The following is a 72,089-nucleotide window of genomic DNA, read 5'->3' on the forward strand; positions in this document are numbered from 1 at the left end:
CGAGCATTAAATATTTTTTGCAGGCTGGCCTGCTCTCGCCTAAGGTGAGTCTGCAAGTGCCATGACTGAGCCTGGGATGGTGCGTTGGCCACCAACTGGCTGGGCCAAGCGCCGTTAATCCATTAATGTTCTAGAAATTCACCCGCATCCGGGTAATACTCTTTTATATTAATTAACATTATTATATAAATTCAAATATAAATTTCGATCTATATAATTAAATTTTAGTAATTTGATAATTGGAAAATGAAATAATTATATTTATTAAGAAATAGTGTAAATCACGGGGCTTAACTCAATGAACCTCTGACATATCACGTGTGTTCATGGCATACTAAACCATACCCCTAATTTGACTACATAATGGAAAATACCTCTAAAAATCACATTATTTAACCCCCTACTAATACGAACCCAATACACCTTACCAATTTAAAAAACCCATCTTTCACTAGATATTGCAAGTATCCATTTTTTCATTAACATTTTTTATACCTTTTATTATTTTTCATTAAGTTTGAGGTCCATTTTTTATACCTACCAATATAAAAACCATTTACCCCCTATTATATGCTCAATATATATGTCATTTTTTCCTCAATATATATCTCCTAATATGAATGCATGTGGTATGATATTGCTCCCCAAGTGAAGTCCTTGTGGTGTAGATCCATATTAATTCTGGAGCTATCAAGCACTGAGAGGGATCAAATCTCTTTTCACTCTAAAAGAGGTTTGCATCTCAAGAGGTTTGATCTCTCTTGGGGCTTGGTATATCTAGAGTTAAGATGGATCTAGACTTATTTAATTTCCCCTTTTAAATAGGCTATATTCCACATGAATACCATGGATCATTTTTATTTTTATTATTATTTTATTTTTATAGAGTTATTGTATTTGTTATTTTTACTTCTATTTTATTTTATTTTGACCTATTTAAAATGTTTAAATTACATTACATTAATCTTTTTTATTTTATATAATTTTTATGTTTATTTACAAGACATTACATTAACTTACAACATATATACCATATTGGGTTGGAGGGTGCCTCTCGACACAAATATATGGGATTAACAAGTTTTCTTATATATTCTAGAATCATAATTTTATCTCATTATGAAAGGATATATATATATATAATTCTTCAACAGAGGATGTAAAGTGAGACGTGATCGTCATATTTCTAAGTGAAGGGATAGACACTTAAACCCCCTAATTCATGATGTTTCCTCTTTACTTGATCATTTTAATGTGGACAATATAGTCAATAAATAAAATATTTCATGTAAAATATTTAAATATCAACTTTGTATATATTATATATCATTAAAAAAACTATATATGCATTATATAAAGCAATTGAAAAAAATATTTTTTTACAGTTAAAACATTTTAACTAGTCTCAATATTTTACATTGTTGCCCTTTTTAAGTTTAATGTTTGGTTGCTTTTGTTTAAAATTGAAAAAGTATATTTTTAGTTCACTTTTATTTGAAACCGAGTAACGGTGTGTTGGAATTGCAAGTTTAAATTATATAATATACGCAATCCACGTGCCCAATAAAATTTGAAGAAGTTAAATCCATTTTATATATTAAAACCTAGAATTTAAACAATTAAAAATTACACATGGAGTGTTTGTGTAGATATAACCAGTATATCAATCTTAACTACAAATCTATCAAGCTTCCACACGGATCAAATATATGGAAGTGTAAACTTTTTATTAAGTTTTACACTCTAAAAGTGGTTTGCACCTTAGAAGATTTAATCCGTGTGGTTGAGATAAATGAAATGTTCTCGCAACTTTTACTAAATTTCTACTTCCCATCATAAATTTTAACTTTAATATCACCATTCCTTATATTGTGATATGGCACATGTAACATTGAAAATATATCTATTCACTATCGCTTCTAATATCAAAAAAATAGAAAAGAGAGTAGAGAGCGATTACACACAACACCAATTTCACTTGATACTTTTATTGATCACCACAGGTACAAATATATAAGACACAAATTAATGACTTCGACACAACTAGATCATCATTACAACTCACACATTGGAAACAATAACTTCGAGATTGAGTTCTTGCATAGAAGCATTACTTCCAACACCCTTTCTTAATGCTTACATGAAAAACATTGAAAGCACATATTATAACAACAAAGATAATCTTTATCTGACTCGTCTTCATCAACACTCACATCCACTCTGGAATCTCGCAAACTCCGCTCTTTCACCACCACATTTTCGAGCTGTCACTTGATCTCCACTTAAAACGTAACCGCCTTTGACCATTGTTGATGAACTTTGAAAGATCAACAATATCGACACCTCGGCTCGTCGAGGCTTCTGTGATAAGAGTTGTCAAGTAGTGAACCATCCTATGGACCAACCACCATTTGTCAGATATTTTTCTTTCGGCTATCCGTAAGTTGCTACAATGGAGGTATGGATATTGAATTTATTCAAAAGTTGATCAAACAACTTGACCTTACAAGAATTGATGTTTCAGACACCAAGGGTTCCAGTTTAAAAACCAGCAACTCTTTTTATAGCTAATAAAAACACACAAGAATTGATATTTTAAACACTGGGGCTTCCAATTTAAGAACTACTAACCCTTTTCATAACTAGAATTAAAATAAATAAAAAATTACTTCAACTCACACTAATATATAAAATATAAAAAGTCCAAACAAATCAACATCTAAATGCTACAATCATCTCTTCCATGGATCTGTCTTGCCCCACCGCCCCTCCCCCTCTCCACCCAAAAAAAAATGTCATCTACCAATACTGCAAAGGAACCACCAGGTAATTGGCACAGAAAGTAAGCTCTGGTAGCGCTGGACATGGCTCAATAAACCACTATCAATTTAAATTCATTGATCACATTGTTGGCCATCAACGCACTGTAGCTGATGTACGTCCTGCCAATCATGAAAATTCTATTGATCTCAGAATCCATCTGCATTTCATCATCTGAAAATTCTTCAATAAAACTCACACAGCGAGATCATGGCTCCAGAACCTAGAGAACCCCAAAGGCATCCATCTTCGAGCCCACAGCAGATCCAATTAAGGCCACGGAGAACAACAAGAAGGTGGAGAAGAAGCACCCATGTAAAGGCCAAACTTCAATTTTATCTCAAATTTATATCGAATTCCTTAGCGAACAAGAAAATATTCTGATGCGAAATTGCCTTTGCTTTTAGGATTAATGTTGTTGTAGCCTTGTCCTTGATTCCCCAGATGGATTATGACGGTTATCCTTTGGTGATGATGAAGACAACTATGTTTGGAAGAGTATAATGAGTGATGCTTTCTGATTATCTCTAAAACAGCCGATGCATTCCTATGCTTAATTGTTGTGTTGAAACAATGACTACTCCCCCGTGAGCCGCGACAGTGATAAAATATTCTCTGCAATAAAGTCTGCAACAATTTTTGGAAATTTCGCTGTACGGTTTTTGAACTTATTGAAACAACGAAATGTTCTCCAATCCATGTGACACCCATATTTTGAAGCACACGTCTTGATGAGAAGAATCCTGCAGTTTCTAAATTTCCCGTTGCATAAAATATCTTATTCATATGATACTGCAACGGGCATCTACATACAACACTAATTTTTTATAAATTTCAGGGTCATCCACAAAGTGCCATATGTCAACAAGGGATTTGAGATCTGGATTTAATATCTTATTCATATGATACTGCAACGGGCATCTACATACAACACTAATTTTTGAAAAATTTCAGGGTCATCCACAAAGTGCCATATGTCAATAAGGGATTTGAGATCTGGATTTTTCGGAAAATTGTTAGACGTTTTCTTCAAAGATTGCCAGATTTTATCTTCTTCTTACACACACCACGCACACATGCAAAAATATTTATAAAGACAGATTTAACAATCAATCTCAAAACAACAATTTGTTCTACTATATAAAAAAAAAAAGTCCACTCTCCTACCCTATTCTTATTTACAAAGAACAAATAAGAAAAGAACAAATAAGAATTAATGTTATGGTGTTCACAATTTTCTGGCCTTCTTTCAAGGGAATCAAGTCAGAATAAGCTCTGATACCATATTAGAATAATAGAAGAGAGAGCAGAGAACTATTACACACAACACAAATACACAAATCTTATTTGATATTTTTATTGACCACCACAAGTACAAATATATAAGACACAAATAACCGACTTCACACAACTAGATCATCATTACAACTCACACATTGGAAACAAGAACTTATACATTGACTTCTTGTAACTCCTAACTACACATGACATGGAAGCATTACTTCTAACATCCAAAATACTTACAATTTCCAAAAAGATAGTTCTAGAATAGGAAATTCGATGCTACAATTGATAGTGGTCAAGAAGTGTTTATTTTTTCCAATCTCTTGTTAGTTAATGTGTGTGCATTTTGGAGTGAAAGTGAGTTCTTAAATTGAACTATGTGGGCCAAATACAATGGTGAGGGAATTGACATTAGTTATTATTCTCAAACAATTAATATTGACACAACTAGCTAATAAAGTATATATATATAAATAGATTATTGTAGTTCTTATTTAATGACTTAGAAATTAATAAATATAGTTCGAATATATATAGCACAAAGTATCTAAGTGTACAAGAAATTAATGAATTCATATTAAAAGTATGAAATTGAAACAATTATATTTTAGATTTCAAAATTTAGTGTGAATTTCATTAGGTTTAAGAGATAATTATAAAAGTTTGAGTTACATATAGATTTTTATTTTTTTTTCCTATCAATAATAAAAAATTACATATGGTGATCGCTCGAAAAAACCACTAATTGTGGACAGGCTTCTTAACTCCTTCATCCACTAATCTTCAAATAAGTTTCCCATGTCCTCCTTTTTGGACAGACTCTCATTTTTTCTACTATCCTCCTTGCATCTCCCATATTCCCCCTTCGTTGTAGAATTCATTTCTTTTTGGTGGACCTCCCTTCATAGACCACAATCACAATGGTTTATTTCAATTTCCAATTTTGAAAAAAAAAAGGAAAAAAAATGACAAAATAAAATAAAATAAACAATTACATATGTATTACAAACTTACAAGAGGTAAAACAATTAAGCACTTATTGCAAGTGAGGATCCAATTCAAACCATGAAATCCCTCACAAAAATGGAATTATTCATTATCTGTGATGTTGCTTGACACCCCATAAATTATTTGGACGACTTTCAATAGATTAATATCTTTAGAAATATACTAAATTTTCTGTGTGATTATAAGTAATGATCCTTGTTAAATACTCGGTTTCCCCAAGAGGGCGAGTTATTAATTTTTGATATCAAGTACTGCTCTGATTTTATATAAGTAATAGAAAGAGAATCACCCCAGCTTACAAAAAAAAATAAGTAATGATCCTTGTTACAATGAGTCCCTTGATTCCTCTTGAGATGATGCTCTTTAATCCACAAAGGAGCACCATCATATTCACTTGGTTATTAAAATCTTCTCCCAAGATCAAAGGATACCCCTAATGCAACCTTTCCTCTAAATCCATTTTTCCCTGAGAAGGAAAACTTTTGCATTGATCTAGTCTTTCTTTTTGAAATGTTGGTAGTATAAAATTTCATTAAAAAGGGCTAACATCCCAAAGACAAGGTTCAATGGTCAGAAGGTTGAGTTTTTGAATTTATTAAATTATTTTGCATTCAATGCAACGATGCAAAAGAAACCCTTATAAACTTGAAAAGTATGTTTGTGGTAACTGAGATAAATCATGTGAATCCACTTTTCCAACAAGAGAAACTTTTGAATTGATTGAGTATTTCCTTCTAAAATGTTTAGAATCTAGATTTTCATAAAAAATTATTATTCCTGACACAAGGTTCCATGGTTAAAGGGTTGAACTTGTCCATTTATTAACCTTTTTTTTAAATGTTGTAACCACACTCAAGAAACTCCTATAAATTGGATAGGTATACATGAGTGACAAGTGAGACAAATTATCATGATCATTCATCATTAACATATTATATATAGTTGACCCATGGACTTGAAAATCTTCCAATTAATGTAAACTCTTAAAAACTTAACAAGTGTATATGGGTGGAAACTAAGAAAACCAACCACCATCATCACAGATTATTAACATGTCACATATAGTTGATCCATGGACTTTCCCACCTTAAAACCAATCATCATAATCATAGATCATTAATATATCACATATAGTTGACCCACAGACTTGACCACCTATCAATTTATATGTGACTTAAAGATCATTTCATATATTTTAAAGTATATACTTATTAAGAGTTCAACATGTCACTTGTAAGAATTGAATCAAAGTGGAATGGATAAGACTCCTATTAACCACAAAAAATCCATTTGATTAATTTTTTGGGCTTTATTAAAAAAAATCTCACTTCTAAGATTTTAGTCACGTATTCTTCTAGGCCTTTTAGGATTTTTGAGGTTGAGCTAATGGGTCTCCTGGTTTTTAAACGACAACTTGTTACACTATTTGGATTTCTTCTTCATGTTATAGAGATGCGAGAATCATGAAATGGCAAGCACAATATCATCTTTGGCACAGATTAGGACTCGGTTTGGTAGGAATTAATAATTTAATGAATCAAAACTTATCATGAAGAAAAAGGAGCACGATATCGAATCAGATGTATTTATTTTGTAGTAACGTATAAAAAAAATATCTGATTTTCAAAAAGGTATAGAACGTGAAATTAAGCGTTCAATAACAATATTTCTTAGAATAGTTGGCCCAATTTTATTTCTATAATATATTTTGGAATTCAAGACTTTATATCCGTCGTTGAATGTCTAGAATTTGCAATCTATATATGTTTAAATAGAGATAGAAAAACAATCAGAATTTTCCATTCACAAAGTGGAATGGAAAATGCTAAAGATATGGGGGCTTCACTCAATGAACCTCTGACATATCACGTGCATTCATGGCATATTAAACAATACCCTTAATTTGACTAAATATTGGGAAATGCCTCTAAAAACCACATTATTTAATCCCCTGTAAATTCTAACCCAATACACCTTCCCAATTTAAAAAACCTGTACTCTCACTAGATATTATAAGTATCCATTTTTTCATTAACATTTTTTATACCCCTTTATATTTTTTCAATGACTTTAAGCTGCATTTTTTATACCTACTGATATAAAAACCCCTTACCCCCTATATCTCCCCCAATATATTATGTCATTTTCCCCTCAATATATATCCCCCAATATGAACCCACGTCATATGGTATTTCTACCCCAGTGAAGCCTTTGTCGCTAAAGTACATATACAAATAGCCTATTGGATACAAAAAATCTACCATCCATAAAGTGGGATGAGGTGGAAAGAAAAACAGTCATCCTTAATTTCGTTTGGGATTCTAAAATATTTAGCAAGTTTAATAGAAGTTAATGTAGAAATTTTACCATAGATTAAACTGATTATGCAATGTACTAAAGAAAAATGCTTAATTTACTTCTATAATCAAACTTGCGGAAGCTTAATCGATTTGAGCAAGATCAAATGGAACACATATAATAGAGAAGAAGATTCAATCACACATGAAACACAAAAGAATACTCTGGGGAAAGCCTCAGCTAAAAACCCCGCTATCTGTATTATCATACAAGTGGAAATAACTCAGGATTACACAAAGCTTTAGCTCACAAGCTATCCAGCTCTCAGTACAATCCCTCACTACTACTCATAGACAGAATAGACAACACATATGCCTTTCTTCAGTCCTCCAAGCCTCCTATTTCCTTGCGCAATTTCTCCTGGGTCCTCCAGCTGCAACCTGTGTAATTCTCACCTCACACACAACACTGACCTCTGAAATAACTGTGCAATCCTGAAGGAGTTAATTCCTTCTGCATGGATGAGTTTGCTTTATAGGAAAATTCCTCCAACTGATAGTACATTTTCCCTTCCTTTAATCTCAACTGTTTCTTTCTATGAACTAACATGCATGAGTTATTTATGAGAGAATATTCAGTTATCTGGAGAACACTAGTTGCATGCATGCATGCATCAACTGACTGAACTCACAATTAGTTCCTGCAACTGTTTGGAACTAATTTAAATGGACTTAACTCAGTTAACTGAACTAACTAATTACAACTCAAATACAACTCATCCTTATCTCCTTAATTAAGGGATAACTTCCTCAATCAAAGGGATAATTGTTGCATGTATTCATAAAAACTTCATGTTTGATTTTCTCCAACTAATTAACTCAAAATGAATTAATTAATTATTTTTCAAACAACTACTGAGATCAAATTTGAATTTTAATTCAAGGACTAATTAAAATTGGAATATATCCTAAAATGCTATTTATAGCAATGTTATTGTTAGCGTTTCTATTTTATCATTCCTTGTTGCTATTTCCAACACTGGTACCTAAAATGCAATTTATAGCAATGTTATTTATAGCATTTCTATTTTTAGCATTTCTTGTTGTTATTTTCAACAGTTAACTATTTGATTCACTCACTCGTGTAATGAGCACATGTCCATTGGATATTTTTTAATTTACAACATCTCATGTTAATAGAGTTAAATTTTCATAAGGAACACAATTACATTACTTTCAAATGAAATTACATATATACATGAAGTGTTGTCTCAAGATAGGGAAATTATCTTGGACACACAATTAGTTCGTTGAGAAAATATCTCAACCACACACCAATCTAGGAAGCACACCAATCTAAGAAACAACTAGGTCTTAACAACTCCTAAACATTAGGAATATCCTCTTGTAAATAGAATGAATCACAACAAAGACAAGTAGGAATTATATACCCAAGTCACCCCCTTAATGACTACTTGTCTCAATCTCAACCATCGAAGTCTAGTTGTAGTCCTGGTGTTTACAAACATAATTGAAAGATGCGTGGACGTCCATATAAAGAAACAACCATCTACCGAAATTCATGGGTGCCCAGCCACTACAATCGCCAATCTATTGGGATGTCCTTCATGTACATGGTTCAGTCAACCGTTATCTGCATAACTGTACCTTTACATATAAATCCTCTTCTATCATCATCGTCATGGGTTTTCTCAGATTACCCATAACCATGCTCTGGGTTTCATTGGCTTACCCTAAACCATGCCCAGGGTTTTCTCGGATGACCCTAAACCATGCCTACAGGAATCCCTGTCCACTTCATTCTCACACGTGGTTTCTGGCTTACCATAAACTTACACTGCAAAGTGGTTTCCGAATTACCACAAACCTGTACTTTCAAAGTGGATTTAATATAACCAAGAACTTTATGGGGCTACACATGCCTCATTAGGCTTACATTACACACTCAAACTCATGGAGTTACTAGGTACATACTAATACAAACCTTTGAAGGACCACTACAAAACATCATAGACTTTCTTACTAATACATGTATGTGAGACATATAATAGACTTAAATCATGAGTTTATTCCACAAACTGTCACTTGGTTTCCATCATCCTTTAATCGCTATTGTTGGTCCTTTACCTCATCTTTTGAAATTTTTCACATCTTGGGCATATTTGTCTTTGTAAATTAGGTCTTGGAACTCCATGCTTAACTTGTCATTTGTTAGAGTCGGTAATTCTAACAAAATAACTTTACCTACATTGAGTTAGCTAAGCTCAATAAGCTCAATACTTTTCTTCTTGATTCCAAGACATAAAAAATAAACTTTCAAATTTAGAAAACATCAAATTTCTTTATCTTTTCCCGCTGATGACTTTAGTGTTGGGTTGTGTTATATTCATTCCACGACTAGCCCACGTAGATAACTGGGGGATTAGAAGGGGCGCAGAGCCCCCCCCTTCGTTGTGCTGATTGCGTAGTGGGGGGAGTCACAGGGGCTTTGAGGGGTGCAGGTAACCCTACTCTATGGGGTTCGGGGCAGCGCCCCGGAAAATTTTGGTTTTGAACCCTATATTAGGTTGGGCAGACCTACCTATGGTTTTGTGCATGTTTTTTGCACATGGCTTTGGACGCAATGGTTTTCAGTCCATGGTTTTGGACACGATGGTTTTCAGTCCATGGTATTGGATGCTGCGGCATGTATAAATATGTATTACAACATTGAAAGGAGCATAATGAAAAATCAAGCTGGTAGTCCCAGTTTTGGGATCCAAGGGAAAATCTCAGTGTATATGTGTTTTATGTTTTATGCTCTCGCATTGTTTATTTTATGTGTTTTAGAATTCGTATGCAGGTAATTTCTGTACGAGGTTAAAACCTACATTCGGTATCATAGTTGTTTTGGCTTCAAGGGGACGCCTTTGTTGCTGAGGGGTTTCGCTCGGGCCTGTGATAGACCCTGTTCAGTGGAAGATCTGCAAGATCGATTCTAATGGTAAAAGAAGATGGCGAGCAGTGGAAAGATAGAGATCGAGAAATTTAATGTTCATAGTTTTGAGTTGTGGAAACTCAAGATGGAAGATTTGCTGGTGGATAAAGATCAGTGGATCATGGTAGATCCAAGTACTAAACCAACGGGAGTGTCCGATGAAGAATGGAAGAAGTTGGATCGGAAGGCAAAGAGCACAATATGATTGTGTGTCTTAGATTCAGTATTGCTGAATGTATCAGGGGAAGCTACGGCGAAGGCTTTGTGGGACAAGTTAGGGACTTTGTACCAATATAAGTCTCTAGTGGATAAACTGTTCCTACGGAAAAAGTTGTATAACCTGAGGATGAAAGAGGGAGACTCAGTGACAGAGCATCTGAATGCATTTAATACTGTGGTAAGTTAGTTATCATCTGTGATATCAAAATTTCAGATGAAGATAAGTGCATTAGTTTGTTGTGTTCTCTACGAGATTCGTGGGATAGTCTGGTTATTGCAATAGGTAGCAATGCAACCGCCTTGCAGTTTGATGAAATAGTATCATCCTTGCTAACAGAGGAGATGAGACAAAAAAATATGGAGAGCTGGAATGGTGATGCCTTGTCTATACAAAGACAGTCCCAGAACAGAAACAAAAATAAGTCATCAAGTGGGAGATCTAAATCTAGAGGGAGATCTAAATCTCTAGGAAAACCTGTAAAGGTGGTGTGCTGGAAATGCGAAAACAAAGGGCACTACAAAAGGGACTGTAAATCTAAAGCTCCTGACAAAGGAAAGGGATTTGATGATGCTCCTTCAGTAGAGGCAAAAACCACCTCAAATGAAGGTGAGGATGTGTACTTGGCTTCTTCAAGTACACATGTAGATCATGAGGCATGGTTGATTGACTCGAGTGCATCCTTTCACTTCACTCCCCATAAAGAGTGGTTCTACGACTATGAGAAATACGATGGTGGTGATGTCTTCTTAGGGGATGATAGGAAGGCTAGAATCGTTGGTCGCGAAAAAGTAAAGTTGAAGTTGCAAGGTGGAAGGGTTAGAACACTTCCAGGTGTTCTACATATTCCTGCATTAGCCAGAAATTTTATTTTTGTAAGCAAGTTGAATGTTGTAAGTGTAAAAACAGTGTTCGAGAAGGATACATGCAAGATGGTTCAGGGGGCACTGGTATTGATGCGGGGAGTTCGAATTGGAACTTTGTACAAGCTGCAAGGTAGCACGATTGTTGATGGGTGCAACAGTTCTGTGGTTCCTGAAAGTGGAGTAGAAAATCTAGTGGCCTCTGGAGAGAAGACCAAGCTGTGGCATCAAAGGCTTGGACATATTGGAGAGAAGGGCCTTTGAATACTTCATGGTAAAGATATGGTAGAAGGTATGAGTAATAGCTCTCTGGATTTTGATTTCTGTGAAAATTGTGTATATGGGAAGCAGAATCGGGTGAGTTTCCCCTCTAGTGGTAAGAGGGCGAAACATATATTAGAGCTTGTGCATAGTGATGTGTTTGGACCTATGAAGGTTCCATCACTAGGTAAGTTTGTGTACTATATATCATTTATAGATGACTTCCCAAGGAATACATGGATATATTTCCTTAAGAAGAAATCTAAAGTCTTTGACAAGGTTAAAGAATTTAAGGCTCTAGAGGAAAACCAAACAGAGAAGAAGATAAAGGTGTTGAGGATAGATAACGATGGAGAGTTTTGCAGTAAGGAATTTGAAGAATTTTGTAAAAAGTGTAGTATAGCACGAAAGAAGACTACTCCATATACACCTCAGCAAAATGGAGTTGCAGAAAGAATGAACAAGACATTGATGGAAAGGGCAAGAATCATGCTCAGTGGTGCCAAGTTAGGATAGGAATTCTGGGCAGAGGTGGTAGAGACAGCATGTTACCTAGTCAGCAAATCACCTTCATCAGTGTTGGAGGATAAAACTCCACAAGAGGTATGGACTGGTAAGAAAACCTCTCTTTCACATCTGAGGGTATTTTTATGTGACGCATATGTACATGTTCCAAAGGAGAAATGAACCAAGTTGGATAGTAAATCTGAAAAGTGCATCTTTATTGGGTATAAGGATGGTTTATAGGGTTATAAGCTTTGGAACCCAGTAACAAGGAAGGTTGTGTACAACCGAGATGTGGTGTTCAAAGATGTGAAATATGCTATTAAACATGAAGTCCAACCAAAGGAACTTGAGAAGATAGAGTTTAAGCTAAAGGAGGAAGAATCGGACTCTACAGTAGAGGAGGAATTAGAAGATGAAGAGCCACAAACTCCGGGTGTGAGAAGATCAGTTCGACAAAGAAGGAAGCCAGAAAGGTATAGCCCATCTACTTTCTATTCAAATTTTGTTTTATCTATTACTGATGATGATCCCAGAACTGTGAAGGAAGCAGTAGATTCATAGGATTGAAAACTCTGGAAAGAGGCCATGGTTGATGAAATGGCATCTTTGCACAAAAATAAGGCTTGGGATTTGGTGGAGTCTGGTTGGAAGGAAACCCATTGGTAGCAAATGGGTGTTCAAGAAGAAGACAAATGTAGAAGGAAAAGTGGAGAATACAAAGCTTGGTTGGTAGCAAAAAGTTATTCCCAGGTGCTGGGAATTTATTTTGGTGATATTTTTTTCTCCTATTTCCAAGGTAGCTTCTATTAGATTACTTTTATCTATTGTTGCTGCTTTTGATTTTGAGGTAGAACAGATGGATGTGAAGACAACATTTCTTCATAGGGATCTGGAAAAGGAGATCTACACGAAGCAACTTGAAGGCTTTGTGGTGAAGGGTAAGAAAGAACTGGTATGCAAGTTAAAAAAGTCTCTATATGGGTTAAAACATTCACCAAGGATGTGGTATCAGAAATTTGATACGTTTATACAGGGAATTGGCCTCACCAGAAGCAAAGCAGATCACTGTGTGTATTTTAGATTAATTAGTGACCGTGTTATTTAATCGGTCTTGTATGTGGATGATATGTTGCTGGTTGGAAATGACAAAGAAATTGTCCAGGATTTGAAGATCCAATTTTCCTCCAAATTTGACATGAAAGATCTTGGTGCTGCAAACTATATTTTGGGCATGGAAATTAAAAGAGATTGGGAAAAAAGGAAGCTTTGGTTAAACCAGAGGAAGTATGTCGAGACAATATTGCAGAGGTTTAATATGCAGGATAGTAAACTGGTGAAGGTTTCTATTCCTGTAGGTGTAAAATTATCTGTTGAACAGTGTCCCAAGACACAAGAAGAGGAAGAGGATATGTCCCGTGTTTCATATGCAAGTGCAGTCAATAGCCTAATGTATGCGATGGTCTGTACTAGACCAGACATTGCACATGCAGTGGGAGTATTGAGTAGGTTTATGTCAAAACTAAGGAAGGAGCATTGGACAGCAGTGAAGCGGGATTTTAGGTATTTGTGTGGCGCTAGTGATTATGGTTTGTGCTACCAAGGAAGACCAGGATTGGACAAAATTTTGGATATCCTAGCTTTGTTGATGTGGATTGGGCTGGAGATCTGGATCAGAGAAGATCTACAAGTGGGTATGTATTTAACCTATTTGGAGGTGCAGTCAATTGGATGAGTAAGAAACAATCTATAGTGGCACTACCAACTACAGAGGCAGAATACATGACTGCCACTCATGCAAGCAAGGAAGCAGTTTGGTTGCAGAGATTGTGTTCAAGTATGGGGTTATTACAGGGAGATATACGGATAGACTGTGATGGCCAAAGTGCAATTTTTTTGGCAAAGAACCCTGCTTACCATTCAAAGACAAAGCACATTAATGTTTAGTATCACTTTGTGAGGGATATGACAGAAGACAAAAAGGTGTTGCTGGTAAAGGTGGACACTTTGAAGAATATTGCAGATGCATTGACAAAATCTGTGAGCTCTAAGAAGTTTTCTTGGTGTAGAGAAACAATGGGCATTGCAGGGTTGGATAAATGACTGAGCTCTCTTGTGGCCCCCTATGGAAAGAAAACAACAAGTGGGAGAATGTTGGGTTGTGTTATATTCTTTCAATGACTATCCCATGTAGTTAACTGGGGGGTTTGAAGGGGGGCGGAGCCCCCCCTTTGTTGCGCCGATTGCGTAGTGGGGGGAGTCACAGGGGGTTTGAGGGGTGCAGGTAACCCCACTCTATTGGGCCCTATCTATTACCAGGCATCTCTGAAATCTTCAATATCGTTCTCTAAACTATTGGAATGGATTGCGGTTTGGATCAAGTCAAATGACTATTTCAACTCTGTTTTTACTCAAGACATGCATGAACACCCTTAGCTTGACAAGGCTTTCGACGATTAATGCTCAATATTTTATAGATTCAATGAATAGATGGAGAATCCTAACTGTACCAGCAAATACATATATAAACACATATGAATGGCTAGCTACAGAAAGTAAATGAATCTTGCAAATATAATTTATCAATGCAGAGATAAGATGACAATTATCTGGCATTAGACACAGAAGAAAACATGAATAACCTATTCAAGTGCAAGCTTAGAACAGAGGAGAAGATGACAATTGAACATGTAACATGTTGGCATTATGACACAAGTTTGGCACTATGACACAGGTGTTGTCCTTGGTGGTAACTCACTCAGATAGCATATCATTTTTCAGGCTCTCAGAATGAAAGAAAAAGAGGTATACGTAGATTCCCTTTGACGAAGTCGCGTATACACGTGGGTGTACCGATCAAAAGGCGTGTATACGTATGCACGCACTTTCATGAAAAAAAAAGCGCGGACATGTGGGAAAAGTTATGGTTGGTCCATGGTATTTAGTCCAACATATTTGAGCCTACGGTTTTGGTCCTTGGTATTGCATCCAAAGTGTAGAACCCAGGTATTGAGTCCCTAGTATTGGATCTATGGTTTTGGATCATGGTTTGAGTAAGGCCGAAGACTATAAAAAGCGATGGAGATCATTTGGCAAGGGTATGAACTGAAGCATTGAATATCTTATGAAGAGCAAGATCTAGAATATTGTCATTGGGTTATGGTGCATAACTAGATCTGAATCAAGGAGGAACCTGAGCGCAAGGAGAAGGATAAGTTCTATTGATGGGTCAAGATCTTAAGGCAGCTTGAAGAGAAGTATCTTTGTGTAATTTTTGATATGTTATATTTGGCGCATGACGTGATCTATAAATATGATAATCTGGGTATAACTGATGTCTGAATAAGTGAAAAGGGTAAATTATCTTTTATAGATCTATATGGAGGTTCAACGCAGTAGAGGCGCGTATACACGCTAGTTCACTATCTTAAAACAGCGTATACGCTGGTTGGCCTTAATACAGAAGTGTATGCACACAGGTCCCACATATTGAAGTAGCGTACATCTCATGAAATATGTTTTAGCTGCTTCTGTTTATTGCGGCAGTGTTTTGGGTTCAGAATTGGTGTTTGGTTACTAGTACTGTTTTCTGGTTACAGAATTCTAAGAAGTTATTGGTTGATTCAGTATTTGTTTATACAAAGGAGTTTGGTTAATGCAGATATACTTGATGTTTGATTGATATTCATGGATCCAGTCTGAAAATTTATGAAACGTGGTCCCTGGAAGAAAAGAGAAGGTTGTAGCCTTCTGTAGGTCAGCACCTACATACTAGTACCTCAGCTAGTACAAGAGCAAAGGGGGTTGTAGCTCCCTTCCAGGAGAAGCTGGAGAATGAGAGAAGGTTGTAGCCTTCTGCAGGTAGAAGCCTGTGTACTGGTATAAGACTGCATCAGTACAGAATCATTGTAAAATGAAGTTTCTAATTTAAAAGAAGATATAGAAAAATTGCAGCAGGTGGTTTTCACCCACATTGGGTTTCCACCTTATATCTTTGTGTCCATGTGTGTGATGATCTGTTCTGTTTTACTGCTCCTGCTTACTGTTCTTATGATTAATGAGGTATTGATGCACTGATTAAAGATCAAACAATTAATGAATCTTAAGTTTTCTTATATACGTTGGTTTCTTTAGACATAGTAGCGTATATACACAGTTTCACATAGCCGAAGTAGTGTATACAAATCTGATTGTGAAAAGGAAATTAATTGTTTTGATAATACTGATTCACCCCCCCTCTCAGTATTATTTCCAACAATTTGTATCAGAGCCAAGTCCTTCAGAAGAAGCTTGATCGCTTGAAGGAAGATCTATCATCATGAGCAACTACGAAAAAGAAGCATCAATCAGGCCACCAATTTTTTATGGGAGCAACTTCGTCTATTGGAAGGTAAGAATCACTGCCTATCTTCAATCTCTTGGTACAGAAGTTTGGGATATTGTGGAAACAGGATACACATTTCCATCAACAACTCCTACAGATACGGCTGGCAAGAAACAGTATGAAACAAATGCAAAGGCTATCAATACTCTATTAGGGAGCCTATCTCAATCAGAATTCATCAAGGTTATGCAGCTCAAAACCGCAAAAGAAATATGGGACAAGATCGTTCTGAGCTATGAACGAGATGAATAGGTAAAACGAGCAAAACTACAACTCTCAGAATTCAATATGAAAATCTCAGAATGCACAATGATGAAAGCGTGGCTAACTATTTCCTATGTATAGATGAGATTGTTAATTGTATGAAAAACTTGGGTGAAGAAATAAAAGAAGTTGTTTTGGTTGAAAAGGTTCTAAGATATTTGTCTCCTAAGTTTGATTCAAAAGTTTCTGCCATAGAAGAAAAACAGAATCTACAGAGCATTACCATGTCACAGCTGCACGGAATTCTAACTGCTTACGAAATGAGAAAAGGGGCACCATCATACAGGAGAGAAACTGCATTCAAAGCCTCAAGAAAAGGAGATTACAATGAGTCAGGACATATTTCAGAAGAAGAGGAAGAATCAAATTTTGTCAAGAACCTTCAACGGGGAACTGGAAGATTTAGTGGTAAGCTGCCTTTCAAATGCTTTGCTTGTGGAAGAGTTGGTCATTATGCTGCCAAGTGTCCTCATAAAGATAAACTTGACAAAGGTAAGGAACCAGTTAGATGGAATAGAAAACAGAATGTAAGTGAGAAGAGCTATTATACACATGAAGACAGTGATGGATATTCAAATAGTGATGAAGATGAACAACGTAATGATTATAGACTTTTGATGGCTTTTGAAGAAGATGATTTCTTGGATGCTATAGATGAAGAAGGTCTCTATGAAGAAATTTCTAAACTCAAAACTTATTTAGAGGAAAAGAATATGATTATAGATACTTTGACATTCCAACTTGCTGAGACAGAAAAACACAATGAAAAGTTAGAATGTGAAATTGTGGGACTTAGAAAAGATATTCAGAAGTCAAAAGCTCTTAATCTTAGATTTGCTAAGGGATCTGAAACTTTAGATGAGATTATCAAAGTGTAGCGTTCTCCTCTAATCAAGACAGGTCTTGGATATACTGAAGAAGCATCTCAAGCACAGAAGCCATCCACCTCCAAAAGCTATGTTGATGCAGCAAGAAAAAGTGAACAGGTTGACAATCGACAGCAAAAGCATAATGCAGATCACCAAGTAAATTAGGGACAATTTTCTTCAAGAATGAACAAAGATTACCAAGTAAATCAGGGGAAATCTACTTCAAGGATGAACAGAAGCTTCAACCAACCACAGGTAAATCATTCTCAATTTGCCTCAAGAATGGATGTCAATGGAAACTACAATTTGGTTGGTAGGTTTGATAATCGCAGAAATTTCTTCAATGGCCAATGTTTCTCTTGTCATAACTTTGGTCACAAAGCTACTCAATGTGTTGCCTACAAGACCATCATGACTAGAGAAGCTCAAAAACAAAAGAGTATGACTAGGATCATGAAAAGGACCTACAATAACTTTTCTGCTCTTGAGAATGAAGTAGAATGTTCTATTTGTAGCAACTTTGATCATAAAGATTCTGAATGCAGGAGTAGGTTTTGGCAAACACCTCAGAAGGAGCAAGTTTCATTGAATTCTAAAACATGGAGAAAGAAAGAATCACAACCAGAAAGATGTGGGATAGCCTTATATGCGGAAGGACAAGAAAATTAGTGGTACATCAACAGTGGATGCTTGAAACATATGACAGGTGATAAAGAAAAACTTTAGTCATATAGTGCCTTAGAAAAAGAAAAGAAGGTCTCATTTGGAAATGACACCCCTGCACTCATAAAAGGTAAAGGTTCTATGTTTTTGAAAGAAAAGGTCAAGGCTGGAAATGTTATGTATGTTGATGGCTTAAAGCATAATCTATTGAGTGTCAGTCAAATGTGTGATCAAGGAAATGAAGTAATATTTTGATCAAATGGATGCATCATTCGTGAGCTTGATACAGGAGAAACAATGATCAAAGGAATAAGAACTCCAAATAATTTATACATACTCAAGGGAGGACAACAACAATGCTATCTAAGCAAGAATGATGAACACTGGCTATGGCACAGAATATTAGGGCATCTAAGCTTCTCTCAGATAAGGAAAGCATGCAAATATCAGGTGGTTCGTGATCTCCCTGACATCAGAATTCTAGACAATACAATATGCAAATCATGTCAGTTTCGTAAGCAAACCAGAACTAATTTTCCTAAGAAGGAAGGATCAGCTAGCAAGCCACTTGAACTTGTCCATACTGATGTATGTGGTCCATCTAGGAAAAGGTCACCTCGAGGAGAAGAATATTTTATATGGTTCATTGACGACTTTTCCAGGATGTGTTGGATAGGACTTATGAAGCATGAAGATGAAGCTTTTGATAAGTTCAAAGCATTCAAAGCCTTGGTTGAAAACGAGTCAGATCAGAGAATCAAATTCCTCAAGTCTGATCAAGGAGGGGAATTTATCTCGGATGAATTTTTTTATTTTTGTGAAGAACATGGAATAAGAAGGGAATTCTCTACTGCAAGGACCCCTCAGCAAAATGGAGTAGTGGAAAGGATGAACAGAACTATTCAACAAATGGCTCGTGCTATGCTTGATGAGTCTGGAACTCCCGCAACCTTCTGGGGGCAGCCGCATTTGCTGCAGTTATTATTCTCAACAAGACAAATGTCTGGGTAAACAACACTCAGACTCCTCATGAACTTTGGTATGGTAAGACTCCCACAGTTAAATACTTCAAAATTTTTGGAAGCAAATGCTACATCAAAAAGACTGATGAAAACCTTGGCAAGTTTGAACCTAGAGTAGATGAAGGCATTCTCCTTGGTTACTCTCCTCACAGCAAAGCATATAAGTGTTACAATAAAAGACTTGGAAAAATTGTTGAAAGTATTGATGTAGTGATTGATGAAGAAGGGAACACTCCTAGGCAAGTAAAATCTGAAGATTTTGAAGATGATGAAGACTATCCTTCAACATCAAATCAAATTCATGATGAAGCAAAAACCCATGAGGCACCAGAAGAATAGATAAGAATAGAAGAAAAGACTCCATCCAGGTACGTTCAGAAGAATCATCCAGAAACCCAAATTTTGGGGCAAAAGGAGGCAGGTGTACAAACAAGAAGAACCATTTTAGAAGCTTCAAGTTATCTAGCATTACTCTCCTCCACTGAACCACAAAATGTAAGAGAGGCATGCAAAGATGAATGTTGGGTAAAGGCCATGGAGGAAGAACTTGAGCAGATTGAAAAGAATAACACTTGGGAGTTGGTTCCTAGACCAAAATATAAGAATGTCATAGGAACAAAATGGATATTCAAAAATAAGCTGAATGAAAATGGAGATGTGATTAGAAACAAGGCCAGACTTGTTTGTAAAGGGTATGCTCAACAAGAAGGTATAGACTTTGAAGAAACTTTTGCACCAGTTGCTAGACTTGAGGCCATAAGAATGTTCCTTGCTCTTTCTAGTTTTCAGAAGCTCAAAGTATTTCAAATGGACGTGAAGTCTACCTTCCTGAATGGAGACTTGGATGAAGAAGTATATATTGAACAACCAGATGGTTTTATTCTTGGAAATGATCCAAAACTTGTATGCAGACTCAAAAAGGCTCTCTATGGCCTTAAACAAGCTCCAAGGGCTTGGTATTATCGATTGGATAAGTACCTCCATCAACAAGGTTTTATAAAAGGATCAACAGATAGCAATCTATATATAAAAATTGACAATGATAAGTTGCTAATACTTGTTGTGTATGTTGATGATATCATCTTTGGTAGCAATGAAGAAGACATGAGTGAAAAATTTTCCTTGGTGATGCAGAAAGAGTTTGAAATGTCCATGCTTGGTGAGCTCACATATTTTCTTGGTTTACAAGTCCAAAAAAAAAAGATGGTATTTTTCTATCACAAACCAAGTATCTCAAGTAGATCTTGAAGAAATATGGGATGGAGGATTCGAAACCAGTGTGCACCCCTATGGTAACAGGATGCAGCCACGGCACAAATGATGAATCAGCAGCAATACATCAACCAACTTATAGATCCATGATTGGTAGTCTGCTCTATCTAACAGGTACCCGACCAGACATTATGCATGCAGTGGGAATAGTTGGAGGGTTTCAGGAAAATCCAAAGGAAACTCATCTTCAGGCAGTTAAGGGAATTTTCAAGTATCTTCAAGGAACTAAAAACTATGGCTTATGGTATCCTAGAGATACAGATCTCACACTTCATCCATATACAGATGCAGATTGGGCAGGAAGCGCGCATGATAGAAAAAGCACTAGTGGTGGTGCATTCTTTATGGGTTCCAGATTAGTATCTTGGTTCAGCAAGAAACAAAGTTCAATTGCATTATCGACAGCTGAAGCAGAATATGTGGTTGCTGCATCTTGCTGCACACAACTCCTTTGGATGATGCAAATATTGCAAGACCTTCAAATCACTTGTACTCCACCTATCTCCATTTTTTTTTATAATACAAGTGCAATCAGTATTTCAAAGAATCCTGTCATGCATTCAAAGACTAAGCACATACATATCAAGTATCATTTTTTCTGGGAACAAGTGCTTGAACAAAAGGTTAAATTGGAGTATGTTCCCTCTAAGGAACAAATTTCTAATGTACTCACCAAACCACTGGCCAGGGAGACATTTGAATGCCTTAGACAAAAGTTGGGGGGTAGTTGATGCATCATCTTGCTGCTGAATCTTGTTTGTTTCAAAGAAAAGTGGTTGTACGTGAGTTTCATGAGGAGGATCCACGTACATACGCCAGTTTATGAAGATACAGTCGCATATATGATTGGTTTAAAGAAAAATAGTGGGCCAACTTCAGGATGAAAAGAGTCTGATATAGGTCTGGCAGAGACCATCTGGCACAGGTTCAGGGGGAGCATATACTCTTCTAATAATGCATTGTTGGCATTATTTTAGAAGATCTTGATTCACAGTTGTTTTAATTTCAAGTGGAACAGGTGCATGTGGAAGAGCATGGTTGCTGGTCTGAATGATGATTGAGGGTTATGATGATTGATGATTGACAGATGCTAGTCTTGCTATAGATATTTCGTCTCTATGTCATGTATTTCTTTTCTTATCAAGGCCATGTAACGACCTATCTTGGTTTCCCCATTATGCTTGGGATGGATTATGTAATGTTCTTGTTTTATCTTCTGTAAACTTTTGGTGTATCCCCACTTGATTGGGTGGATGATTCAATCCCCACTTGGTCAGGAGATGGATGTATGTATGAGTCTTTGATGGTAGGAAGGTTATTTATGATGTATAAAGTTATGTATCTTCTTGTAGAACATCTTCTTGTAGACCTTGCCTACAGTCAGGGGGAGCATGGACAACAAAGCAGAGCAGATCTTTCAACATGAACTCAGGAGGAGCATAACCCTTTGCCCTTGATGTCAAAGGGGGAGAATGAATTTGAGTGACTTGGGGTTGCCATCAAGTGCAAAGAGGGAGATTGTTGGCATTATGACACAGGTTTGGAACTATGACACAGGTGCTGTCCTTGATGGAAACTCACTCAGATGGTAGATCATTGTTCAGGCTCTCAGAATGAAAGAAAAAGAGGTATACGCAGGTTCCCTTTGACGAAGTTGCGTAAACATGCGGGTGTACCGATAAAAAGGTGCCTATACATATGCACGCACTTTCATGCAAAGAAAAGTGTGTACATGTGGGAAAACTTATGGTTGGTCCATGGTATTTAGTCCAACATATTTGAACCTATGGTTTTGGTCCTTGGTATTGCATCCAAAGTGTAGAACCCAAGTATTGAGTCCCTAGTATTGGATCTCTATGGTTTTGGATCATGGTTTGAGTAAGGCATAAGACTATAAAAAGGGAAGGAGATCATTTGGCAAGGGTATGAACTGAAGCATTGAATATCTTATGAAGAGAAAGATCTAGAATACTGTCATTGGGTTATGGTGCATAACTAGATCTGAATCAAGGAGTAACCTGAGCGCAAGGAGAAGGATAAGTTCTATTGATGGGTCAAGATCTTAAGGCGACTTGAAGAGAAGTATCTTTGTGTAATTTTTGATCTGTTATATTTGGCGCATGACGTGATCTATAAATATGATAATCTAGGTATAACTGATGTCTGAATAAGTGAAAAGGGTAAATTATCTTTTATAGATCTGTACGCAGGTTCAACGCAGCAGAGGCGCGTATACACGTTGGTTCACTATCTTAAAATAGCGTATACGCTGGTTGTCCTTACTACAGAAGCGTATGCATGCAGGTCCCACATATTGAAGTAGTGTACATCTCATGAAATATGTTTTAGTTGCTTCTGTTTATTGCTGTAGTGTTCTGGGTTCAGAATTGGTGTTTGGTTACTGCTACTATTTTCTGGTTACAGCATTCTGAGAAGTTATTGGTTGATTCAGTATTTTTCTGTACAAAGGAGTTTGGTTAATGCAGATATACTTGATGTTTGATTGATATTCATGGATCCAGTCTGAAAATTTATGAAACGTGGTCCTTGGAAGAAAAGAGAAGGTTGTAGCCTTCTGTAGGTCAGCACCTACGTACTAGTACCTCAGCTAGTACAAGAGCAAAGGGGGTTGTAGCTCCCTTCCAGGAGAAGCTGGAGAATGAGAGAAGGTTGTAGCCTTCTGCAGGTAGCAGCCTACGTACTGGTATAAGACTGCACCAGTACAGAATCATTGTAAAAGGAAGTTTCTAATTTGAAAGAAGATAGATGCAAATTGCAGCAGGTGGTTTTCACCCACATTGGGTTTCCACCTTATATATTTGTGTCCATGTGTGTGATGATCTGTTTTGTTTTACTGCTCCTACTTACTGTTCTTATGATTAATGAAGTATTGATGCACTGATTAAAGATCAAACAATTAATGAATCTTAAGTTTTCTGATATACGCTGGTTTCTTTAGACATAGTAGCGTATATACGCAGTTTCACATAGCCGAAGTAGCGTATACAAATCTGATTGTGAAAAGGAAATTAATTGTTTTGATAATACTGATTCACCCCCCCTGTCAGTATTATTTCCAACATAACAAAAAAAGAAGCTTGTATTACTGGAATGAAGATGAGATGCTGGGAGGAATAGAGTATCCACTGTCTCCAAAAGTTGAACCCCTCTTTCTTCGAACTTTCAGACATTTATAAACTTTTTACAATACTCTTGAACTCTTGGAGGCTGAAGATGTCTTAATTTATCCCCTCTATCTTCTAACTACTTGATTCCATAACTAGACAAACATGAGCTTAGAGAGCTCTGTTTCTAACAAACATGATAATCAAATTCTAGTAATTTCGTCGCGCTGTTAGGTGGTTCACTTGTGCCAGCGATGTTCCATGATCATTTCTGTTGGTTCAGATGCATCATGCTATTGTTTTTCCCCTTTCGGCCATGCATTCTGTTATTCCATTTCAACTATCCGACTGTCAAAAACACTAATAAATCCAACAAATTTCCTCCTCTGGTGACTAGTGGGAAGTGGGGTATGAGGGCCATTGGATTGGGAGGAATGGGCGGAGGATATCAATTGCTGGAGGCTTGAAGTCATGGCAGAGGCGGAATAAGTCTGAGCCATCAGATCTTAGATGGTTAGATCGAACGGCTATTGCATGGAGGAGGTGCTCAAAGGGTAACACCCAAGAGTGGTTTACTCAAGTGGAAATAGTTTATATCAGGCAGTCATCGAGCGATAAGTGGTAAAGGTCGGAGCCCGCCCGATTCCATTCATTGAGCACCATGTAGCAGCGGAGGAAAGAGAGGAAACGGCTTTATTAGGTGGGTATCCCCCTCTCTTGTTGCCCGAGCGATATGCGTGATAGCTATTAGATCTGGCGGAAATGATCTAACGGTGGTGATTGGTCGAAGTGAGTGAGTGTATAACGTTAGTCGAATGAAGTGTGGACCGTCAAATCAATGGGAAGATCGACGACGAGGGACACAAAGGTATGGGACAACCTCAAGAAATGTGCAAAGGGGCGCATATGGACGGAAAGGTAAGGTTTTTAGGGGCTTTTGCTCATTAGTGCATGTTTTCATGTGCTCTGAAAAATAATAATACATAGCGGGGGAAAAAATGGATTAATTCACGTAGGGCCAAGGCGAAAGTGAGTTTTGTTATGATGTGAGGGTTTGGTTAGGACATGAGTGAACGTGGATGGGAGTGGATGAGTGAGAAAAGTGAGGTGATGGACTGTATGGGAACCTCTTCACGATAGCAGAATATACCATTTCCCTCCTTTAGTCTTCAAAATAGTAACACTGCACCTCAGGGCTAACACTAGCTCCTTCTAGGGATGAAAGCCTCCCTGTGAGGTTTCAAGAATTGTAGACTACTTCCTTTCCAATAACAACCAAAACAAAATTATCTCCTAGTGTTCCATTAGGCATGGAGTTTATTTGCATAGAAAACAAAAACTGAAAAAAAAAAACCTATTACAATATTAAGGCCTTAAAGCCTCATATGAAGTAAAGTTTCAAAAACTTCCCATTGACTAGGCCATCAAAAACACCTTCCCCCTCCAAATTGTGTAGAATGAAAGTATTTTTCATCTGAACTTGAGTAGTTACAAATGGTCCCATCCATAAGGCATCAAATTTACCATGGTTGCCCTTCTTTTCCTTCAATGCATCCCATTTGAGAACCCAGTCACCAACCTGAAAACTATCCATTTTTGTCTTTCTATCAAAGGTTTCTTTGATCTTCTTCTGATGAATTCTTGACTTCTCAACCAATTGTTCTCTGATCCACTATAATTCAATGAAGTTACTCATTCTACTCGTCGTGTCATTCTCTTAATCCTATTCTTCTTGCAAGAATTTGGCCACAGGGAGAATCAGCTGGATAGGAAAAACAACATCAGTGCCATACACCAATTTAAATGGAGAATTTCCTATGGACTTCTTATTGGTAACTTTGTCAGTCCACAGTAAAAACTTCAACTTGGAATCCCAGCTCTTTTTGTTGTCCTCCAAAAGTTTTTTGATTATCCGTACAAGACTCTTGTTAGATGATTCTGCCAGGCCATTGCCTTGAGGATAATCTGAGGCAGAATGCACCAATTGAATGCCCATGGATTCACACATGTCCACCAATTCTTCTGCCCTGAAAGCTGCTACATTATTAGTGACTAGTTTGGTTGGGCAACCAAATCTAGTGAAAGTATTCTCATTCAAGAACTTTATGATAACATGATGATTAGCATTTTTAGTGGATATAGCCTCAATCCATTTGGTGAAATAATCAGTGGCTACCAAGATCCATTTGTGATGGCCACTGGAATGTGGATTGATCTCACCTATGAAGTCCAAGCCCCACCGCTGGAAGGGATCATTGGCGTGTACTGGCTTCAAGGGCAGAGATTTTAGTTGTTGTCTTCCTGCAAGCCTTTAACATTTGTCACAAGACTTCACAAAAGAAAACACATCAGAGAACAGAGTAGGCCAATAATACCCATCTCTCGGATCTTGTGGGTTGTGGCTTTCCTAATGATGCCCTCCACATATGCTAGAATAGAACTAGTGCATGACTTCCACAGATTTTCCTTTGTCTAGACATCTCAAGAGGATCCCTGATGGGTCTCTCCAATAACGCAGGTTTTTATTAATGCAGAATTTGGCTGATATGAGCTTAATGGCCTGGGCTTGACTTGAGCTATGCCTTGCAGGGACTTTTAGCTTCTGCAAAAAATGAACTACACTGGAATACCATTCACAAGTGGCTAGATTTTCAGCCAAATACTAATTCTGCTCTTGCTCTTCTGGTGCTTCCTCTGTCCGCTCACCACCTAAATTTGAACCCATGCAATTGATGTCTAACACACTGCAATTTTCCTCAGCCATAAACTTAGCCAAGCCTTGGCCTTTGACAAGCTTGGTGGGCTTCACCTCTATGTTGAACTCTATGAATTTTGCAATCCATTTAACTCTCTTTCCATCAATATCTGGCTGAGTTAGGACATCTTTTACTGAGGTTGAAGGTACATATGCAACCACTTTGGAATGCAGAATATAAATTCTGAATTCCTTTAAAGATTTTATGAGAGCATAATCTTGTTTTTCAATAAGGTCATACCTTAGTTCAACATCCCTTAGAGTTTTGCTGAAAAAGGCCACAGGGTGCTCTACACCTTCATCATTTTTCTGCAATAGAACTGCTACAAGTGTATCATAAGAGGTAAAAGAGAAGATATAAAACTCACTAGTATAATCTGGACTGATTATAGTGGGAGCTTCCATGATAGCTTGTTTGATGGCTTTAAAAGAGCTTCTTGCACCATCTGTCCATTTTATTTCTGATCCTTTCTTCAACATGGAAGTGATGTGCTTCACTAGCTCTACAAAGTTTTGAATAAACCTCCTGACAAAGTTAAACTTACCCAGGAAAGATTCAATGTCCCTTTTTTACCTTGGGATGGCCAATGTCTGAATTGCTTGAACTCTTTCTAGATTGATTTTCACACCTTCAACAAAAACAATACATCCCAGAAGTTTGCCTTCTTCTAGAGAAAACTATGACTTCTTTGGGTTCACAGAAATTCCAAATCGTCTACATTTTAGAAACACCTTCTTCAAATGCTGCAAATGGTCCTTGTGACTACTGGAAAAGACTGTTATGTCATCAAGGTAAATAAGGACAAACTTGTCCTTCTCTCCCACAAAGGCTATGTCCATGGCCCTCTAAAAAGTGGCCCCAGCATTCATCAGTCTAAAAGGCATCTTGGAGTACATGAAAGTGCCCTAAGGAGTAGGGAAGGCAGTCTTTTTCTGATCTTCTTGATGTACAACAACCTGATTGTAACCTGAAAATCCATCTACGAAAGACATGACTCTAGCCCCTAAAACGTTTTGTAGCAAGTGTTCCATCTTAGGCAGGGGGTAATTGTATTTTTTAGAGCATTGGTTCAGGTTCCTGAAGTCAAACAAAGCCTGATTTCTCCATTCTTCTTTCTTACTACCACAAGGTTAGCTATCCACTTTGAATACCTTAGGGAAACTATGATCTTGGCATCCAACAACTTCTTGATTTCCTTTTCAATCAAAGGCAATGAGAGAGGGCTGATACGTCTTAATCTCTGCTTAAAAGGGATGGTGTTCTTCTCCAGTGGAATCTTATGCTAAATGATGTTGGTTTCATAGGTCCTAAGATCACTGTACTCCCAAGAAAAAATATCAAAAAATTGTTTCATCAGGGTAAAATACTTGGAACTTTAGGCAGAAGACAAGCGAGTGGACAGATTTATGTAATTTGGATGGTCTCGACTCCCTACATTATGTCTCTAAACTGCAGACTCATTTTCTTTTTTGGCAGGTGTTGGGCCATGAATACGACCACTTTGTAACACTTATTTCATCCATTTTTACTCTTCTCTATTATATCATCTATTATAATTTATCATTTAAATCCATTTTATAAATGATTTATGCTCTTATGGATGAATATTATTTATTCTCCTTTATTTCTAATAAATTGATGATTATGCATGATTTTATCAATGATAGTTTTAATAAATCAGTTGTAACATTATTCACCATTTTTAGCCTTCAAGATAATTTCCAGATTGAAGACTTGATCATTAAAAGTGCCAACTCATAAATTCGCTGGAATAAGAAGTGACGGTTTTGCGGTTGAGATTCTGAGCAAATGAAGCAGAATCTAGAAAATCTGGAACATGGGTTTTGTCCAGAATGAACCCAATTAACTTTATAAAAGAATGGTTTGCCCAAATTCGGCTTGTACTGAGAGAAACGCAGGGTTCTTTGAGCACAATTTTCTCAGATTTGTTGTTGCGGCCGTCCTCCAAATCTCAGTTGCAAAGCCAAATTCATCTTGCTCTTGTTGAAAGCTGGATGGAAATATATCTTCTTGTTTATCAATTGGTTGGAAACAATCTAATTTTGTAATAGAAATCATGTTGTACTTATCTTGATTGTAACTGCTCTCTGATCTCTCTTTATTTAAATCACAACAGAGATCAGAGAGGGGGGTGATTTCAGAAGGATTCGAATGATGGAATTGAGGATGAATTAGAGCTTCAGAATTAAGGATGGCAGAGAGAATGGATAATGGCTGAGAGATTGAGAGATTTCTTGTTGTAATCCACTGTAACTCTGCTCTGATATTTTAATATAAATCTAGTTGCCATTTCATCCTTGATCCTGAAGTAACCCAGCAGCATCCGCTGGCGGCTAAGGGCCCAGCCTCTGGTGGAGTACGCTGCTGATGTATTATATCTTTATGCTTCATATGTGGTTTGATTTCTTTCTTTTACTCTGTTCAGTAATCTGATGCACTTTACTGTTTTACATATCAGCGCTATTAGATATACTTGATTGGATACTATCGTTATCTGCAACAAGAATGCTATGTTATCATTTTAACTTTGTATCGCATTGATGTTCCTTTTGATAATTGATATAACATTGTTGTTCCTTACAGATTGTCATTCGATTACAGATTAACCGCGCTGTAGGTTCCTAAATCGGTACAACTATATGATGTATTCTTAAATTGTGACTGTTGTTTATTCGGGATTGTTGTTCCGTTACAATTGCTGTTACTTTATAACTGTGATTCATGCATATTGTATCGAAGCTCGGATGACTGTCCCTTTTAATGATAAGTGTGTTGCGTGCTTGATTTGGATTGTTGTACATTCATATTTAGTTGCTGTCCCATTTCTGAATTGTTGTTTCATTTCAATTGCTGGTCTATTTCAAGATTGTTGATTTGTTGTTTCATTTACTTGCCATTTCTTAAGGACAGACTCAGGCTGTAGTGAGTGTCAGCTTCTGCTATTTGGCTCCCAGACCTCTGATCTGCTCCCATCAGTTATGAAAGGGATAGGTTATTGCCACCAAACCCTTGGCCGATGTGCTGTTCTATCTCATTGTTATTTCCTTTACTTGCCATTTCATTTATATTCATCAAGGACGATCTCAGGCTGTAGTGAGCCCCAGCATCTGCTACCTAGCTCCCAGACCTCGGATTTGTTCTCATCAGTTATGAAAAGGATGGGTTATTGCTACCGAACCTTCGACTGATGCAATGCTTGGTGTGATTTAGCCTTTTGATGTAGTTAAGTTGTAGACATGCACCCATTTACTTTGTTGTTCATTTCTATTGATTAATTGCACTAGTTTGCTTTTAAAGAGTTTTCCTAGTTTACTTTCAACGGCGGCTTTAGTTCAAGTTCGATTTCCTTTTGATTGCTTTAAAGCAGGACTGTTAACTGTAGAGAACATTGGTTATTGCTTCCTCGTTCCCATATTGATTGTCTTGTTCCGGTTTGATTTTAATTACATCAATCTCTAAAGGAATGAGTTATTGCTACTGTATCCTCAATTGATGTTTGCTGAGTGAATAGTTGGATTTCAAAGCATTTGAGTTTATGTTATTGTTAGATTTCTTTTTTAAGCATTCATTTACTTTTGTAGTTTTTAAGCACTATACTACAAAACATTACTCTTGAGTAAATAGCCGCCTCAGACTGAGTACACTCTTGAAATAAAAAGTCATCCCTGGGTTGATAATTAATGTGAAGGTAATTAGGAGTTTAAAAGACACCTTTTTATCGCTCCACATTTTGGCGCCATTGTCGGGGAGAGTGTAGCCATTTTTAAAGAGTAGTGTGCATCTGATGAGTCCCTGTTGGGGAAGAGTTGGATCCTAAAAACGGAAGGTAAGAACCTGCGTGCAGAGCATGTAAAAGCCCTGCTCCACTATCCGCTTTCCTAACAGATTTGTTGTTGCTTTGTTGGGTAGAAATAGATGTTTGAATTTTTGTGTGAATGAATTAAAAGAAAAAAATAGAAATTTTGAAAAACAAATCACATGATTTCACTCAAGTGGTGATGTAAGCACCACCCATTTCACTAACCAATTGACAGGAACATTTGAAGAAGGAGCCTCGAATAAACACATGAAGAACATCTTCTACTATGGTAAGAAATGGCTTATGTTTCTACTTTTGAATTTCCTATCAAAGATCTAGGAGGAGTGACACAAATGCACATAATTCCCTCATCTTTACCAAATTTTCATGGTTTAGCAAATGAAGATCCAGATACATTCTTATTTGAGTTCGAAATACTTTGTAGAAGATATGATTATTGTACTAATGATCAAAGATTGAAAGTGTTTCCTCTTACTCTAAAAGGAGCAGCTCTCCGATGGTTTATGAGCCTAGGGGGGAATTGCATCCAAACATGGGAGGACATGAAGAACATATTCTTGAAGAAGTACCAAGACTATTGCAAAGCCAATGAAGATATTTTCGACATGATACAAGGGGAAGATGAAAGTTTGGAGGACTATGTAGATCGATTTCATTACAACCTTCAAAAATCAAAATATAAGCATTTGGAAAAAGAGATCTTAAAAACACTCCTTCTTAAAGGAATCAAAGATGAATTTTTAGAACTCTTAAATCTGATAGGAAAAGGTGATGTTTTTCAGTTATCATATGATGATGTTTGTGAATTGTGCATAAGGTATTCAAGAGGAATCTCCAAGGCTGGCAAGAATTCTAGAGATGTTTGTTCTTTGTTTTCCAAATTTGCTACAAGAATAGGAGACATAAGAGCTGAAATCAATGATTTACTTGAACATTTTAAAGTTGATTTTATTAGCTCTCTAAGTTCAAAATTGAATGCTTTGCAGGTTCAGAAAAATCAAGAATTGGATGAAGTGTTTTACCCTCATGACCGAAAGGAGCATCTCATAGATACTCACTCTTCCTTATCTAGGATGGAAGTAGCATATCAGAGAGATGAGGAAGCTGCAACAAGGTCAAAACCATGGAAATCATGGCCTACAGGTATCATTCAAAACACTTCTTCTCCATTTTCTTACTTGCATAATCCATTATGGAATATTAATGTGTTAGGGCAGCCATGTCAATCTCAATATAACCACCATCAATCTTGTCTACAAGTTTGGCATGGTTCATCTTATGATTGCATGACTACTCTCCCTCATCTTGTAGCACAAACATATTCTCCATATTCTCCACCAGCTCTTCCACAACATCCTGCTTGCATATCATATCCATCCACTCAACCCAATCAACCACATCATCACAATGCTCCATTCCTTACACATTTTCCTGCTCAACTAATTCCACACCCTCACCACAATAAACCAGTACAACATGCTTACAATGTTGAACTGCCAAATTTACACACCCTTCCCACCCATTCTATCTCACATGCGCCATTAGAGAAAACTTACAATGAGATTCAGAATGTTTCAAATTCAAAAATTGTAGAAGCTATGGAAGAAAATGAGGTTTCTTATAATTTGCATCAACAAGCCATTTTAAAAGCTCAAGAACTTCATGATCTGATGGATATGAGAAATCAACAAAGTAAAGGATATATTTAAAATTGGTTTCACTCCATCACTTGTTTGCAGCATCACTCCATACTTTAACAATTTTTGACACCATATTTTCAAGGGAAGTTGGCTTCTCATACCCTAATATTCATTAATATGCATTTTTCAAATTTGGGTATGTGTATACATGAAGCCCTATTTCGAAAATGGCTCCATTGGAAGTACTCATATACGTAGTCATATTCATTTCTCAAATCAAAATAGGTTAGTGTAGGAAATAAAATAAATAAGGGAATAAATAAATGCATTTTGCTTTTCCATGTAAAACTAGTGTTTTTTTTTGTTGCAACATGTTATGCAAATCAACATCGGTGATAATTTTTTAAATCATTTGTGTATGTAGATGAATCATAATGGAAATAATAAGTTCTACAAACACTCATTTTTATTTTTATCACCAATTTGAAAAATGCTTGAATATCATTTTTTTAGCTTGCGGGCTTGATGAAATTTCTGGAGAAACAGTCGGGACAGTAATGTTTTGAGGGACCAAAAGTGAATATTTTTAAAACCTGTTTCTACCCTAGGTAGCCCTTGATGTCTACTTTCTAACCCAATTTGAATCACTCAATTTGGATTTGAAACGAAAAAGTTAGAAACAAAACATTGATAAGGTGTCTAGTGCGCAGCTCAGGAACAGAGTTGGGACAGTCAATTTTCGGAGGCCTAAATGTTTGAATTTTTAAAACCTATTACTATGGTAGATTCCCCTATGAATCTAGTTTACAATTCAATTGGAATCACTCATTTTCGATATCGTATGGGGAAGTTATGATCAAAATACTGACTGTTTATCGTAAATCAGCACCCTTAAAACTATGTCTTTCAGGTTGTTCCTTACAATATTTGACCTATCAATTCTTCTTCTCTTCAAAACCTGTTTCTATTGGAAATAAATAAATGAATATAATTTCATTTCCAATTTGAATCATTTGAATCCGACATCAAACGAAAAAATTATGCTTGAAATATCAACTGTTGGTCTAAGCTGGGTAATCGAAAATGACTCTGTTATGCAGGTTGTTCTAACTAAAATTGACATATCATATCATTGAATTTTTAAAACCTGTTTCTACTGGAGATAAACCTTTGAATTAGCTCTCATTTGGCTTTGGAATCGCTCAATTTTGACAAAAAACAAAGAAGTTGTGATTAAAACACTGCTGGTTAGTATGGTCGACCACTGCTCTCCCGCAGGTGACAAATAAATTTTACTTTGTTATTTTCTCCATGGATTTGTTCTACAGAGTAACTACTTGTTAGTTTTTTTGCATAATTCTTGGATTAGGGGAGCCGTGCACCTCTCTTTCTCCATGATTTAATGTTTTATTGCAGGTAGACACTCGTTTTTTTGCAGGTCCTAGGAGAAAAAGAACGTCAATTTATGGACGAGTGATTCTTGAAAGAAATTTTAAATGAAACAAAGGAATTTCTTCCAACTTATTACCCAACGGATTCATAATAGAAGAAATGAAGAATTGATTTCCATTTGAAGATTCATGTCATGTCTTTGCTGCCAAAACATTTTTCGAATAAATCATTTTTTTGACATCACATCATAGCTGTTGTAACTTAATTTATTTATTTACATACTGTTTTTTGTTGTTTCTTTTCTAATTTTTCTTATATTTTGTGTTTCAGGTGTTGCTTCACTCAAAGTATAACTCATCCTCAGCATCAATACAGTGAACAGCGAATTCCTTCTTTGCATGCTTGCATTTTATGCTTGTGCATTTTGCTGTTCCTTTTCTGAAGGGACAGCATTTGTGTGCACTTTTGTTGTTTCTGCTGTTCCTTTTCCAAAGGGACAACATTTTCGTTTTGCTGTTCCTTTTCCAAAGGAATAGCACCTTTTGGGTCCACGGTTCATTTTGCTGTTCCTTTTCCATGGTTCATTTTGCCGTTCCTTTTCCATGGTTCATTTTGCCGTTCCTTTTCCACGGTTCATTTTGTTGTTCCTTTTCCATGGTTCATTTTGCCGTTCCTTTTCCACAGTTCATTTTGTTGTTCCTTTTCCATGGTTCATTTTGCCGTTCCTTTTCCATGGTTCATTTTTCCATTCCTTTTCTACGGTTCATTTTTGCTGTTCCTTTTCCAAAGGAATGGCACTTTCATTTTTGCTGTTCCTTTTCCAAAGGAACAACATTTTTCATTTTTACTGTTCCTTTTACAAAAGAACGACACTTGCATTTTTGTTGTTCCTTTTCCAAAGGAACGACACTTGCATTTTTGCTGTTCCTTTTCCAAAGGAACGACACTTTTCATTTTTGCTGTTCCTTTTCCAAAGGAACGGCACTTGCGTTTTCACTATTCCTTTTCCAAAGGAACGACACTTTTCGTTTTTGCTATTCCTTTTCCAAAGGAACAACACTTTTCGTTTTTGCTATTCCTTTTCCAAAGGAACAACATTTTTAGTTTTTGCTGTTCCTTTTTCCAAAGGAACGACATTTCCATTTTCACACTTTTTTGTGTGTATTTTTGCTTTTTTTTTTGTGTGCATTTCCTTTGTTGTTCCCTACACGGAACACCACTTTTTGAGTGTTTTTGCTGTTCATTCAAAGGAGCAACACTTTGGGAATATTTTTTAGAGCAACCCTTTCCTTCCTCTTGTGGGATTATTCATCGTTCATCTCAACCACATTTTCGTGATTCCCTTTCATGGCATGAAGTACACTACTTTTATAAGGACAAGAATTATGGATTCTATTGAAGCGAGTTAATATCATTCACGTTATGATCTTTAACAGGACAACTCCTTGATGATAGCTTATTTTCAAAAGGGACACAATTATTTATATACTACTTTACTGCATTGTTTTCTGTTGAACATGATATTGATTGATCATCTTAATACCATGCTGGTTCCACCCTTCCTGGTTATAATCTTCTCTGTTTGTAATAAATGAGATTATGGGTATATTTTTTTCTATTGACATGTTCAACTTCTTCCACCATCCCTGCTCTTAAGGAGTACTGAGCCTCCCTCTTTTTATCATAAAAATGTGTAATAATAACAAAATTTTGTTCGCAGATGGAGGATAGGGGGTCTCATTATGAGCCAGCCTACCATGTTCATAAAGTTGTAACAAAGTGACATTCCCATTATGGCCACCACACCAGAGTTATGATCCATTGGATAGCTAAATTATCCTTGGAACAGGAGGTCTCATCATGAGCCGGCCTGATCACTTTTGCTACATCCCAGTGAATGGCAGTGTGGTTATCTGGTTACCACGCCAGCACACTGATCTCTTCTGTAGAATAGCACTGTAACTCTCCATTTATAAATTGAGGATCCTGGCTCATATGGGTTAAAAAGCAACCCTGCCGAGGCTATGGACGCCTGCTGGCAGCAGCAGCTCTGCTTATGGTATTGAAGTTATATCTTATCGTCAATTATTATTATAATACCCTTTTCTTATTTTTTCTTTTTATTAGAGAAGTTATTTCCTTAACTTTTTCCCTGTTTTGAACCTTTATGCCTGAGAAATTCTTTTATGATCAATCACATCATTTTCAGCTAGAATACCATCAGCAAAGCATCTTTTTAGCATATTAATTTCCTTTTTCGTTTTGCATAAACTATCATCAATCCAAAGCGTCCTATCTCTTATTTATAACTATCTTTACATACTCTGCTCTCATTATAACCATAACTCTCGTTGTCCTATCATTGATATGTGTACTCTGCTTCATTTACTATTGTATTGTTCATTCCCTTGCCTTGTCCTCAACACAACACCTTTCATCTGCTTTATGGTCATGGGATCCCTTTCCCAATTGGAGGGGGGAATGTATGCATTACGGGATTGCATGCAATATGATTACTGCACTTTGCCATTACTTCTTGATTTGACAACATCATAGTTTTGCATGTATACATAAGTTTTTCTAATTGAAATTTTGCATGCCTCTTATCTATTGCTATTCAAAGCTAACACTATGGATTCAAGAACATTGTATGCAAAATAGTGCTTTGTTTACAGGAGAACAACAAGTATGGGCAGAATTCTATTCGTAGCATGACCACACTATTGCACTTAACAGAAGAGGCTCGCGAACGTGAACAATTCTTCAGACATGATGTGCTTACCTAGATTCCACCTTTTGCATCACTTTCAGCACCAACTCAGCTTCAACAACTGCCAGTCCATATATGTCATTTCACATTTTTCTTTTTGGAGGTAAAACTCGAGGTAAAATAGCATAATTTTCTGATTTATTACGAATTTAGGAGAATTTAATGAAAATCCATTTTGAGCATTATTTATCATCCTTCATTCCACATCTTTACCACTTCCCCTTTTTCAGCAGCATATCATTTTCGAGTGTGGGGGAGTGTTCCTTTCATTCATTTCTTTCTTATGACCACGTCATTCATATTCTTTATCATCCATTGCTATTCTTATTCATTCTCAACACCTCCCTTATTCCATGTTGTTTTACACCAAGCATAGAATTCAACAGATAGTAGCAACCACCTCTATTTGTTTTCTAGCATCGCATGAGGGCATGCTAATTTTTCAAAGAGGGGGAGGAATTGCTACGCATGATGGATGTTTTCTATTTTCTTTCTCATTTAAGGCATACAATTTCAATGTAGAAATTGATTTCCATAATATTTTTAAAACTATGAACTCAATTCTTGTGATCTCTAGGAAACACAGACATACTATTAAAATACACATACCTAGATAAATTCAAGATAAATTGGTTCATAAAATTTCGGAAATCATGCACTCTCACCTACAGCCATTTTGTTTATATCTCATGATCCGTGCATCAAAACAGTCTGATTTTTGGATCATAAAGGCATTCATATATTATAAATTTACTTGCCAAATTTCAACAAAAGCTGGTTTGTAGTTTTTGAGAAAATGGTTAATGAAGTTTGTTGTTACTTATATCATATTTTGTTGTAACTTCATATATACATATAATTGAATGTCAATGTAAAAATTGTTATGCCTTCATCAAGATTACTAAAAGTGAATATTCATTAATTAAGGAAGAATTCATTTGTTCTATCCATTTCATGAGCTGAGATGAACATATTTTTTATCGCTTGGTTAACACATGGGTTTTTGTCTTTGGGTTGCATGAAGACATGCAATATATTCAGTTTTCGTTGCATGAGGACATGCAACATATTGAGTGTGGGGGTATGTTGGGCCATGAATATGACCACTTTGTAACACTTATTTCATCCATTTTTACTCTTCTCTATTATATCATCTATTATAATTTATCATTTAAATCCATTTTATAAATGATTTATGCTCTTATGGATGAATATTATTTATTCTCCTTTATTTCTAATAAATTGATGATTATGCATGATTTTATCAATGATAGTTTTAATAAATCAGTTGTAACATTATTCACCATTTTTAGCCTCCAAGATAATTTCCAGATTGAAGACTTGATCATTAAAAGTGTCAACTCAGAAATTCGCTGGAATAAGAAGTGACGGTTTTGCGGTTGAGATTCTAAGCAAATGAAGCAGAATCTGGAAAATCTGGAACATGGGTTTTGTCTAAAACGGACCCAATTAACTTTAACAAAGAACGGTTTGCCCAAATTCGGCTTGTACTGAGAGAAACGCAGGGTTCTTTGAGCACAATTTTCTTAGATTTGTTGTTGCGGTCGTCCTCCAAATCTCACCTGCAAAGCCAAATTCGTCTTGCTCTTGTTGAAAGCTGGATGGAAATATATCTTCTTGTTTATCAATTGGTTGGAAACAATCTAATTTTGTAATAGAAATCATGTTATACTTATCTTGATTGTAACTGCTCTTTGATCTCTCTTTATTTAAATCACAACAGAGATCAGAGAGGGGGGTGATTTCAGAGGGATTCGAATGATGGAATTGAGGATGGCAGAGAGAATGGATAATGGCTGAGAGATTGAGAGATTTCTTGTTGTAATCCACTGTAACTCTGCTCTGATATTTTAATATAAATCTAGTTGCCATTTCATCCTTAATCCTGAAGTAACCCAGTAGCATCCGCTGGCGGCTAAGGGCCCAGCCTCTGGTGGAGTACGTTGTTGCTGTATTATATCTTTATGCTTCATGTGTGGTTTGATTTCTTTCTTTTACTCTGTTCAGTAATCTGATGCACTTTACTGTTTTACATATCAGCGCTATTAGATATACTTGATTGGATACTATCGTTATCTGCAACAGGAATGCTATGTTATCATTTTAACTTTGTATCGCATTGCTGTTCCTTTTGATAATTGATATAACATTGCTGTTCCTTACAGATTGTCATTCGATTATAGATTAACCACGCTGTATGTTCCTAAATCGGTACAACTGTATGATGTATTCTTAAATTGTGACTGTTGTTTATTCGGGATTGTTGTTCCGTTACAATTGCTGTTACTTTATAACTGTGATTCATGCATATTGTATAGAAGCTCAGATGACTGTCCCTTTAAATGATAAGTGTGTTGCGTGCTTGATTTGGATTGTTGTACATTCATATTTAGTTGCTGTCCCATTTCTGAATTGTTGTTTCATTTCAATTGTTGGTCTATTTCAAGATTGCTGATTTGTTGTTTCATTTACTTGCCATTTCTTAAGGACAGACTCAGGTTGTAGTGAGTGTCAGCTTCTGCTATTTGGCTCCCAGACCTCTGATCTACTCCCATCAGTTATGAAAGGGATAGGTTATTGCCACCAAACCCTTGGCTGATGTGCTGTTCTATCTCATTGTTATTTCCTTTACTTGCCATTTCATTTATATTCATCAAGGACGATCTCAGGCTGTAGTGAGCCCCAACATCTGCTACCTAGCTCCCAGACCTCGGATTTGTTCTCATCAGTTATGAAAAGGATGGGTTATTGCTACCGAACCTTCAACTGATGCAATGCTTGGTGTGATTTAGCCTTTTGAAGTAGTTTAGTTGTAGACATGCACCCATTTACTTTATTGTTCATTTCTATTGATTAATTGCACTAGTTTGCTTTTAAAGAGTTTTCCTAGTTTACTTTCAACGGCAACTTTAGTTCAAGTTCGATTTCCTTTTGATTGCTTTAAAGCGGGACTGTCAACTGTAGAGAACATTGGTTATTGCTTCCTCGTTCCCAGATTGATTGTCTTGTTCCAGTTTGATTTTAATTGCATCAATCTCTAGAGGAATGAGTTATTGCTACTGTATCCTCAATTGATGTTTGCTGAGTGAATAGTTGGATTTCAGAGCATTTGAGTTTATGTTATTGTTAGATTTCTTTTTTAAGCATTCATTTACTTTTGTAGCTTTTAAGCACTATACTACAAAACATTACTCTTGAGTAAATAGCCGCCTCAGACTGAGTACACTCTTGAAATAAAAAGTCGTCCCTGGGTTGATAATTAATGTGAAGGTAATTAGGAGTTTAAAATACACCTTTTTATCACTCCACAACAGGCTTATAAGTTACATCATTGTGATCAAACAACTTCTCTAGGGGCACCAATCCTTTGGGTATATGGTTACTAGGCAGCTGAACAATGTTATCCTTTTGTTTTCTTGGTCAATGTGAATTTCAGAAAATTCATCAATGACTTGTAAAAACCTATTAATTTCATCATCTTCTTCAAAAACTTTCCAGTATTTGACATTGTCAGGTAGAGATGGTCTATATTTCACCTAAACTTCATAAGTCAATTTAGGAGGCAAAGGGGGAATAAACGTGTTAGAAAACACAACAAGGGAATCAGCAAGTTGGTTCTTCATTCTAGGGATGTAAGAAATATTGAAACTATTAAAAGAACCCTTGAGCTTCCATACCTCATCTCTGTATGCTTTCAGCCTTGGATGCTTTGCATGGAAATTTTTGTTCACCTGCTGAATGATAAGGTCTGCATCTCCAAACACCTTCAGACCTTTGATGCCCATTTCTTTAGCAGTGTTTAAGCCCAATATCAAGGCTTCGTACACTGTTATGTTATTTATGACTTGAAAAGTTAACTTGAAAGATAAATGATGCATTCTTGTGTGTGGGATACAAGGACTACACCTGCCCCTGCAGCTTCCTTAGAGCAAGCTCCATCAAAGAACATGTCCCAAATTTGTGGGCCTTCTTCCTCTGTGCTCTGGCAAACCGGTTTCCTAAGCTGCATGGAGGCCAACCGGGATTATTCAATATGAAGAATATAGGCTACAAAATCAGTGCTGATAGCATAGATGAGATGATTAGTGGGATTCCTTTCATCACTGATGATATAAGCCAACTGAGCTTCTCTGTATAATCTCCTACTCTCACCTCCAAAAACTGGGACAGTAGCATAGGACAAATCATTTTTCAATGTTCCACCTAATATCTTGATCCAACCTATGAAAGCAACATGCCAAACTTGGGGGGTACATCTACTACCACAATATCCATCATCATGCTCTTCATGGGCAACTGAGAAAAGGTGATGTCTAGGTCTTTGATTAATCCCAAACATTTCACTTTTCTAGAGTCAAAAGAAAACAAATCATGATAAGACTTGGTAATGTCAAGACCCAACTCATCCATGATAGCCTTAGGCATTAGATTCTGGCTAGCTCCTATGTCCAGAAGGTAGTTTTGAAGGATTTTGTCATGAATAGTCAAAGAGACATAGAATGATGGGGAGTTGTCATCACAATTTTCAATCATTGGGCTGAGAACAACAGATGGTTTGCCGTCTTGCAGATTTACATAGTCAATGGAGGCTTGGATGGCTTTAGGCTCAAGGGCCTCAAGGATAGATCTCTTGAAGGACTCATTCTTCTCTAGTTAAATTAGAGGTATAGGTATGCTTAGCTTCTGAATTTCTGATTCAAAACTAAAAGGAGAAGGAGACTTGTCAAGGCCTCTTACCTCGTGAGTTGGAGCTTTGAGGATGATGGGATCAACTGCCGGTAGTTTCTTCTTATTAGCTTGTTGTATTGCAAGGACAACAACTCTATGAATAGGAGTTTCCTTGGCATTATTCATCTTTGACCACAGATCATATCTGTGTTGATCATCAGTTTGCAAAACAGCTCCACCATCCCACTCTTGGCTGATCTAGTCATTGAATAATGACTTTTCATAAGCAGCTAAGGTCAAAAAAGAGGCACTGCCTTTGTTTTCCAGACAATGGATCTCATCATCTTCTTCAAACTTCTCTTCTTCCATGACTACATTCTGGAAAGGGGTCTTCACCCTTTGGTCTTCATTGGCATCTTTGCTTCTTTGTAGAATTTGCAACTACTCATTAGCTCTTCTATATGGATTTGGATTTCTAGGACCAAAGGTATTAAGAACTCTTCCTTTCCTAGGGTGCTGCTCAACCTTTAATTTGGAGATTTCAGAGGTTAATGACTCTATCATCTTGGTCATTTTATCTATCTTGGGATCTGAAGATGATGAAGGTTCGCCCCTCTGTCTCCTTCTATCAACATTCCCCTTGAGCTTCTCTATAGCCATGATGTTTGATTCTACTTCCAAGGCTACATCCTACATATCAGCCAAGGTAACACATCATCTCTCCCTCAACAGTAGACAGAAGTCAGAATCAAAGGTGCTGGCATAGGTGAGTTTAGTAGAGGTAGTGGTGGGTTTTACTTCAGCTGGTATCTTGTTGTACATGCGGTTAAACCTCTTATTAAAATCAGACAACAACTCACCATTTTCCCTCTTTAAGTTCCCAAACTCGGTGTGGTAGTAGAGTAGATCCTTCTTATCCCCCCAATGCTTTAGGAATACATCATCTAAAGCCTTAATAACTACTATAGACCTTGGGGTCAGTTCTCTGAACCATTTTCTAGCCTCTCCATCTAGACTTTGGACAAAGACTCTCATCCATGCATCAGCTTCACTAATGTCCAAGTTATCAGCATAGCTATAGAATGATTCAATATGTTCCTCAGCTGTAACACCTTCAGTCCTAGTGAACTTAGGCATATACTTCTAATATTCTCCAGTAGGCATGGCATTCAAAGGAGTGGGCAGTACTAGAGGTCCATACTTAGCAGCTATGATTCTTTACATTTTGGTAGGTGCTTGTGGTGCTGCCATAGTTTTGGTGGCTATAAGGGTATTGGAAGTCTGAATGACAGAGGGTTGAGGAGTGACTGATAGGACTAAAGGAGTATGATGGATAAGAGGAGAGGCTTCCTTTGGGCTTACAACGAAAGAAGAACCTAAAGAATAAGGAGCTCTATGAATCTCTGAGATTTTTTCTTCACTGCTAGTATTAGATGCTATACTCTCAACATGTATTTGTTCTATTACATGATTTTCTTGAAGAGATATAGAATATTGTTTAGAGTTACCTGAACCTGATGCTCCTTTCTGCAACGCCTTTCTTTCTTTGATGATTTTTTCAGGGTCAGGTACTGGGTCAGCTCGTGGCTTCTAAGGATTTCTCCGAGTATGCCTCACAAACTAAGCCAGAACTATGGAGTGGAGTCACCAAGAGGTTCATCCTCCAGTAGAGTCGCCAGATAGATGATTACAACCCAAATAGTGTCCAAACTTTGTCTATCATCAAAGTTGGATCTGTGTCATCCCCCAGGGAAGCTAAGCTTCAGTCTCCTCTCCCCGACAACGACGCCAATTATGTTAGCACTCCAGGAAACTCTCCTAGGTTGTAGCTCAGAGATGCTTGGTAACATATAAATCTTCAATATCGTTCTCTGAACTATTGGAATGGATTAGGATTTGGATCAAGTCAAATGATTGTTTCAACTCTGTTTTCACTCAAGACATGCATGACCGCCCTCAGCTTGACAAGGCTTTCGACCACTAATGCTCAATAATTTATAGATTCAATGAATAGATGAAGAATCCTGACTGTACCAGCAGATACATACATAAACACATATGAATGGCTAGCTACAGAAAGTAAATGAAGCTTACAAATCTAATTTATCAACACAGAGATAAGATGACAGTTATTTGGCATTAGACACAAAAGAAAACATGAATAACCTATTCAAGTGCAAGCTTAGAATAGAGGAGAATATGACAATTGAACATGTAACAGCAAAAGAAGATTGTATTATTGGAATGAAGATGAGACGCAGGGAGGAACAAAGTATCCACAGTCTCCAAAAGTTGAACCCCTCTTCCTTCAAACTTTCAGCCATTTATAGGCTTTTTACAATACTCTCGAACTCTCTGAGGCTCAAGATGTCTTAATCTATCCCCTCTATCTTCTAACTACTTGATGCCATAAATAGACAAACATGAGCTCAGAGAGCTCTGTTTCTAGCAAACACGGTAATCAGATTTTGGTAATTTCTCCACCCTGTCAGGTGGTTCACTCATGCCAGCGATGTTCCATGATCATTTCTGTTCATTCAGCTCCATAATGCTGTTGTTTTTTCCCCTTTCAGCCATGCATTTTTTTATTCCAGTTCAACTATCCGACTGTCAAAAACACTAACAAAGCCAACAAATTTCCTCCCCGGGTAACTGGTGGGAAGTGGGGTACGGGGGTCGTTGGATTGGGAGGAATGGGCGGAGGAGATCAATTGCCAGAGGCTTGAAGTTGTGGCGGGAGCGGAATAAGTCTGAGCTGTCAGATCTTAGATGGGTAGATCGAATGGCTATCGGGCGGAGGAGGTGCTTGAAGGATAACGCCCGGGAGCGGTTTACTTAAGTGGAAATGGTTTATATCGAGCAGTAAGTGGTAAAGGTTGGAGCCCACCCAATTCCATTCATTGAGCGCCACGTAGCAGCAGAGGAGAGAGAGGAAATCACTTTATCGGGCGGGTGTCCTTCTCTCTTGTTGCCCGAGCGATATGTGCAATAGTTGTTAGATCTAGCGGAAATGATCTAACGGTGGTGATTGGTCGAAGTGGGTGAGCGTATAACGTTATTCGGATGATGTGTGGACCATCAGATCAGTGGGAATATCGACGGCGGGGACACGAAGGTATGGGACGACCTCAAGAAATGTGCAAAGGGGTGCATATGGATGGAAAAGTAAGGTTTTCGGGGGCTTTTGCGCATTAGTGCATGTTTTCATGCGCTCTGAAAAATAATAATACATAGGGGGGCAAAAATGGATTAATTCACGTAGGGCCAAGGTGAAAGTGAGCTTTGTTATGATGTGAGGGTTGGGTTAGGACATGAGTGAACGTGGATGGGATTGGATGAGTGAGAAAAGTGAGGTGATGGACCATATGGGAACCTCTCCACGACAGCAGAATAGACCATTTCCCTCCTTTAGTCTTCAAAATAGCAGCACTGCACCTCAGGGCTAACACTACCTATGGGGAAAATTTTGGTTTTGGACCCTACATTAGGTTGGGCGGACCTACCTATGGTTTTGTGCATGCTTTTCGCACATGGTTTTGGATGCAATGGTTTTCAATCCATGGTATTGGATGCTTCGACATGTATAAATATGTATTGTAACATTGAAAGGAACATAATGAAAAATCAAGCTGGTAGTCCCGGTTTCGGGATCTAGGGGAAAATCTCTGTGTATATGTGTTTTATGTGTTATGCTCTTACATTGTTTATTTTCTGTGTTTTATAATTCGTATGTAGGTACTTTCTGTACGAGGTTAAAACCTACATTTAGAAAACTATTTAAAAAAAGATCGCACCATAGGGTTTTCACTTCTTAAAGGTTGCATGTTTAATCTCATGTTTGATAAATCTTAGTAGTTTTAAAAGCTTGGTGGCCTCTCCCAACAACAAGACACTTCACATTGCACTAGTCAACGAAAATCAAAATGAGTTCTCCTCCAAATGCTAATCCACACTCCTTTTCACTCAAAACAAGTCACCTTGAGCTATAGCTATTACAGGGATAGCCACATGTCTCCATAGTCATTGCTGAACACACATGCAATCTATGTCGATGTCTCCATGTCGACTGATCTCGCAGGTAAAATATATGCCCAACACGTAGGTCAATCTCCCAGTGTTGAAAGATTGATCTGATCATAGTCTCTAGCTCCAAAATCCACTAGTCGCCAAACCTTCGACATCATCGGCCACTATGTAAAATGACGATTCACTAAGGCATTGATTAATGGTTGATAAACCATTTTCTACTTCAGAAAATGATAGACAATACTATCCAATGATATAAAGTGCACATGAACAGACACGAGAAGATCATATCTGATAAAAGGTATCCAAAATCCATGCAATTATGGAAACCATCAAATTAGGGTTAGTCTCGATGATCTCACGCATGAAGAGAAAAACATCATTAGTAGACATAACATTTCTATCCCCTAAAGATTCCATCAGTAGATGAACAACAATTCTTTCTACTTCCGAGAAATTAACCAATTGCACATCAAAACTCCTCTACAAAGTAAGTTTTGTGGACATCCAATTGACTCCACACTTAAATTCATGTCCATTCTCACCCTCTGATATATGAAGCAGTAGTTAGACAAGCACAATCTGGACACAACATCATGTACCACTTTGATCTACACAACATACAAGCTAAGTGTGAAGATCCTGAACTGAGAAACACAACTCCACAAGTAGGTGTGAGACAGGAAAAGATGAGGCAATCGTAAGAAGAAACAGTCTAATTTCCACATCACACTTTTGCGCCCTTACTAAATGTACCAAATGTATAATGCATTTACTGATAGACTGAATGATCTAAGAGCCCAAAGGAACTTAACAAATATCATTGCCTTCCTATAACAATATTATGCATCTTGCAGTCACACTCATGTGGCTTCAAATGCGCTCGATGACCTCTCCCAAAAGAAACATTAGAAACATGCTTCTTATACACAACCCCGTGACATAACTCAATTCAATTCCTCTCGAATAAGCTCTACAATAACTTTAATAATCCTGATGGGAAAACAAAAACTAAAACACACAAATATTTTCTTATTTCCCTCGACATTCCCATGAGGGAGCCCAGCCCTTATGGGCTTTGATACCAAGTTAAATTTTCATAAAGCACACAATTACATTGTCAAAAGAAATTACATATATAAATGAAGTGTTGTCTCAAGATAGGGAAACTATCTTGGAAACACAATCAGTTAGTTGAGAAAATATCTCAACCACACACCAATCTAAGAAACATCTAGATGTCAAGGACTCCTAAACATTAGGAACAAACTCTTGTACATAGAATAAACCACAACAAAGACAAGTAAGAATTATATTTCTAAGTAATAGGGCCATTAAGCATAAACATTAATGGATTATAATTTAGCAATATTTTTGCAACATGATAATTTTATATTCAATAAGTGATCTGTTGTTGAATGTTAGTTTTTCTGTGCTAATTTCAACTTCAATATTAAAAGCAATTTCTTATCATTTGCTTCATGTGCATAGGTTTCCTTTATGGTGTTTGTGAATGAACAGGTAAATTTTGTCATGTTTTATGTCAAATTCATGAGCAAAATAACATGTAAATCAAGTGTTGAACAATAGCAAACAAATGTACACAAAACCATCAATATTAACACTTAACACAGAGTTTTGATGAAGGAGTTCACCCCTTGTTGGGAACAAGATCCCCCAAAGGACAGTTTTCGAGCTAAAATCCCATGTTTTGGTCAAATTTTGTAATAAACTTGTAAAGACTCTGCATTTTGTGGTCGCGGAGCATGAAGGTGTCATAAGTCATAAAGGGTTGTCCACCCTTAGTTTTGTAAAGTAAAGTCGGTTGTAAGAGATCTACCCATGGTCCACAGACCATGGGATTGTATAAGCTAAGCTCTAAGTAGTTTTAGAGACATCAATCAAAAGATCGTGTAAGAGTGTCATAGCTCTAAAGTAAGAAGTCTAAGTTTAGGGTCGTAGCGTCGGTAGAGGCTCTACAGCTGAGTGCACAAACGCCTAGGGTAGAAGTCTACAGTTGAGTGCACGAACCCCTGTAGCTATGTGCACAGGGTGGATAGAGTCTGTAATCACTTGGAAGATATCAATAAAGAGAAGTATTCTGCAATTGTTGTGTCTTTATTCCTGTTAATGCATCTTGACATGTTATGTATCAATTTCCTTTATAATGCTGATGTGATGCGTGAATGTGTGTAATTATGTTGGTTAACTGAATGCAAATAATGATTTCTGTTTATGCAGTGCTAACTATGAGTGTCTAATAAGATAAGTAAGATTCTTAAGATAGCTTGACAATCTATGCAATACGCTGCCTTAGTAGCACGAAAGTGTCTAGATCAAAGGTTAGGGCTGCGCGAAGTCTAATCATATCCTTTCGCGGAGGTATCGAAGGAAGGAATAAGGGGTTAGGTAGATAGAGCCCTAGAACTAAGTGACCTACGCGAAGGCAGGAATAGAAGGAATAAAACGACATCACGACCATCTCAGGGTGCAGAAACTTGGTTCCAGCATCCCCCCATACTGCTTCGAGTGAGACTTCGGTCTGCACTCCACGAGCTGATGCCGAAAGGGCCAGTAATGTAGGGATTTGTTTGGCTAACTAATGTTGAACCTGGGTCAGGCCCCCACAAGCCAACAAATGGTTCTGTTGTCAGGACCAAAATCTGCATAAGAGATGTGTGATGTCGTATCACTGGAATCCAACTAAGAAAGAGATCAAAGACTGGTTGGATAGGAAGATCCACGAATTTACGACGCAGGAGAACAGAAACCTATGACTGACAAAGGAACAGTGGTTGGATAGATACTTGTATATAGAGATCCACGAGATCTTTTTTTGCTCCTTTCTGATTGAGCTATACGAGTGGATCGTGAAGCTAGCAGATAGCCAAGGAAGGTGGAAACTTGATGATCCTATTGTGTGGACCCCGGACCTAGTACGGAGGTTGGAAGCATCTGAGGATAAGATTTCCCGTGTTGTCGATCATTGGCTCGATCGCGTCATAGGAGGATTTGCAACTGAATTTGTGGTCAATACCTCAGTTAGCTATAGCGAGGCGAAGCGATGCTTTTTCAAAGGACCATGAGGTAAGTATGTGAAATCTTTGAATACCTGGATTAAAATGTTTTTGTGTGAAAAATGGGTTATGCAACTACCTTGATGTTCGAAGCTATGCAAAGCAAAAAAACTTACAAGAACGAACGAAAAAAGGGTCCTGAATATAGTCCATTGATTTCACCTCCGCGAGGTGACGAAGAAGGGATAGCGCAAGTTTCTCCGTGAAGTGTTATTCAGTTAATAAGACAAGGATTCCCACGAATACCACCTCCACCCACACCACCTCCAACTTCACCAACATCACCTACGACTTCACCCATACCACCTCCACCTCCACCGCAATTTAGTATGGCAAATTCAGTGAAGCTGCCTTTGTTTAAAGGCTTGGGGAATGAGGACCTAAACCAATTCTGGTTCGTTGTAAAAGTTGTATGGGAAGCTCAGGGTGTTACAGATGATAACATGAAGAAGGCGACATTAGTTAGTGCTCTGCAAGATCGCACGCTAACCTGGTACATCAAGTACTCTAATGATAACCCGAATGCTAAAGTGGTAGACATCCAGACCGCGCTGAACAAAGAATTCAGTAGGACTAAATCTGAAGCACAGTCTATTTTGGGGTTCTATGAAATCGTGATTCAACCAGGTGAGACAATTTGGGAATTTTATTAGAGGTTGAAGTGTGAAATCTTTGAAGCTAATATGAACTTGACAGACAGGCAACATTGTGAGTGGTTTGTGGCTTCACTACTACCACACTTAAGGGTTGCACTGTCACAATAGAAGATAACATCTTAGGTGGAGGCCTTGGAGATTGCAATGAGACTGCATGAAAAATTGATGCAAGATCCAAATCTTGGGGTTCAACAGGTCCATGCGTAGTTGAAAAATCTTTGCCTTGAAATGCAAAGTTTGAAGCAGGATAGAATAATTCGACCAGAGGTGCGCGAAGAGGTATGGTGTCTGAAATGCAAGAGTCAGGGGCATGACAAAGACCATTGTTCAGTCTTTGCGAACTATATTGTAGGAGGAGGACAGATGCCTTTGAGGCCAGAAGCCCAAGTAGGACCAAGCGCAGGGCTTGCATTGTGGTGTGCTATTTGTCAGGTAGCAGAAAAACATGCCACATATAACTGTCATTTTCTATAGAAGTTTGCACAGACATCGTAACAACTGTTATGCAAATTTTGTAGGTCGATAGGGCATGATAAGCGCAACTGTAGAAGCTATGAGTTGATGATGGATAGAAAACCTGATTGTAGGGTTCAGGCAGAAACGTGGCCCCTTGACCAGAGTGCAAGGATGGCACGAACAGGATTTCAGGGGCACAGACGAGGCCGAGGCGGAGGAGGACCTAGCAGAGGTCGGGGACAACTGATCTGCTACAATTGCGGAGGACCAGGACACTATGCCCACAATTGCACTAACCCAACATGTCTATCATGCAAGTACTGCACTTTGTTTGATCATGAAATGGAAGACTGTCCTACGCTAATAGCAAGGATACATGACAAAGGGGTGCTACCACCTTCATCGACTCAAAACCTGCAAATGATGAGGTATGAGCCGCATGAAGAGGATCCAAACATAAATATAGTTCTCAAAAGTGGAATCGCAATAGGAAATGACAAGGGGAAAAACACGAAGACAGTACATGGGTGTGCAAAGCTATGACGAAGGAGGCTGAGTTCGATTTGGAGCATGCATATGAAACCTTCATGGAAGTGAAGAAGAGCTTTGCTGAGGCCTCCACCTCAGGAAGCAAGGATAAGCCTGAACTGGATATGGACCCTTCTATGCTCACAACTTTCCTGGAGACCTACATGAAGTTACTATGCGATAGCAAGGCTATGAAGGGGCTACAAGAGCTCATAAACAAATGCGCCAAAAAAGCTCCAGGTGAGCTGCGCATAATATGAAAGATTGGTAAGCATAAAACAAGGATGAAATAGGAGATGAAACTGACCACGCAGATAGGAGAGTATGAAATAGATCAGGTTATTTTGGACCTGGGTTCAGATGAGAATGTCCTACCAAAGAAGACTTGGGAATGGATGGGGAGACCCGTGCTACAATGGTCTCTGATTCAGCTAGGAATGGTGAATCAGTAGAAGATCATCCCCATGGGGCAGCTATAGGGGGTGACTGTGAATATTGAAGGTGCAAGCACGCTCACTAACTTTGAAGTAATAGAAATTGTGGATGACAACAACCCCTATCCTGCGCTCCTAGGAATTGATTGGGCTACTAATATGAATGGGGTAATCAACCTAAAGAAGCGAAAGATGATATTTGAGAAGAAATCACTCCGCGTAATATTACCCCGAGATCCTGTTGAAGGATCGCGTTATACTAAACCAGTCTGCGATTATGAGAGCGATGATGATCTGGACTGTATCTATAAGATAATAGCGTGAGACCAATATTGGGTGAATCCCATCCCGGATGGACGAATTACATGGGATCGCGAGAGTTCTTGCACCTCGAACTCTGATGAAGAATTAGAGCGCTAGCAGAGTTGGTTACATGAAGTAACCACGCTGAGCTATAACATGATGACCTACTCACTGCGTTGTGTGTCGTTAGAGGTAAGAAATTTGTCTACTTATGATGGCCTGAATGATGTAGATAACTTTTTGGATGCATTTGAGAGGGAGGTACTATCGAGCCGTAAAAAGGGTCTTTTTCACCTCTAATTACCTCACATTAACTTGTCAATCCAGGAAAGATTTGTTATTTCAAAGAGTGTACTCAGTTTGAGGCTGTCATTTGCCAGAGTAATGCTAGTAGTATAGTGCTCAGAATATAAAATAGTAAACGGATGCTTAAAACAAGATCTACTTACAACAAAGCACTTTAAAGCCTAAATCATGCATTCGGAAAACTAAGCAGTTTATTAGTCAAGGGTCCGGTAACAGTAACTCATCCCTCTGTAAACTGATGTAATTAAATATAATCAAGGAACAGATCATCAACCTGGGAAATAGACAATGAATGCCACTGCTCACTACAATTTCAGATCTTTCAACGCAATGGCAATGTAAACAACAGGAAATGGAACAAAAATTATAATTGAAACAACAACTAAGAAATGGAAAAGCAACTAGTCTTGATAAACAGCGAAACCTTACTCTAAGGAAATAAAGGCAGCAATCGTATCCTACAGAAATCAGATAGCAATCTTTACTCTAGGAATAAATCGGACAGCACACGGAAATAGAACGACAACTGATTAGTAATGAAATATAGAACAGCACTTAGAGCCAATTGTGAATGTACAGTAAACTGAAATAAATATCACACACAGCACGCCTTAATACTGAGAGAAATAGTAATCTGACTCTGATACCACAAATATTAATCTCAGTTATAAAAGATAACGATCGCAATTCATAATGGAACAGCAATGTCAATTGAATAGCAATCGTAATTAAGTATAAACCATAGATGAATATAGTAATACCAACTTAAGAATATTACAGCCCAGTTACTCTGTAATTGAACAACGATAGCATTCTGTAAAGAACAGTAATGTTACATCGACGATTTAAAGGAACAGCAATGCGTTATAAAGTCAGAATGAACAATACGACATTCTTGTTATAGAAACGATATTGCAAACATAACAGAGCTGTGATATAAAATAACAAAACACACCAGATTACCAATCAAAGTTGATAATGAAAACCATGCATGAATTAAAGATAATGGTACAAGAGCAAGTGTTCCACCAGGGTTGGGCCCTTAGCCTCCAGGGATACACCGCTTGAGATTATTCCAGGATCAGAGATGGAACAGCAACCAGATTTATATTAAAGCATCCAAACAAAGTTACAATGGATCACTTCTCAACGAGAGTCGATGATCAAAGTTTTAAGTACAACCAGAAATTACATAAGAGTAACAACAACCCGTCCCTTGGGATAGTAGTGCTCCCCCTTTTTATAACAGCCGAGTGAAGATATCAATGATGCAAAAATAGTTAAGATTGTGATCCCTCAGGATAAGAGGATCCTGAGGGATTCGCCATACTATTAATTCCAGCTATCCTCTTGTTCTCTTGCACTGATTCGATATCTCATTTTCCTTTCCTTGGCTGATATGCTTCAGTTTGGATCGCCTTGTCTACATATGGTTCCCCGCCAAAGGGACAGCAGTTAACTTGGCCCTGTCTCTTTCTTTGGAACGGCAATCTTTCATTTTTCCCTTTTCCTGCATAAGAAATAACAATTATTAGTGTTTTTGTGTTGCTTATAAATCTCATCTATTGTCATAATTTCTTCTTATTTACCTAGTTCATGATGTAAAGAGGTTATGAGTTCTAAAGAAAAGATGACAAAATAATCAATAAAAACATACCTTCTTCAGTACTCCACACACCCCCCTGCTTACCCTTTTTCATGCCCTCATGAAAACATTGTAGTTAACATGTAAGGCAGTGAGAGAGTAAGCTGGAGATGGAATCTCATGTGGTGGTCTATAGCCATGATGCCTAACTAGGTGTTCAAAAAGATGGCATGTCTGGCCCTCAGGCATCTCATACAGGGCTTGCTACCCAGGTGCAGGGTGCCAAATAATCGGACTCTTGAACCTATATCCTAACCAAGATGGCCCTGCCCTCAAGATAAGTTCACCATAGAGGCTCAAGTGATCAGTGGCTAGCTTAAAGTTTTCATAATTAAATGGTTCCCTGAGCTGGATATTCGGATTAGAAGTCTGATATCGAAATTTAGCAGCTGCAATAGCAAGGTCCTTAATGGTAAAGAAGTATTCTATCCCTTGTCGATTGATTATTGTATGAATGGGTCCTAATGCTTCAATCACGCCTAGAGTCCTCATGAGACTCCTATGTTTATTCCATAACTATAATGGATCTCTAGGCTCAGCTCTTACCCATAAGTCTAATCCGTTTTCTTGTCTTTGGAAGGCATTATAGGCTTTAAGCCATTTAATTTGATTAACCCCAAATGAAACAAACGCCTGCAGTTGGATATCCCCAATGAAAGGGTCGGGTTTCTGCTTTGTCTCTTGATCTAACATGAGGTTGTGCAGATAGAATTCACACAGTAGTATTTGAACCTTTACTCCATAGTGCTTACAACAATTTATAAAATCATCAATAGTATTAATTTGTATAGGGGCTTCTGCTTTGACAGCCTTAATTTTCAATTGCAAATATCGTTCCATTAAAAACAAGGCATAATTCTTAGCAGGGGCTCTACATGCTAGGATGTCAGTGTACAAAGAGAATAAGGTATCAATCTGCTTGATAACTACATCTAACCTATGAGTTACCTTTGCAACTATCTCTTCTTCCTTTCGCCATCCTTCAAAAGCCTGGCTTTCAGATAGATTGACGTTCCTTAGCTGTTGTTGTAATTCTTCATACTTTTCTCGAGAAACCATTTGTTCTGCGAGTTTTTCTACTGCTTGCTGAGCTTGCATCAAACCCTCTTGTAGGGTTACTGTCCTCGAATCACTTTCCCACGTAGTAGTCGCAAGTGGAAAATTTAATTGAATCTTTTTATTACGTCGCCTCGTGTTTATAGTCTACATTCCTTCAAAGGATTGTACCTCTGTCTGAACTTCTTTTTCACGGGCCGATATATCATTTGTTTGCACTTCAACATGGGCAATAGTTGAATGCTGTTCCTTATGCTTTTGAACGGCATTCTACACTTCAACAATATTTTGAACAGCAGACTGTTCTTCAACAAGGTTTTGAACAGTAGGCTAGACATGGGTCCTCCGAACCTTTTTCTTCGGGGGTCTCACCGGAGTGGTTGCATGTCTTCCCCCTGAAGTCCTTTTTGCTCTCTTTCTCATTTTCAAAACCCTAATTTGTTGTCGTAGTTGCGCTATCACATTCAACAATCTTTGTTGTTCTTTTCATAATAGTTTAATTTCTTCTGTTTCTTTAGAAGGAACAACTGTCTGTTTACTCGGGCCTGGACTATTATCTTGGAAAATTCCCTGGTTTTCTTCTTGGGGTGCTCCTTCGCTATTTTGTTCAGGTTGCTCAAGAGTAAAAACCCTAGCTGGCTCTGTTATTTCCTGGGTGACTTCTTTTTCCACCCCTTCTTCTTCCTGGAATTCTTCCGGTGTAGTCTGGCTGGGAACAAATTGTTCCTCCTCTGTATCACTTTTCTCTCCTGTCATACCTTCATCATGAACAGGATGATTTTCTTCTTCTACTTCCTTGTCGCGTAATTCTTCAGGTGCATCCTTGTCCTGAGCAGAATTCTCTTTTGGTTCTTCTTCAATATGGAGGCCTAGCAGGCTGAGAGGTTGGGCATATTCGCCCATATTGGCCAGAATTTTGGCCAATTCATCCTCTTGCAATGGATTTTGCAATGGGATATCTTCGCGTTGCTCTGTTTCTTCCTCCTCCTACCCAGGTTTCTCGACCTCTTCCTCCATTTCTCCTTCCTCATTTCCTTCCAATCCTTTCTCATTGTCTTCTCCTTCTAATTGTGGGGGTTTCTCATCCCCTAAATCATCTATCTCCACTGGTTGGCTAGTATCCCCTTCGGAATTTTCTAGCCTCCCTCTAATCCATGCCAATCTGACTGATTTCCTCTGTTTCAATGGTCTATCTGGTGTACTAGCAGCATGCTTACGCTTTGGGGCCGGCATAGTCAGTCCCCCTTCTATCATGGCAATTATCTCTTCCCAGCTGCTTTGTTGCTGAGCAAGACTGTGGCTAACTATTAGCCGTATCAGCCCATGGTGACTTACTACCGATTCTACATGTTGTGATTTCCTCATGCTTCAGGCGACATCATGAAGTAATGAATTTAAAAATGCAGGTAAGTTCATAGAGCATTTCTCTTTTATACAGCTAAGAGTTTAAGGTGTCGTGGTCTTACCACATCTTTCTTGCCTTCATAGGTGATGTAGCTCTGGATGATCTTCACCAATTCTGCCCACGGCTCGCCCAATGCTGCTGGTAGGACTCCCTTTCCTCTGACTGTCAGGTTCTGGCCTTCATCTTGGAAGATCTTCATGATCTTTCGCAGTCTCTCCTTCTTTAGAGTCCACACAGGTCCAGTGGCTGGCAGTCCTGAGACCTCTGCAATTACGTCATCGGTGACTGCTATGTGTCTCCCCCTTACTGTGGAGTGATATTCTTGCAAATTCTACAAGAATTCTATTGCTACGATCTCATTGGATTCCTGTAAACGATTAAGATAAACCAGCCATCCTGCCCTTGCCAGGATTTCCCGTGCAGCATCGGACACTGTCAATACCTGTGGTTCTCTCCGAATTGATCTTCCTCCCATGCTTTAGCTCACTGTAAAAATGTAGAGACGGCAATGGAATAGCAGGTTGTTCAAACTGTTAGAAATACAGAGAAAATAACGAAACAGCAGGGCTCGTTCAAATCCTGGGTAACTTACTAATTGCTACAGAGCATAATACGGAAATGGCTTAGGAACAGCAAGCCATGCAGATTGAAAACAATATACTGTTGAGCCTTGCTATTTCCAAGTAAACAGTTTTCCAAATAATAGTCTGACACGTATACCAGTAAATTATGAGGTCACCTGCCTCCCCCTTACAATGTGATAGGCCGCCCTCAGCCGTCAAATGAGGGAGCGGTGTGCCAACTTGCCATAGTACAGAGTCATAAAGGAACAGTGTATAGCAAAATGCCATGTTTTACAAAAGGAGCAGATTGTCGAAATCGAGGTATAGTAGGATCGCTTAACAAATAAGAGAATGTTGTGATATGATGCGAGGCTGGGAAGATAGGATAGCTGATGTGCACAAAAAGTACGATGCGGTCATTATCAACTTTTTCCATCATGATTGGCTGTAATAGATTTTCATGTATTTAATGGTTCGGGAAAATGAATTACATAATCTCATGTGACATATTACAAAGGTATAAGACAAAGAAGGGTGTTAATGATTACTATTGGTGTATAAGGAATGTGACTTCAATACCATTAATAGAGCTCTGCTGCCGACAGGTGTCCATAACCTTGACAGAGTTGTTTGTTTCACCCATGGAACCATGATCCTTTGTGTATGCTTAGGAAGTGTTGTACAATGTCAAAATGGAGGCCATTATGCTAGCTTGGTAACCAGTTAAACCATAATGCCATTCACCAGGAAGGAGTGAAAGGTGGGCAGGCCAGCTCGTGATGAGACCTCCTGTTCCAAGGACTCTTTATTTTTTCTGATGTGCCTCTTGGATCATATCCCTGGTGTGGTGGCCATAGTGGGAATGCCACTTCACTTTATTCCTTATGATCATGGTAGGTTGGCTCTTGATGAGACCCCCTATCTTGCATTTGACAACCCATAAGTTATATAATCATTATTCTCTTTTTTTTTTTTTTTATAAAGTACTTTCCTATGTATACACAAATGATGGCTCCTTAAGAGTAGGAATGGTGGAAGAAGTCTTAACATCTCAATAGAAAAATATACCCTTTGTTCTTATTCTTTAATAATGATGAAAGAAGATTATGGGAATTTTTTTTTAAAAAGAACCACCATGATAAAGATAAGCAATCATATCAGTATTAGTAGGATAATGACAGTAAAAGTTGTTGATAATTGTGTCATTTCCTCTTTCCTCCTATCAATTCAAAGCAATTTCCTGTAAAAATAGTTATTTTCATATGATTTACTGATTTCAGTATGCTCTAGTTTTGTATCCATTGCATAAGTGTATAATTTTTCTCCAAAAAGACTCGAAATTATCATATATTGAGAAGAACGGAAACTATCCTTTTATTGGAACAGCAAGGAGAACAAGCATCAATAAAAGGAATATGAGAATGTTGTTATTTCGAGAAGGAAGAGCAAAAAGTACAAATGTTGTTCCTTTGGAAAAGGAACAGCAGAAAATGCCATTGTCGTTCCTTTGGAGAAGGAACAGCAAAAAAATGCAAGTGTTGTTCCTTTAGAAAAGGAACAACAAAAACACAAGTGTCGTTCCTTTGGAAAAGGAACATCAAAAACAAAAGTGATGTCCCTTTGGAAAAGGAACAGCAAAAAACGCAAGTGTTGTTCCTTTAGAAAAGAAACAGCAAAAACCGAAAGTGTTGTTCCTTTGGAAAAGGAACATCAAAAATGCAAAAGTGTTGTTCCTTTGGAAAAGGAATAGCAAAAACGCAAGTGTCGTTCCTTTGGAAAATGAACAATAAAGTAAAAAGGAACAGCTAATACAAAAAGTGTTGTTCTTTCAGAAGAGGAACAGTAAAACAAAAGTGTTGTTCCTTTGGAAAAGGAACAACAGAAAAACAAAAGTGCACACAAATGTTGTTCCTTTGGAAAAGGAACAGCAAAAACAACAGTGTTGTCCCTTTTGAAAAAGGAACAGCAGAAAAATACAAGCTGAAGGAAAGGAATCAACAAGATAGTGAAGGTGTTGTTCCTTCTAAAAGGAACAACAAAAACAATAGAATTGCTGATTCTTGGAAAAGGAACAGAAAAGTGCAAAAAATATGTACAGAGAATAATTTATGCTAACAAAGCAAAAGAATTATGTACAAAATGTAAAAATAGTTAAATCACTTTAATGAACCAGAGGTGAGGAAGATTTTTCTTCCTCCACCAAAGGAATCTTCGCGGAGTTGCTGGTAGAAGGATTCCCAAGTAAGTGGTTTGCAGTATAGTCGAACTCAGTGGTCGTTTGCCTTGAAGGTATGTCCAGATCCGTCAATGGTGATTAGGGTAAGGGTGCCATTATCATGTACCTTTTGGATTTCGTATGGCCCCAGCCAACGAGTCTGAAGCTTCCTGGGAAAATCCTGAAACCTGGAATCGTATAAGAGCGCCCAATCCCCTTCGCGAAAGACTTTCTTTTTAATGAGAGCATCATGCCATTTAGCTCATTACTGTTGGATTAATGCAGTGTGTTGAAGGGCAGAGAGCCTGATCTCATCTAGCTCATTGATCTGCTATAATCTATTAATCTGTGCCTCGTTTAGATCTAGACCAACTTCTTGTGTTGTTTGCAGTGTTTGGATTTCAAATTCTATGGGAAAAATGGGTTCCTTTCCAAATACCAATTGGTATGGTGAATAGCTAGTAGTGCTCTCCATGTTGTTCGGTAAACCTACAAGGCTTCTGGTAATCTTGCAGCCCATTCACGTCTATGTGACGCAATGGTTTTTGTCAAGATTGCTTCTATTATTTTATTGTTGCTTTCTACTTGACCGTTTGCCTGTGGGTGGTATGGAGTAGTAATTTTATGCTGGATATGATAGTTTTTTAGTGTTGCGGCAATCTTGTTACCAGCAAACTATGGTCCACCATTAGTAATTATGTCTCTTGGAAGCCCATATCGCACAAATATATGGAACTGTAACTGTATGACAAAATCCTCTATAGCTCTCGGCAATGCCTCTGCTTTAACCCATTTGGTGACAAATTTTGTTGCCACCAGAATATATGTTTTCTGGTTCGAGGATGGGTTAATTGGACCAACAAAATTGAGTGCCCATCGCTCGAATGGTTTAATAACCAGCTGTGGGTTCAGAGGCATTTCGTCAGACTGACCAGAGCATTCTATTCTCTGGCAACTGTCACAAGCTTGAACGAACTTCTTTGCATCTTTGAAGATCGTAGGCCAATAATACCCTGTTTGCAGCACCTTATGTCCAGTTCTCCGATCAGCAAAGTTTCTGCCACATGGTCCGTCGTGACAAGATTTCAAAATGTCAAAAATTTCATCCTCCTGGACACACCTCCTAATGTGCATATCTGCTCCTGTATGGAACAGGTAGCCCCCAATCCAGGAAAATCGAGCACTTCGCTGGACAAATAGTTTTCGTTCATTGGGGGTCAGATGTTTCAGTAATTTGCCTACTGCTAAGTACTTCGCAACATCATCATACCAGGGTGTTTTAACAATGACAACAAACAGATGCTCATCTGGAAATTGATCTTCAACTACTGCTGCATCCACAGGTTTGGGCATCCGTGAGAGAAAGTCAGCTACAAGATTTTCTTTTCCAGGGCAGTCCTTGATTGTGATATCAAATTCCTGCAATAAAATCAGCCATCTGGTTATTCTACCATTTTTGATTGGTTTATTTGCTAAATATTTTATGGCGGAGTGATTTGGATATAAGATAACGGGATATCCAATAATGTAATGCCTGAACTTATTGACAGCATGTATTATAGCTAGAAATTCCTTTTCAGTCTCAGTATAATTCAATTCAACAGGGGATAAATTCTTGCAAATATAATAAATTGCATATGGTTTTTTATCTTCTTCCTACCCAAGGACTGCTCCAATAGCTGTATCTGAGGCATCTGATGAAATTTGGAATGGCAGGTCCCAATTTGGTCCTCGAAGGACTGGGGCCGCGGACACAAGCTTCTTCAGATCCTAAAAAGCACGGTCACATTTTTCTGTCCAAAGAAAGTCAACATTACCTCTCAGTGCATATAGAGGTGCAGCAATATGCAAAAAATGTTCTATAAACCTTCTATAATAACCAGAAAATCCAAGAAAACTACGTACCTTTGTTTGAGTGGTAGGAGTGGGAATTAGCAAAATTATTTGAATTTTGGCTGGGTCTACCTGTATGCCAGCTGTTAAGATATAATGGCCTAGAATAAGTCCTTCAGTCATCATCATATAACATTTTTCATGGCTCAAAAAAAGCCTGGTGGCAATGCAATGCTGCAAGACTTTTTCCAGTGTGTCCAATGCTGGGTCAAAATCATCTTCATATGGTGTAAAGTCATCCATGTATACTTCGATCCCTTCATTTATTAAGTCTGAAAAGATGCTGAGGATAGCCCTTTGAAATGTGGCAGGAGCATTGCATAAGCCAAAAGGTAAAACTCTATAGGCAAATGTTCCCCAGGGACAAGTAAAAGTGGTTTTGTCTTAGTCTTCAGGGGCAATCTAAATCTGATTGTATCCACTGAAGCCATCTAAGAAATAAAAGAATTTCTTCCATGCCAAAGTGTCTAATACTTGGTCAATGAATGGAAGGGGAAAGTGGTCTTTTTGTGTTGCTTTATTTAGTTCTCTATAATCTACACAAATCCTCCACTTCCCATTCTTTTTTGGTACCACGACAAGTGGAGAGACCCATTTACTATCAGAGATAGGATAGATGAAGTTCACATCTAAAAGTTTTTGAAGTTCAGCTTTTACAACATCTTTTAGATGAGGATTAAGTCTCCTTTGTGGTTGGCAAACAGGTCTCGCATCCTTTTCTATGTAAATGTGGTGTGTACATAATTGGGGATCAATTCCTTTCATATCAGGGTAGTCCCATGCAAATGCTTCTTTATATTTCCTCAATAGTTGGATGAGCTTCTTTTCTTGTTCGGAAGTCAGGTTGGTATTGATGTTTAAAGTCTTTCCTGGCTCAATTTCTACAATTTTACTATTTGAGACAGAGGTAGTAGGTATTTTTTGATCGTGTGTATCTTTAAGAGGATCTTCTTCTGATTCATTATCAAATGCTGCTTCTATCATGTGACATTGTATGTGGGATCTAGTTTCAGTTTGGCTAATAAAGTTGTTAATGGCATCATCTTCTGTTTGGTCTTTGAAATCGAAGGCCTCTTCTATGGTTGATGAAGATCTAATATTTTTGGTAAGGTATGATACAGGATGCTTGTTAGTTTTTATTATTGTGACACTTGGCTGCGCTGGGGGATATAAAGCTAGATTTTTTATATTTTCCCCCTAGCTATGGTCATACTGCCTTGTTGGCAGCCAATATAAGCATCGGCAGTTGCAAGCCAAGGTCTGCCTAAAATCAACGGATGTCGATCAAGTCGATTTTTGGGTTTTATTATCAGAAAATCGACCGGATACTCCCAGGAGTCAACGGATACCATGACATCATGTAGTGTGCCTTTTGGCTGAACCACAGATCGGTCAGCCAGTTCTAATAAAGTGGGGGTCGGTTCTACTGATGTAATGCCCAGTTTTTGGCAAGTGGTGGTTGTTAATATATTAATTGCAACTCCTAGAACAACTAAGGCCTTTGAGAAGGTTTGACCATAGATTTGTACGATTACTATTGGATTTCCTCGGTCTTTGTATTTAACGGGTGTTTCTTTTCCTGATAATAAGTCGGATAGAGTGCCAACTACTTGGACTTTTGGGTTGCTTGTTATTTTCCTCCTTGGTTTCTTTATACATAGCTCTTTGATAGTCTTTGCATATATCAGAATGTCTTGAATGGCTTGGAGGAGTGGGATTTTTATGTACAAGTTTTGTAGTTCTCCCAGAATGTCAAAATCAGAGTATTGTATAGGTTGAGGTATAATTAGGCATTCTGGGAATGGAGGAGAGGATGTGGTTGCTGGATTATGAATTTGTTGTCTGGTCACTTCCTCTTCTTATGGCAGTTGTTCCATAGGTAATTGATTTTCAACTTGAGTTGTTTTATCACCCTCTGTTTCAATGATATGCCCAGATCTTAATTGAAGATCATTACACTCCCTTAGATCGGTTCTTATGTCTGGTGTCTCAATTATTTGAATGGATTGGACCAGTCTATTATTTGGATTGGGGTTGGGTTGGGCTGGGAGTTGTGGTCTTAAATTAGGCTGGGGGTTTTATTGTAATGTTGGCAATGTAGGTTGAGGGAGTGGGATAGTTCCTACTGGTTGATTCATCGGTCTTTGCCAGTTTGCCTACCAGACTTGACTTTGTGAAGTAGGAGGAGCCCATTGTGCTGGATATGTATTGTTTTGCCAATATGGTGGGGTATAGGGAAAATTTGGCCAATTGGGTTGGTTTTCTTGATTCAGCCATGGAGATGATGAAGGAAATGATTGTTGTGACCAATTCGGGAAGGGAGGTTGATTTTTCCACATTGTATTATATTGTTGAGCATGATATTGTGGAGGCTAGAAAGAAGAAGTTGGGTCTGAAAACATACCTGATTGTCGCAGCTACCATTGATGGTGCTGATTGAGTAGATACACTGATTCTTGCTCTTCTTCTGCTTCCTTGTATACTGCTTTCAATCCAGGAAGTGACGGGCAGCTCTCTGTGGAGTGGTCTTTTGTACAAATGGTGCAAACTTGGACTGCATCTAATGGACACTCCTTATGGTTGTGTTTCTTTCTGCATCTGGGATAGAAGATTACCGAATTCTGTTCTGCTTCTACTTGCTTTTGTTTGGCCTGCATAATATCAAGTTGTGTTCTCAGTGTCCCCAATATGTCAGTTTTAAAATTTTCTAACAAATTTCCAATTTCCGCACGAGTTACTCCTTCTGCCGAAGTTCTGTTATCTCTTGCAAACTGATCATGTTCTGCTGGTTTTAGTCTTGTGTTGCCTCTTGATCTCCTGATACATAAATCAATAATGTCAGCAAAATTTTCCTGATAAATATCTCCTTTCCCCATAATGTTTAGTGTTTCAATCCATTGTTCCTTCATTCCCTTAATTAATGTTTTTTTTAATACATTATCAGGTAAGGGTAATGATGCATAAGGAGATTTTTGAAGATTGTACTGGAAACGCTCTACATATTCTTCTAATGTTTCATTTGATCTAGCTACCATCTGAAATATTTCATCTTTTAACTCTCTAGACCTGCAATCGTCCTGATATTTTTTAAAAAAGACTCTTTCATTTGGTCCCAGTTATTTATAACACCACGCCCTAATCCCATAAACCATCTTAGAGCAGCCCCTTTTAATGTGGAGGGAAATATTTTCAGTTTCTGGGGATCGGTGATATAGTCATATCCTTTACACAACACATCAAATTCAAACAGAAATGCATCCGGATCTTCTAATGTAAGGCCATGGAATGTAGGGATATGCTAGAGAGGAATTGCTTTCATAGGTGCATTAGCTGCAGTATCCACAATGGGGTATTGCAGTGCAGAGGTTTGGGTGTTTGGATGGTTTTGGGCCATTTGGTCAAATATATGCCAATAACCTTCTAGGATATCTAGGAGGGTATTCCTAGGTTGTCTAGGGGGAATGGCTCGAACGGGAATGGTCTTGACAACACTTCCTTTATCTGGGATGATGAGAGTGTCTAATGTCTGGGAGGCTTCAGGTTCTTGAATTTCTTCAACTTCGTTATAAATGATTTTCGCAGAACTTTCCTTATATGGGCTTCTTAATGGCTATATTACTCCAAAAGGAGATTTTGGTTCTTTAGTTTCTCCTATTTCTCCTCTTCCTTCACAAAGATTGCTAAGGTTCCCTTCTTGCAATGATTTTGGGCTAGAATTTTCAATTTCTTGAAAATCTTGCTCTTTGGTTTGACTATGCACCTCAGCAAAGGCTACAGATGGTGATCCTATGGCCTGAAGGGAACTAGTAGGTTGTCTAGAAGCAACTTTTCTAGGTCCTACTGAAGGCTGAGATTCTTCTTTCTTAAGGATTTCGTCTATAAAGGTCGTTCGGCCAAGGGTCACCGGCCCCTTAGCTTTATCGGGCTTGGGTAGAGGTTTAGGATTCTTTTCAGGCTTTTTCTTCTTAGTCATCCACTCAAATCAACTGCTAAGTTCTACCCAAACAAAATAGCAACAAATCTGTAGAAAAGCGGTTAGGGGAGTAGGGCTATTACATACTCCACATGCAAGTTCTTACCTTTCATTTTTAAAACCTAGTTCTTTCCTAACAGGTTCTTACACTACTCTAGAAGGAGACAAATGGCTACACTCTTCCTCGGCAATGGCACCAAAATATCGAGCCGTAAAAAGGGTCTTTTTCACCTCTAATTACCTCACATTAACAAGTCAATCCAGGAACGATTTGTTATTTCAAAGAGTGTACTCAGTTTGAGGCTGTCATTTGCCAAAGTAATGCTAGTAGTATAGTGCTCAGAATACAAGAGTAAACTGATGCTTAAAACAAGATCTACTTACAGCAAAGCACTTTAAAGCCTAAATCATGCATTCGGAAAACTAAGCGGTTTATCAGTCAAGGGTCCAGTAAAAGTAACTCATCCCTCTATAAACTGATGTAATTAAAGATAATCAAGGAACAAATCATCAACCTGGGAACTAGACAACGAATGCCACTGCTCACTACAATTTCAGATCGTTCAACGCAAAGGCAATGTAAACAACAGGAAATGGAACAACAATTATAATTGAAACAACGACTAGGAAATAGAACAACAACTAGTCTTGATAAACAGCAAAACCTTACTCTAAGGAAATAAAAGCAGCTATCATATCCTACAGAAATCAGATAGCAATCTTTACTCTAGGAATAAATTGAACAGCACACGGAAATAGAACAGCAATTGATTAGTAATGAAATATAGAATAGCACTTAGAGCCAATTGTGAATGTACAGTAAACCTAAATAAATATCACACACAACACACCTTAATATTGAGAGAAACAGTAATCTGACTCTAATACCACAAATTTTAATCTCAGTTATAAAGGATAACGATCGCAATTCAGAATGGAACAGCAATGTCAATTGAACAGCAATCGTAATTAAGTATAAACCATAGATGAATACAGTAATACCAACTTAAGAATATTACAGCCCGGTTACTCTGTAATTGAACAGCGATAGCATTCTGTAAAGAATAGTAATGTTACATCGATGATTTAAAGGAACATCAATTCGTTATAAAGTCAGAATGAACAATACGACATTCCAGTTACAGAAACGATATTGCAAACATAACAGAGCTGTGATATAAAATAACAAAACACACCAAATTACCGATCAAAGTTGATAATGAAAACCACGCACGAATTAAAGATAATGGTACAAGAGCAAGTGTTCCACCAAGGTCGGGCCCTTAGCCTCCAGGGATACACCGCTTGAGATTATTCCAGGATCAAAGATGGAATAGCAACCAAATTTATATTAAAGCATCCAAACAAAGTTACAGTGGATCACTTCTCAACAAGAGTTGATGATCAAAGTTTTAAGTACAACCAGAAATTACATAAGAGTAACAACAACCCGTCCCCTGGGCTAGCAGTGCTACCCCTTTTTATAACAGCCGAGTGGAGGTATCAATGATGCAAAAAAGATTCGCCAAACTGTTAATTCTAGTTATCCCCTTGTTCTCTTGTGCTGATTCGATATCTCCTTTTCCTTTCCTTGGCTAATATGCTTCAGTTTGGATCGCCTTGTCTGCATATGGTTCCTCGCCAAAGGGACAGCAGTTAAATTGGCCCTGTCTTTTTCTTTGGAACGGCAATCTTTCGTTTTTCCCTTTTCCTGCATAAGAAATAGCAATTATTAGTGTTTTCATGTTACGTATAAATTTCATCGATTTTTTCATAATTTCTTCTTATTTACATAGTTCATGATTCAAAGAGGTTACAAGTTCTAAAGAAAAGATGACAAAATAATCAATAAAAACATACCTTCTTCAGTACTCCACAGGTACCAAAAAAGCATCGCTTCCAACCATTGGACTGGGCACTGCGACGATCCTAGTCTTCCTGGATTGGAAGAAGGAGTTCAATGTACATGTTGACGCGTCATGTATAGCGCTGGGAGTAGTACTGACACAGGCTAGGGGAGAAGACTTGGACCATCCTATCGCGTTTCCAAGCAGAAAATTATCCAAGGCAAAGAAAAATTGTTCCACCACCGAATGCGAAGGGTTAGCCATGGTGTATGCGCTCAAGAAGTTTAGGCACTACTTGTTGGGAGGACATTTTAAGATGCATACAGATCACTCTGCGCTGAAGTACTTGGTCAATAAGCCTGTGTTGGGGGCGAGAATTTTCAGATGGTTGTTACTGTTCCAGGAATATGATTTTGAAGTTATTGTGAAGCCTGGATGACTAAACATGAGACTATACCATCTGTCGCACATCGAAACAGGGGAAGAACCACTAATTTGGAGGAGTGATTGCCTAACATGCAACTATTTGCAATGCGCATCATGGATGGTCATTTTGAGGATATAATACACTTCCTAACAACAAGAACAGCCCCGGAAGGATACATTGTCCAACAGAAGAAGGAATTAGTGGTGCACGTGGCAGATTTCTCTGTCATTGTTGGGCATCTATACAAAATGGGGTCTGATGAGATATTGCAAGGATATGCACCCGAGTTTCAAAGAAGCAGCATCCTCATGGATGATCACAAGCGCGCTGCAGGAGGACATTATGCAGGTAGAGAAACCGCGTAGAAGATTCTATGCGTAGGGTTGTGGTGGCAACCCTCCATTAGGATCCAAAAGCGTACTGTAAGGAGTATGATGTATGTTAACAGACTGGCAGGCCATCGCGGAGGGATGAGATGCCTTTGAATCCAAAAATGATGTTGCAACCCATTGAGAAATGGGCAATAGATTTTGTGGGAGCCATTCAGCGCCAAGGAAAGAGGGGAGCAAGGTACATTATCACTGCGACAGAGTATTTGACTCATTGTGCAGAGGCACAGCCTATGAAGGATTACACAAGTGCGACTGCTGCAAAGTTCCTCTTTGAGCATGTACTAACGTGATTTGGCTATCCAAAGATCTTGATGAGTGATCATGGTACACACTTTTTGAATGAGACGATCAACATGCTAAAAGAGGAATTTCAGGTATATCACCAGAAGATAATGCCTTATCACCCGTAGGCTAATGAGATGGTGGAAGCCTTCAATAAAGTGTTGGAGACCACACTAACCAAGGTTTGCAATGCTCAGCGAAGTGATTGGGACCTACACATACCTGCAGTACTATGGTCTTATTGGACAACATGCAAGAAGCTGAATGGACAAACTCCCTTTAGGCTTGTCTATGGTGTTGAAGGGATAATGCCTATGGAATATATTGTGCCTAGTCTGCGCATAGCGGCGCTTACAGGTATGACGGATCGCGGAGCCCTGGAGGAAAGGATCGCATAATTGGATGAGCTTGAGAAAGAGAGATTTGTAGCTGGATTTCACTAACAGGTCCAAAAGCGGAGTAAAAAAGCATGGCATGATTGGCACATTAAGCTGCATACCTTTAAGGTAAATGAACTAGTTTTTTTATATGATAGTAAGTTTGATAAATTTCTAGGGAAGTTTAAGATGCACTAGTTAGAGACCTATGTCATTAAGGAGATTACCGACGAAGGAGTGATGCAGCTGGTCAAATTTAATGGAGATCCCTTCCTAGGAAAGGTGAATGCAAATCGATTGAATCCATACACCGGCGGTCCGGCCATGTGGCTAGATGAAGGTAGCATGATCTTAGTGCTCCAGGTAGTTAAAAGGAGGCATGGGACTATAAACTACACTGACCGCATTGGGGAGCTGCACGATTGGAGGATTGTGCGAAGCAAGGAAGTGTCACAGGGTTCGCGGCAGCACGAAGGGAGTTGCACTACTGTTGGCTTGTTGGGGCCTGACCCAAGTTCAGAGTTAATTAGCCAAACAAATCCCTGTACTACTGGCCCTTTCAGCAACCGTCCGCGGAGCATGTACTGAGGTCTCATCTGAAGCAGTACGGGGGGATGTTGGAACCAGGTTTCTGCACCCTTGAGATGTCTGAGGCGTTGATTTAGTCCAACTGTGAATACCTTCATGCAGGTTACTTCACGCCCTTCCCTAGTCTACGAGGCCTTCGCACCCTGTTATATTCACCTTCACGCAACCCTAACCCGAGGCTATGGGGCTTTCATGTTGTTGTAGCAGCGATCTGCGCTATTTCCTTAAGTCACACTTTGGGTCTTACTTATCTTATTATAACAGTTAGTTATCTTCACACAAACAGATACCTTATATTACATTTACCTACTCAGCACATTTATATAAGCTTGCGTGGTAAATAAACAATGAACTTGAAATTCATACCTAATAATACAAGAAAAGATACATAAAAATATGGTAAAACTTCTCTTTATTAATGCTTCCAATGGTTATAGACTTGACTACCCTGCACACTCAGCTGCAGGGGTCCGTGCACTCAACTGCATACTACTAGGCCTCTACACACTCAACTGCAGAGCCTACTCCTACTCTATGACCCAAAGACACAACTCTACACTTCGACTCAATACTTCATCGATTTCTTAGATAGATCTCTCTTTACACTTAGAGCCTCACTCTATTTATACAATCCCATGGTCCGTGGACCATGGGTAAATCTCTCAAACTGACATTACATTACAAAAATGAGGGTGGACAACCCTCTGACTCATTGACCATCTTCGCACTCCACACCCACAATTCGTAGAGTCTTTTCAATAGACTTGGTTAAAACTTAGGCTTTAAGCCCAAAAACTTGCCTTGGGGGATCCCATGCCCAACAGGCCCCCAACACAAACATCATGACTCACCCTCGAGTCACTCTGTCGGTGCGGATATCTTCGCGTGGAGACCTCCCAATTTTGCTCGGATGGATGCAAGGTCGGCAGCGCACTAAGTGGCTACCTACTGAATCTCCTGTACTCGTTATTCTGAAACCACGATGTCGCAAATGCTTCCCTGGATTTGTTCCTGCATCCCATGCCTCTACGGGAGCTTGCCTTCAATTGTTGCTGTGATGACGAATATCGTTACTGGGGCATGGTGGTAATGCGACACCCATAACAGGTTTAACAACCCTGCCTTTTCAACTCCACATAACCACTTGCACAGCTCCAATTATATAACTCCTGTCATGGTGTTTTGTTTCGTCTTCATGAGCTATGCGGCCTCTAGGTGAGGGAATTTCTCATGGTCAATGAGATCCCAATCTTCAAACTTCAAGTTTGGCACCCGTCCTAGGTGTGTGCCCTCAAAAATGATATCGTCCAAGAGGAGCGAAGTCTGCAGCAAGCTCTTGCTTTCGTCGAGGTCCTTCGGCACTTTTTCCTTCCCCTTCCATGGGGAGACATACGCAGGTAGCTTTGTTGGAGGGTGCGCAGCCTCAGTTTCTTCTTCCATGCCCTCATCCTCATCTTCTTCAATTATGAGAACCTCAAGGGCTTCTCCCTCCTCGTCGGTTTCCAGGTTAACCACTTTCCCTTTTTCCTCCATGGTTAATATGGTGCGCAGCGAGTTTCGCGGGGACACACGCACCAGAATCATTGGATGTTTATCTTTCTTTGGTCTGAGCGTGCGTGGTGATTTAGGGATTTCCGCAACAATCTTGACACCTTCAGGGGCATCTTCTATGGTTAGGGCTTGCATGGCTTCTTTGACGGTCATCTCTGCGATTTCCCTAGTTTCTTCAGACGCTGCCATCTCACTTGCCCAGAAATCTCTCAACCGTTCACTCAAGTGCTCAACCAACGCTCTCCATAGGGCAAACAGGTCTCGGCTGAGAATACGTGGGACATATGACAGCTCAATTCGCAAATGACCAAGTGTTGTTTGCTGGGCAGCCCTTTGTATTTTATAATGCCTTTTGAATTTGAATTCGACCATTCCCCCCAAATCCGGTCCATTAATGCTCCCTTGGTGGCAGATTTTCCCAAATCTTACCCATAAAGTTCATCTTAAATGCCTGTCACCCGCTCCATTTGGTCTCAAGTCAAGCATCACATCGTGAATAGTGACTACAATGGTCACTTTCCAGCCAACCCATGTGACAGCACAACCCCTCTTGCATAGTCGCGGACCTTGTTACACTTTGCTCCTGCGTTCACCCCTAACATCATGCAGCTCTCGGGCAGAGTAGTTTATAGTCCCGTGCCTCCTTTCAACTGCCAGGAGCGCTAAGACTATACTTCCCATGGTTAGTCAAGTGGTCGCGCCACCTGTATAGGGTGTCAACTAGTCATCCATCACTTTCCCTGGAGAAAATCCACCTTTTATTGTTACTATTTGCGTCACACACTTTACCATCGCACCAGCATGGGTGATCCCTTTAGTAATATACGATCCAATCCAAGGCATCAAGCTAGTCAACTCTCGGCAGTAGTCCCCAAATTTATCATCGTAGTCGTATGCACCCTGTTTTATCATCCCGCTTTCCTTATCAATAAAATCCTTCTGTATTTCTTCCTCAAGCTTCTTGAATTTTGCTTCCACCAGAGTGCTTTTCTCCCTTAAGCGCACTCTTTCTTTCACAAGTTCTTGGAGCCTAAGATCACCCTGTCGAATTGCTTCCAAGAATTTTTCTTTGTTCAGCTTCGCTACCCCTCTTTCTAAAGCTCCATGAGCCGTCATAGTCACCGGCGCTGTTATGTGCAGACTAGGGATATTATCCTTTGTTGGGACTACAACATTCGCTCCATATTTCAGAACTCTCGCGATCCCATGTAATTCGTCCATCCGGGATGGGATTCACCCAATATTGGTCTCACGCTATTATCTTATAGATACAGTCCAGATCATCATCGCTCTCATAATCGCAGACTGGTTTAGTATAACGCGATCCTTCAACAGGATCTCGGGGTAATATTACGCGGAGTGATTTCTTCTCAAATATCATCTTTCGCTTCTTTAGGTTGATTACCCCATTCATATTAGTAGCCCAATCAATTCCTAGGAGCGCAGGATAGGGGTTGTTGTCATCCACAATTTCTATTACTTCAAAGTTAGTGAGCGTGCTTGCACCTTCAATATTCACAGTCACCCCCTATAGCTGCCCCATGGGGATGATCTTCTACTGATTCGCCATTCCTAGCTGAATCAGAGACCATTGTAGCACGGGTCTCCCCATCCATTCCCAATTCTTCTTTGGTAGGACATTCTCATCTGAACCCAGGTCCAAAATAACCTGATCTATTTCATACTCTCCTATCTGCGTGGTCAGTTTCATCTCCTATTTCATCCTTGTTTTATGCTTACCAATCTTTCATATTATGCGCAGCTCACCCGGAGCTTTTTTGGCGCATTTGTTTATGAGCTCTTGTAGCCCCTTCATAGCCTTGCTATCGCATAGTAACTTCATGTAGGTCTCCAGGAAAGTTGTGAGCATAGAAGGGTCCATATCCAGTTCAGGCTTATCCTTGCTTCCTGAGGTGGAGGCCTCAGCAAAGCTCTTCTTCACTTCCATGAAGGTTTCATGTGCATGCTCCAAATTGAACTCAGCCTCCTTCGTCATAGCTTTGCACACCCATGTACTGTCTTCGTGTTTTTCCCCTTGTCATTTCCTATTGCGATTCCACTTTTGAGAACTATATTTATGTTTGGATCCTCTTCATGCGGCTCATACCTCATCATTTGCAGGTTTTGAGTCGATGAAGGTGGTAGCACCCCTTTGTCATGTATCCTTGCTATTAGCGTAGGACAGTCTTCCATTTCATGATCAAACAAAGTGCAGTACTTGCATGATAGACATGTTGGGTTAGTGCAATTATGGGCATAGTGTCCTGGTCCTCCGCAATTGTAGAAGATCAGTTGTCCTCGACCTCCGCTAGGTCCTCCTCCGCCTCGGCCTCGTCTGTGCCCCTGAAATCCTATTCGTGCCATCCTTGCACTCTGGTCAAGGGGCCACGTTTCTGCCTGAACCCTACAATCAGGTTTTCTATCCATCATCAACTCATAGCTTCTACAGTTGCGCTTATCATGCCCTATCGACCTACAAAAGTTGCATAACAGTTGTTACGATGTCTGTGCAAACTTCTATAGAAAATGACAGTTATATGTGGCATGTTTTTCTGCTACCTGACAAATAGCACACCACAATGCAAGCCCTGCGCTTGGTCCTACTTGGGCTTCTGGCCTCAAAGGCATCTGTCCTCCTCCTACAATATAGTTCACAAAGACTGAACAATGGTCTTTGTCATGCCCCTGACTCTTGCATTTCAGACACCATACCTCTTCGCGCACCTCTGGTCGAATTATTCTATCCTGCTTCAAACTTTGCATTTCAAAGCAAAGATTTTTCAACTACGCATGGACCTGTTGAACCCCAAGATTTGGATCTTGCATCAATTTTTCATGCAGTCTCATTGCAATCTCCAAGGCCTCCACCTAAGATGTTATCTTCTATTGTGACAGTGCAACCCTTAAGTGTGGTAGTAGTGAAGCCACAAACCACTCACAATGTTGCCTGTCTGTCAAGTTCATATTAGCTTCAAAGATTTCACACTTCAACCTCTAATAAAATTCCCAAATTGTCTCACCTGGTTGAATCACGATTTCATAGAACCCAAAAATAGACTGTGCTTCAGATTTAGTCCTACTGAATTCTTTGTTCAGCGCGGTCTGGATGTCTACCACTTTAGCATTCGAGTTATCATTAGAGTACTTGAT

Source organism: Pinus tabuliformis, chromosome 8 (genome assembly GCF_031772625.1).
Source record: "Pinus tabuliformis cultivar Carrire ecotype Pingquan chromosome 8, CPIR1, whole genome shotgun sequence".
Taxonomy (NCBI): domain Eukaryota; kingdom Viridiplantae; phylum Streptophyta; class Pinopsida; order Pinales; family Pinaceae; genus Pinus; species Pinus tabuliformis.